This window comes from Zea mays, chromosome 1, assembly GCF_902167145.1.
Source record: "Zea mays cultivar B73 chromosome 1, Zm-B73-REFERENCE-NAM-5.0, whole genome shotgun sequence".
NCBI classification, from domain to species: Eukaryota; Viridiplantae; Streptophyta; class Magnoliopsida; order Poales; family Poaceae; genus Zea; species Zea mays.
Genome location: NC_050096.1, coordinates 6,482,459 through 6,553,670, shown reverse-complemented (window position 1 = coordinate 6,553,670; position 71,212 = coordinate 6,482,459). Strand labels below are relative to the sequence as shown.

At 47.3% G+C, this 71,212-nt stretch overlaps 3 protein-coding genes, 2 long non-coding RNA genes, 2 other non-coding genes and 1 pseudogene across 8 annotated transcripts in view; 3 read left to right on the top strand and 5 right to left on the bottom strand.

Annotated features, from left to right (window-relative positions):
- Positions 1-31,444: 31,444 nt before the first annotated feature.
- On the top strand, positions 31,445-31,901 carry LOC103644399 (uncharacterized). The gene is made up of 2 exons (XR_002266621.1): positions 31,445-31,488; positions 31,615-31,901. It is a non-coding gene; the product is annotated as an uncharacterized protein (transcript).
- Positions 31,902-40,162: 8,261 nt separating this feature from the next.
- On the bottom strand, positions 40,163-41,546 carry LOC103631507 (uncharacterized). The gene is made up of 3 exons (XR_555289.3): positions 41,483-41,546; positions 41,083-41,163; positions 40,163-40,436 (listed from the first exon to the last, which is right to left on the bottom strand). It is a non-coding gene; the product is annotated as an uncharacterized lncRNA (long non-coding RNA).
- Positions 41,547-42,326: 780 nt separating this feature from the next.
- LOC103631488 (uncharacterized) lies at positions 42,327-43,765 on the bottom strand. Of its 2 annotated transcripts, XR_002265440.3 has the most exons (4): positions 43,668-43,765; positions 43,195-43,411; positions 42,684-42,767; positions 42,454-42,516 (listed from the first exon to the last, which is right to left on the bottom strand). XR_002265440.3 is itself a non-coding variant. In XM_020544965.1 (3 exons), the coding sequence occupies exons 1-3, from the start codon at positions 43,338-43,340 to the stop codon at positions 42,342-42,344; spliced, it is 405 nt and encodes a 134-aa protein (XP_020400554.1). In that variant the 5' UTR covers positions 43,341-43,505; the 3' UTR covers positions 42,327-42,341. The 2 variants fall into 2 exon arrangements, 1 of the variants encoding a protein (XP_020400554.1); XM_020544965.1 differs by lacking the exon at positions 43,668-43,765 and having other exon boundaries at positions 42,327-42,516; positions 43,195-43,505.
- A 2,358-nt stretch (positions 43,766-46,123) lies between these two features.
- On the bottom strand, positions 46,124-48,277 carry LOC103631480 (uncharacterized). Its single transcript, XR_555287.3, has 5 exons — positions 47,894-48,277; positions 47,506-47,592; positions 47,346-47,407; positions 46,440-47,266; positions 46,124-46,326 (listed from the first exon to the last, which is right to left on the bottom strand). It is a non-coding gene; the product is annotated as an uncharacterized lncRNA (long non-coding RNA).
- Positions 46,816-46,913, bottom strand: LOC111590767 (small nucleolar RNA snoR31). The gene has a single exon (XR_004855804.1). It is a non-coding gene; the product is annotated as a small nucleolar RNA snoR31 (small nucleolar RNA).
- A 221-nt stretch (positions 48,278-48,498) lies between the features above and the next one.
- On the bottom strand, positions 48,499-51,188 carry LOC103644398 (uncharacterized; annotated as a pseudogene).
- A 6,184-nt stretch (positions 51,189-57,372) lies between these two features.
- On the top strand, positions 57,373-60,971 carry LOC100283425 (uncharacterized). Its single transcript, NM_001366674.1, has 2 exons — positions 57,373-57,869; positions 60,757-60,971. The coding sequence occupies exon 1, from the start codon at positions 57,512-57,514 to the stop codon at positions 57,836-57,838; it is 327 nt and encodes a 108-aa protein (NP_001353603.1). The 5' UTR covers positions 57,373-57,511; the 3' UTR covers positions 57,839-57,869; positions 60,757-60,971.
- A 10,118-nt stretch (positions 60,972-71,089) lies between these two features.
- The window catches only part of LOC100275291 (uncharacterized), a 5,074-nt gene continuing 4,951 nt past the window's right edge, over positions 71,090-71,212 (top strand). Inside the window, exon 1 of the mRNA NM_001149410.1 lies at positions 71,090-71,212. This exon is cut by the window's right edge and continues 254 nt beyond it. The gene's annotated coding sequence lies outside the window, so the exon portion shown is untranslated.

Genomic DNA, 71,212 nt, shown 5'->3' with positions numbered 1-71,212 from the left:
GAAAGACAGACTGTTGGGGCGAAGGCGAAGACGCCACCCTTTGCTCGATGCCTTCGCCAGCCTCGCTGCACCAACGGAGACAAGACGACTGGCGGACTTACCCTTCGTCCCACGCGCCGCCGGACGAAGGCCTGTGACGAGGTCGTCCCATCTCGCGGCCTCGTCCAGCATGGAGGCCCACGGGTGATCCGGCCCATTGTAACAGGCCCTGCGTGGCCGCTGCGCATTACGAGCCTAATTTGTAAAGGTCTCCCTGTAATTACAGTCTGTAACCCTGCTTTATGGGAATATTCCGGGGATAACCTAGGCGCCTGAGGGCACATGCATCCTTAACTCAGGACGTTGGGCACTCAGATACCTATAAATACCCCCGCACAGTGCCCTTGAGAGGCTAGATTAACAGAGCTTTTGTCATCCCGTATTGAAACCTTGTTTATGTTGCTCTCACTCCCCCGTTGGATCATCTTGCCCCGGAGAGCAAGTTCCAACATTTGGCGCCCACCGTTCGTGCTACGGAAAAACCACCCGCGATGGCACCCAAGAGAGCTAGCTCGAAGGCTAACGAGGCTGCGAAGGCAGCACTGCTGGCCGAGAAAAAGGGCAAGGCCCTCGTCGACACCACCCACCAAGAGGCCACCGAAGACGACGCTCTCAGCAAGAGGCAGCGCAACGAACAACCCACTCCCGAAGGCAGTCTCCGCACCTACAGCTCTGGAGGACAACCGCAACTTCCCCCAGGTTTCGCTCCACCGGAGGGCGCGGACGTCATCGAGGACGGCGAAGTCATCGGCGTCTCAGTGGAGGAGCAGTTACAGCTGCGCGCCTTGCGCATCAAGAACCGCAACCTCCAGAAGCAAAAAGAAATCCTTGAGGCCAAGCGCCAACGTGTGTCTGCACAAGCTAAGGTGCGACAGATGATACGCGACGAAGAGCAGAAGGCCCTGGAGCTCGAACAAGAGATTGCGCTCATGCAGCGCGAAGGCCACCTCGGCTTGCAACACGGCCCTCTCCTGCAGCAGCGCGCACAAATTCGAAGACCTGTACTTCCCTCAGCACAGCCACGCCATCCCACACGCCGCGGCATTCCAAGGTGTCAACTACCTTGATGAGCGAAGTCCTCTGGCACCACACCTGCAAGTGTCACCATGGCCCGCCAACTTCAGGGCAGGGACTTATCCCAAGTACAACGGCAGCACTGACTCGGCACAGTACATCATGATTTATCAGGTCGTCGTTGCATCATCCGGAGGGGACGACGCCACCATGGCCAAGTCATTCATCATCGCCCTCGAAGGCCCAGCCCTCACCTGGTACACGAGATTGCCCCCACTGTCCATCGACTCCTGGAGAAGTCTCCAGGACAAATTCTTGCTCAACTTCCAAGGGTACCGCCCAGACACCGACACCTTGGCTGAGCTTTCACTCTGCAAGCAGATGGAAAAAGAGACTCTGCGGGAGTACTACCGCAAGTTTCTGACCCTCAAGTCGCAACTGCCTTCGGTCGATGACCAGATTGCCATCCACTACGCCATCAGCGGCCTTCGGGCCGACGTCCTTTACAACCACTGCATCAGGGATCTGCCCAAGAACCTCCAGGAGTTGTATCAGCTATTTGAAAAATACGCCAGATCCGAGGAGCTCCATCAGCGCAAAGTCGAGTCTCAGAGGAAACCCAAAGACACTCCACAGCCCAGTCGCATGTGGACGAGGACCTCGCAGGCAGACTCCGGTCGGGACGGCCGCAATCAGCAACAGGTGCATAACATCGCCAACCAGAGCCCCGCTGGCGAAGCCCCTCGCCGCCAGGAGTATCCCCCCAGGGCCGCGGAAACGGAACTCGCGGTCGGGGTCGGGGACGCGCGCAGCAGCCGCGCAGATTCTACTGCCTGTTCCACGGCGAAGATTGCACCCACCCTACAAGAGACTGCCTAGAAACGAAGGCAACTAGAGATAGGATGGCACGAATGCAACCAGCCGACAACCCTAGAGTTGTCGCGCACACATACCAGCAACCCCTTCAGCCATACAATCACGGCCCCGCTCCGCACCCACCGCACCACGCATACCAACATCACCAGGAGGTACAAATCGTACCTCCCCCACCCCCACCCCCACCCCCACACCAGCAACAACAAAACATACACCACCACAACCACCCCCAAGCCCCAAAGCAAGAAGACTTCGCCGATCAACCGTATCGCGGAGTCATTCACATGATCACTGGGTGGTCCAGCGCAGACTTCGACACAAAGCGGCAGAAGAGGGACCATTACCGCAGCGTCAACCATGTCGTTGTCACCGGTCCAGTCGTGCAAACAAAGTGGTCCCATGTACCATTGACCTTCGACGCCCGCGACGTCGACCTGCGCAGCGCACCACACATCGACGCCATGGTTATCAACTGTTGCGTGGCAGGATGGGATCTGCACAAAGTCTTAGTCAACAATGGCAGCCAGGCAGATATCATTTTCCTCCATGCCTTCGATTGCATGGGCATAAGCCACAGTCTGCTAGCTCAAGCCTTCGGACAACCCGCTGTACGGCTTCGGCGGCAAGGGCACCTTTCCTGTCGGCAAAATAGAGTTACCTCTCTCCTTCGGTGTAGCACCCAATGCCCGAAGTGAGCAAGTCACATTCGACATCGTCGACATGGTGTACCCGTACAACGCCATAATGGGCCGGGGCTCCATCAACAAGTTCGAGGCAGCCATTCACGGTCTTTATCTGTGCATGAAGATCCCAGGTCCGCAAGGCGCCATCACAGTCTACGGCAACCAGCAGGCTGCGCGTAACATAGAAAGAGACTTCGTTCCCGAGCAACAAAACGTACACTGCCTCACGGTCCAGCGCGAGGTCCCCGAATCTGCCAGCCCAACCGCCAAAGAACATGACAAAGCACAGCTGCAAAGCAACGATGGGACCAAGACTGTCCCCCTCGACAAGGCGACACCCAAGCAAACTGTCACCATCAGCGAAGACCTCACTTCGCATGACGAGGAGAGACTCCTCTGCTGTCTGTCCAAGAATAAAGACGTCTTCGCCTGGTCCGCCCTCGACCTGGTCAGAGTCAGTCGCTCCATCATCGAGCACAGCTTGGGAATTGACCCTTTAGTAAGGCCGAAGAAACAGTGGATGCGTAAGATGTCCGATGAGAAGACAGAGACCGCCAAGGCTGAGGTACATCGCCTGCTTGAGGCCAAATTTATCGAGCCAATCGCCTACCCTACATGGCTCGCCAACGTAGTGATGGTGCAGAAGAAGAGCAGCAAATGGCGAATGTGTATCGATTTCACCAGTCATAACAAGGCCTGCCCCAAGGATAACTTCTCGTTGCCTCGGATCGACAAAATTGTCGATAGTGCGGCCGGGTGCGAAGTCATGTCACTCCTCGATTGCTTCTCCGGCTATCATCAAATATACATGAAGGAGGAGGACAAGGCGAGCATCAGCTTCATAACACCCTTCGGCACGTATTGCTTCATCAGAATGCCGGAGGGACTTAAGAACGCCGGGTCCACTTTCTCTCGGCTCACCAAAACGGTGCTCGAGGGCCAAGTCGGCAGAAATATATTCACGTATGTGGACGACATCGTCGTGGCCAGCAGAAGCAAGGAAGACCATCTGGCCGACCTCGCCGAAACGTTTGCGAACATGCGGGACGCACGACTTCACCTAAACCCTGAAAAGTTCGTTTTCGGTGTTCGCTAGGGGAAAATCTTGGGCTACCTGGTGTCGCACCGCGGGATTGAAGCCAATCCAACCAAAATCCAGGCTATCGTCAATATGACGCCCCCGCAGTCAGCCAGAGACGTGCAACGACTGATAGGCAGGTTGGTTGCCCTCAACAGATTCATCTCCATATCCGCAGAGCGAAGCCTCCCTTTCCTCAAAACACTCCGCGGCGTAAAAGACTTCGCATGGGGGCTAGAGCAGGCAGCGGCCTTCGCTTCATTGAAGCATTACCTGTCAGAATTGGCGATTCTTACAAGCCCCGACCCCTCGCTACCCCTATTGCTCTACGTCGCGGCTTCGCCGCACGCGGTCAGCGCAGCGCTGGTTCAAGAGCAGAGCAGAGAGGGCATAATCAGGCAATGTCCAGTTTATTATGTCTCCGAAGTACTTACAACATCCAAATGTAATATGACGGAACTGGAAAAAATAGCCTATGCAGTTGTTATGGCCTCGCGCAAATTGCGCCATTATTTTGAAGCATTCAAGGTCCGGGTCACCTCAGATAGGGGACTCGGCGAATTATTCAGAAACCCGGAGGCATCAGTCCGAATTGCCAAATGGGCAGCCGAACTCTCTGGCTACCACATCACATTTGAACCCAGGACAGCTATCAAGTCACAAGTCCTAGCAGACTTCGTTGTCGACTGGACTGGGCCAATAACACAGCCGGACCCGTCCGTAGAGAAGGTGTGGACAATCCATTGCGACGGTGCATGGTGCCATGCGGGGCAGGCGCCGCTGCAGTTATTACTTCACCCACAAGGGTCAAGCACAGATACGCAACACGCCTCAGCTTTGCTTTGGAGTCTGACAAATGCACTAACAACATAGCAGAGTACGAAGTTGTCATCCTCGGCCTTCGCAAGCTAAGGGCCCTTGGCGTCACCACCTGCATCATCAGAACAGACTCCAAGGTAGTCACCGGCCAAGTCGAGAAAGACTACGCAGCGAAGGACCCCGCACTTATGCAGTACCTCACAGCTATCCGTAGTCTCGAGAGGCAATTCAAATGTTTCACCTTGCAGCATGTGGACCGTGCCAAGAATGAGGAGGCCGACGCGTTGTCCAAGGCAGCTGCCAGAGGCGAGGCCCTGCCCTCCGACGTATTCTACCATGTCATTAGCACGCCAGCCGTCCGCAGCCCAGAGGGGCTCCAAATAACCAACGACAGCGAGGGCCACCGCATAGTCAACCTGATCATGACCGAAGGCTGGCGGGCACCAATAACCCTGTTCCTGAAGGGGTACTATCATCCAACCGACATCAATGAGGCTAAGCGCCTCAAACATCGAAGTCGGGACTTTGCACTAATTGAAGGACAACTTTACAAGAAGGGGGTCAGTCAACCCATGCTTAAATATGTCACCGAGACCGAAGGCGTCCAAATTCTGTGCGAAGTCCACAGCGGGACTTGCGGCTCTCACGCAGGGCCTAGGGCACTAGCCGCAAAGGTAATCCGTCAAGGTTTCTACTGGCCTGCCATGATCTGCGCCGCAAATCGGGTCACAAGGTCCTGCGAAGCCTGACAGAAATTTTCTCCACGCTCGGGAAGCCCTTCGCAATTCACGAAGCTAATCGCCCATACATGGCCTCTTCAGCACTGGGGCCTGGACATTGTCGGGCCCCTACCCACGGCCCAGGGGAACCTCAAGTTCACCTTTGTCGCTGTTGAGTATTTTACCAAATGGATTGAGGCGAGGGCTGTATCCACAATAACATCGAAGACTGTCCAAAAATTCTTCTGGCAAAACATTGTTTGCCGCTTCGGAGTCCCGTCCGAACTCACAGTTGACAACGGCAAGCAATTTGACAGCCAAGACTTCGAGGATTTCTGCTTCTCCATTGGCACCAAGCTTGCCTTCGCCTCAGTATACCGCCCGCAATCCAACGGAGTTGTGGAACGTGCAAACGACAAAATTTTCACAGCTGTCAAGAAGAAGCTGTCAAGAAGATTTGTTACCTGAAGCGGTCTGGGCATTAAACACGACTAAGTGCAGGGCGACTGAGTTCACCCCTTTCTGCCTTCTATATGGATCAGAGGCCATGACCCCGCAAGAAATAAAACATGGGTCACCACGGACAGTCCTGTCAGCCGTCCCCAACGTGGACGAGCCCACTTCGAAGGACCTCATCGACGGAGACCACGTCTTCGCCCTACAGGCTCTAAACAAATACCAAGCCCAAACAAAAGCATGGCGCGACCACACGGTCATCCCGAGGGAATTCAGCGAAGGAGACCTCGTACTCGTCTGGACAGCTCGGACACAGTCCCGGGGCAAGCTGGAGCCCAAGTGGGAGGGCCCTTTCATCGTCAAGATGAAGGCGTCCCCCAGCGCGTACAGGCTCACAACGCCATCCGGCGAGGACTTGGAGCATTCTTGGAACATTGATAATCTCCGCAAATTTTTTGTTTGACTCCTCAGGGCCAGCTCGCCCTTGTAATTCGCAAAACAATTTTATTCTGGCCCGCACTCTTTTCCTCCCGGGGGGTGAGGTTTTAACGAGGCGCAGCCATGTAATATACAAGCGAAAAACCCCCCGCAAAAATCTACGTCGAAAAAAGACCACATCGACGGTCTTCGACATTCGACCAATACAAAGTCACCGCGAGGGGCAGCGCTAGCTACCCTCGCGTGCGACACTCCGCGCAAAAGTCGCCTAAGGGTGCAGCCGGACTAGCACAACAAGTGCGCAAAATCGAAGTCTTCCTCAAAAGACTATCCGTGCAAAAGCCACCTAAGGGTGCAGCCGGACTAGCACAACAAGTGCGCAAAATCGAAGTCTTCCTCAAAAGACTATCCGTGCAAAAGCCGCCTAAGGGTGCAGCCGGACTTGCACAACAAGTGCGCAAAATCGAAGTCTTCCTCAAAAGACTATCCGTGCAAAAGTCGCCTAAGGGTGCAGCCGGACTAGCACAACTAGTGTGTAAAATTGAAGTCTTCCTCAAAAGACTATCCGTACAAAAGTCGCCTAAGGGTGCAGCCGGACTAGCTCAACAAGCGCGCAAAATCGCAGGCGCATTACATTCGTACAAAAGTCTACACCAAGAAACTGTCCGCGCAAAGACCGACTACAGGCGCAGTCAGACCGACATAATAAATGTGCTAGACCAAGTGCGATTACAGCCGGATGGGCGAAGGCGCACAACCTCATCATACAAATTATAGTCACACACGTACAGCGAGGGCATTACACCTTACATTGGTTCAACCTTCGGAATGATTCCCATCTCCCTATAGTTAAATAGCATTATCCTAAGCTCCTCACCCTCAAAAAGACTTCGTAACTCCCCCTCACCTACACTCGCCCCAACCGGCAAGGACAACAATTCCCGCTTGCCAGCCCTGCCCACACGAAGCCGACCGCCATCCACTTCACTCACTCTACGCTTCGCCACCGCCCTTCGCCGCCTACGCCCAGCACTCGGACCAGGCAAAACTTCAGCATCCGTAACACGCGGAGAAGCCTCCGCCGCAGCCACATCCAAGGCCGCAAAGTAATCCAAGTCCTCATCCGAAGACTCTTCCGTCCACTCAACCGAACTCCCAGAGTCACCAAAATCAGAAAACTTAGACGTAGACAAATCCGATTCATTTCCAGCGACCACAGTCGAAGCCACCACAACATTAGCAGTAGCGGTTGCGTGCGCAGGCCCAAAATCCTGAACCTACGCAGCAACCAAGGTTCAGTAACATAGACAAAATTCTCTAACTACCCCACACCCACTAAGCCACCTGCGAAGACCCATCCGCCGACATAGGATCCTTCGCTGCCAGCTCCGTCGCCGCCTTTAGGGGATCCTCCACCATCGGCACAGCGGCTGGCGACGAGCCTCCACCGGACACAATAGCCGCAGGGGTAGCGGGGGAGCCTTCACTGGTTTCCGAGGGCGGTGCCGGGTCGACCTCAGCCTCGGCCACCACCGGGTTGGCCTCCGCTTCGGGCTGCGCGCTGTTCAGGGGTCCGAAGTCCTCCACGTCCTCGGCACGCGCCATCTACAACATAGCACACTGATTCAGCAAGCCCATGTATACCCACATTCAACGACACTATACAAAAGACAAACTTTACCTGATCCCTCGCCCGGTCAGACTGCTCCCTAACCACCTCCCGACCGTAGGGGCCCCACATCCGGTCGAAGAGGGCCCCCGCAGAGTCCTTCACCACAGGGTCTTCGACCTTATAAATCTCGCGCCCAAAATCTTCATCAGATCGGTCGAAGACCTCATAGTGACTGCACCTCTCGCGGGACAACGCGTTCATCGCCCCTTCGCAGGTGACGAGGGAGGCAAAGGACATGAATCCCTCCACGATGGTCGGGAGCGCCAACAATTTCTCCTGCAGCCACTCGAGGAAGCGAAGGCCCGCCTCTCGGTCGGGCACTTTGAAGTCAGCAGTCCGCGCGCCCAGCTCACGGTATGAGTCCACGAGCTGTTTGCGCGTCCGCTCAACTTCCGAGCGCGTAGAGGCCTTGGCCCTCTCCATGCGGGCCTGCAGAGCTTTGAACCGCACCTCCCATTCCTCGGCACGCTGGCTGGCGAGACTCCCCTCCACCCGCACCAATTTGGCCTCTGCCTGCGCCGCCTGCGCCTTGGCGATGGCCTGGTTGGCCTCCCTCCTCTCCTCCACCAGCTGGCGCCGGATGTCCGTCCTCTCGCCCTCCAAGGCGGCCACCTTCTCCGCCAGCTTGCGACACTTGCTATCCGCAGCCGACTTTTCCCGGACAGCGTCAGCATGCTGCGCCCGAAGTCTCTCGACCTCGGCAGACACATCTGCAGTAAGGGCCCTCGATGCCACGCGGTCGGCGAAGTCGGTCGCCTAACAGACACACATGAGACCACAATCCCCATGAAAGCGGTAAACCCCGAAGTCCAGCTCAACTTACTTGACTCAGCTGCTGCGACGCCTCCCTCAGCCGGCGGGACACAGTGCCCGCTTCGTCCTTGATGGCAGTGACCGCCGAAATCTCGCCGCCAGCGCTGACAGCGCTACCCTTCACCCCAGGCACGGCGGCAGACACCGTGGTCGCCACTGCAGGCGGAACAACAACAAGTTGCCCCTCGCCCGATCCTGCAACGTATCACCAGTCAAAAAAAAGAAAAAACTTACCAACAAGATAATCGTCCACGCTAATATTTGTGCCGAAGTCGGCAACGCGTTTCCCCGGTAAAGGCAATTCCTGGACCTTCGCAGATCCGTCCGGGGCAGACTTGGATCCGTCGGCGCCGGCCGCCTTCACGCTCTCTAGCACCTTGCTGGACCCAGGGGCGACCGTCTTCGCCGCCAGCGTCGGCTGGCTACCACCGGGAGCGGTAGCCTTCGCAGTCCCCCGCGCCCTCTTCGGCCTGGCTTCGGGGAGCCTGATGACCGCCCGACGCTTCTGCGCAGCTTCCTGGCGATCCTTGTTCATCACTGCCGACACAACAGCAGCAATATTTCGTCTGTAAGGAAACACTCTCAAGTCAGGAGCCATGCGGACGTAAAAAAGTCTTCGCCGGCCGCGCGGGGGATAGGGACGTCCTTGGGCCATCGACCCCCGGTAACCTCCAGCATCCGTGTCGAAGACTCCCAGAGCTCGAGCGAAGACATCCTTCCCCCGGGGGCCGCGCATGTTCCCATCAACTCCATAGCAAAGCTATCGGAGACCCCCAGTTCTCCCACCGCAGTACCTAGCTTCCTCTTTTTAGTGGCTGGGGCGGCCTCCGGCGCGGGGTCATCCTCAGTCACAGCCGCTGGTTTTTTCCCACGGCGATCGACGACGTCCTCCCCAGGGTAACCGCCATACGGCAAACAATTCAACTCAAAGACCCTATTCAGGCGGTCGTTGGATCCACGTATATCCCAACTCCGCTGGGCCTCCGTCTTCGGCACATAGCGCCCAACAATTCTCACCGCCCCATCCTCCGCCTCACGCACAACCGACGCGGGATCCCGTCCTCGCAAATCCAAAGCAAAACACGGACTTCGCACCTTCCGTCCACCCAGGGAGGGCATCTCGCGAGGGCATACTTCGCCCAGCGCCCATCCATGTGCCAAAGGCCACACTGAAGTGTCCCGATCCTTTGGGACTCAAATGTGAAACAAATACTAGTCCCAGGAGGCTAGTAAACACATTTCTTACTTCAAATAGTACAGAGTTTATATAAAGGTTATTACAATACCGGGGTACAAGCTCGAGAGAGCCAAATTAAGAAGCGCAGTAGGAAAATATACTAGCCCAAGCCATAGGCAAAACTGGGTGCAGACACAGCCCCCCTCAATCAAGCATAGCAGAGAAGAAGTCTTCGGCTGCTGAAAAACATAAATAAATTTGGGTGAATACACTAGGTATTCCGCAAGCCCACCCCGCTCCCGTAAAGAGAAAGAGACCTATGATATACATGCTTTATTTGGTGTAGTTGAAGTCACTCATCATTTTCTTAGAGAAAGGCAAGTGCTGAAAGGTTTTCCCATAGTCTTAAAAGTAATCAAAACTCAACCACCACTGAGCTTCCCACTCCCGTGGCCTTAGTTTCTTTCTCCACACCCATTTAACCACATAGTTCCCTTTTTATCAAACTCATAGGAAAAACTCTAATTGCCATACCATACCAGACTCGTCCATACCAGTGGACACGGACTATTCGAATAGGTTTCAACTCTGCGCAGAGGGGTACACTTTACCCACTAGCCCGGTTTCTGCGATCTCACTGTCGCGAGACCCGAATGCCGGATCTCTTTCCTTACTCGTACGTCCTAACCTTAACGGTTATTCGGAAGGAGTCAGGCCACCACCATGTCCAAACCGGACAAAACTTTCCCCCTCCTTATCCTCCCGGTGCTCCCCAGCCTTCTTAACCCTGGGGTTGGACCGCACGAGTTCGAATTGAGTGACTGCCCACACAGTCTCGAGTGGTTGTACGATAAAGGAGTACATGTAGTGAAAATGACAAGCCGATCCTTATATGAGGGGACAATCCTTCTGCTCACGCCTAAACCAGCTGAGCCAACACCTTAGGCCCTCCCCTAAACCAGGGAGTCCTTGATCATCCCACTCCCAAGGTGATGAGGGTGAGTACCCTTCATCGCATAACTTTTCAAAAAGAGGTTTTATTTGGAGAAGCACATTGCCCTTCTTCCCCATCCACATTTCGTATCCAGAATGTATGTGTTAATGCGGGCCATCTCTCACTCACAATGCAATATTCCCCCATGATTCCCGGCCTAGGCAGTGGTAGAGAGAATAAGTAATTTATGCATCAAGGGAAGGATGGACTTGCCTTCGTCGAAGCTTTCCTGGCACAGAAGATCTACTTCCGGAAATTCGGGCTCCGGTCCCTCTTCCGGGGCTACGGGTTCCGGATCAATGGTCCCCGCTTCTTCTAGGAAAACAGGCAATAAAACAATACATCAATAGTGGTTTACAAATTTTAGTGTGTCATTTTCTAACATCATTATTGCATGTGACCTTAGAAATCATTTTTGATAATTTTTGGTGCATAAAATAATGGGAAGTACTAATTAAGGGGAAAAAGGCTGAAAAAAGAAAAGAAAAAGGAATTAAGCCTTTGGTGGGCCGTGGGGGGGGAACTGGCCCAACTGAGCGCAGAACGCGCGCGAGCGCGAGTGCGCCGGCCCAGTTGCGGCCCAGGGCAGGGGACGGCGCGAGCGCGCGAGGGAGACGACATCGTCGCGGGGCCCACACGCCAGAGAGAGCGGAAGGGGGAGAGAACGGCGTCAGCGGTTTGATGGAGGGACGAACCGCCCGTCCGCGGGGAGGACCCGGCCGCCGGTGGGCTCGGTGGCGATTCGCCGCCGGTGGCCCGGTTCTTGGACAATGTGCAGGTGCCTTGGCACGGGGAGGGGCTGGCGAGCCTAGAGGTGGGCTCAATTTGGCTAGGGGCCGGGAGGGGGCTGTCCGCGGGGAGGCGGCGGAGCTTCGCGGCGGGGTTGCCGTCGGTGAGCTCTGGGCGAGCAATCAGGGTGGGGGAGTGGTGTACTGTGTCCGTGGCGGTGTGGCGAAGCTAGGGGGCCCAAGCAATCGCTTGATGGACCAACAGAGGGGCAGGGAGAAGAGAGGGATGGCTCACCGGGGAGGAAGACGATGGTGGCGGCTTTTCCACGGATTGAGCTCGGACGAGGGAGGAGAGGAATGGCCGAGGCCGGTGCAGGGAAGGAGGGGCTCGGGGTGGCCCTTTTATAGGCGCGCGAGGAAAAGGGGAGCGGTGGAGCTTCGCGGCGCCGATGAGCTTGCACAGCGCCGCCCATAAATGCCGCACAGCGCCGTCGATGAGACACCATGGCGGGGCGGTACCGGCGAGGACGCTGGTCAAGGGGGGAGGACGGAGCGGTGCAAAACTTCCCTGTGCGGCGAGAAGACGGGGGAGGGAACGGAGGCGATGGCCGGAGGTGACCGCGATGAAGGGACGGCGGGGAAGACGACGAGCGGCTGACAAGCGGGGCCACACTGCCAGTGGGAGTGATCGCGAGCAAGGCGAGGAATGGGGCGGCTGACGGGTGGGGACGGCTCGTTAGTGAGAGAGAGAGAACGCAGGGCGGGCTGGCGCGCGCGCGTGGGAGCAGGCCGGAAATGGGCTGGGGGAAGGGAGTCGCGGGCGCGAGGGGGGGGAGAGTGGCCGCGGCATGGGCTGGATTCAGCCCAGCAGAGGGGGGAGGGCTTTTCTCTTTTTTCTTTTTGTTTTCTAATTCCTTTATCTATTTTTATATCTTTTTCTTTTGAACAATTAATCTTAATAGATAATCTTAGGTGCTGAAGAATAAAATCTAAGTGAGGTGCTTGTGATCAAACAAGGTGTATGCATATGATGAAAGAAAATCTAAGGGAGTTCTTGGAATTAGAGGATGAAAAAAAAGGAGAGGGGTAGTTTAGGGTTTCCAACCTAGGTTAGGATTTTTTTGGGATGTTACAAACCTACCCCACTTAAAGGAATCTCGCCCTCGAGATTCAGACGGGGCTCGAGAAAAGGTAAGGGTATTCCTTCCTCAGAGAGTCCTCACTTTCCCAGGTGGCTTCCTCTTCTCCATCTCTGCTCCACTGAACCTTACAGAGTTTCACTTCTGAGTTGCGGGTCCTTCTGACTGCTAAGTCGAGAATCTTTACTAGCTTTTCTCGGTACTGTAGATCCTTTTGAATCTGAATTGCATCTGCCTCGATGTGGGTTTCTGGCACCTTTAGGCATTGGCGGAGTTGAGACACATGGAACACATTGTGAATATCTGACATGGACTCTGGTAGCTCAAGACGGTATGTTGCGGGTCCTATTCGGGAAATGACGGGGTAGGGACCGACGAAACATGGTGCCAGTTTTCCTTTCATTTGGAACCTTTTAACACCACGCATCGGGGAGACCTTGAGATAAACGAAATCTCCTTCCTCAAATCTGAGTTCCCTTCGTCGGTTGTCTGCGTAACTCTTCTGTCGACTCTGAGCTTCAAGTAACCTCCTGCAGATCAAGGTGACTTTCTCTTGGCTTCTTTAACAAAGTCGGGTCCTTCTAGTGTCCTTTCCCCTACATTGGACCACATTAGGGGAGTCTGGCATTTTCTTCCATACAGTGCTTCGAATGGTGACATTTTAATGCTGGCCTGATGGCTATTGTTGTACGAGATTTCGGCGTACGGCAAACTGGACTCCCAATCCCTGTCGAATGTTAGCACACAGGCTCTTAGCAAATCTTTGAGGATCTTGTTGACTCTTTCCGTTTGACCATCTGACTGGGGGTGGTAAGCGGTGCTGAAATCTAGCTTGGTGCCCATTGCTTGCTGGAGGCCTTTCCAAAATTTTGAAGTGAACTGCGTTCCTCTATCTGATACTATCTTCCGCAGAATGCCATGGAGCCTGACTATCTCTTTAAGGTATAATCGGGCAAGGGCGGCTCCTCCAAAAGTGGTCTTTACTGGAACGAAGTGGGCCACCTTGGTGAGACAATCGATTATTACCCATATGGAATCATTTCCTTTCTGGGTTCGGGGCAGTCCGGTCACGAAATCCATGCCTATTTCTTCCCACTTCCATTCAGGTACTGGGAGGGGTTGAAGTAGGCCTGCAGGCTTCTGATGTTCGGCCTTTGTTCGCTGACAGGTGTCACACCGGGCCACATATTGTGCTATTTCCTTCTTCATCCCTTTCCACCAGTATCTGACTTTGAGGTCTAGGTACATTTTGGTGGTTCCTGGGTGGATGGAGTAAGCTGAGTTGTGGGCTTCATTGAGCAGGGTTTCCCGTGCCTCTCCCACTGGTACACACAGGCGGTTCTTGAACCAGAGGACTCCTTGTTCATCTGTCCTAAGGTCCGGAAGTTGCTCCTTGCGAGCTCCTTCCATAAGTCTAGCTGTTTCTGCGTCCAGGTGTTGAGCCTTGCATATGAGATCTTCTAGATTAGGCTTGACTTCTAGGCTACCGTTGTCTCCCAGACATGCATTTAGCTGAGCTGATTCTTTCTTCCAATCTTCCAGAAAGTTGGTTCCTTTAATCCCGAAAGGTTTTCGGCTGAGGGCGTCTGCTACCACGTTGGCCTTCCCGGGGTGGTAGTGGATTTCGAGGTCATAATCCTTGATCAATTCAAGCCATCTTCTTTGATGGAGGTTGAGGTCCGGTTGCGTGAAGATGTATTTTAGACTCTTGTGATCAGTGAAGATGTGGCATTTGTTCCCGATCAGATAATGCCTCCATATTTTTAGGGCGTGCACTATGGCTGCCAATTCCAGGTCGTGGGTAGGGTAGTTCTGCTCGTGTGGCTTGAGTAAGCGGGATGCATAAGCAATAACTTTCTCATTTTGCATCAAGACACACCCTAAGCCTTGCTTGGAAGCATCACAGAAGATGACAAAATCCTGGTGTATATCTGGCAATGTCAAAACTGGTGCGGTTGTAAGCTTTTCCTTGATGATCTGGAAACTTTCCTCACATTTGGGGGTCCACACAAACTTATTGTCCTTTTTGAGAAGTTCGGTCATAGGTTTTGCTATGCTGGAGAATCCCTTGATAAAGCGGCAGTAATACCCTGCCATTCCCAGAAAGCTTCGTACCTCACTGACGTTGGATGGTTGTTTCCAATTTGAAACGGCTTCTACCTTGGATGGGTCCACTTCTATCCCTCCTGCAGTCAAGATATGCCCCAGGAAAGCTATCTTCTCTAACCAGAACTCACACTTGCTGAGTTTAGCATAGAGTTGATGTGCTCTGAGTCTTCCGAGGACGATTCGGAGGTGACACTCATGGTCCTTACGATTCTTGGAATAAATGAGGATGTCGTCTATGAAGACTACGGCAAACTTGTCCAATTCCTCCATAAATACCTTATTCATGAGGTTCATGAAAAAGGCGGGTGCGTTTGTTAGCCCAAACGGCATCACTGTGAATTCATATTGCCCGTATCTGGTGACGAATGCAGTCTTCTGAATGTCTGCTTCCTTGATTCTCAGTTGGTGATACCCTAACCTGGGGTCTATCTTGGAGAAGTATTTGGCTCCCTGTAGTTGGTCGAAGAGGTCATCGATCCGAGGGAGAGGGTACTTATTCTTGATCATAACTTCATTCAAGGATCGATAATCAATACACATTCTCATACTTCCATCCTTTTTAGTAACGAAAAGAACGGGTGCTCCCCAGGGAGACGAACTGGGACGGATGTACCCTTTTTGTTGCAGCTCTGCAATTTGGAGTTTTAATTCTGCTAATTCTGTGGGAGCCATGCGGTATGGTCTCTTTGCGATGGGCGCAGTGCCAGGAAGGAGATCTATATAGAACTCTACTCCTCTTTCTGGTGGCATCCCGAGCAACTCTTCCGGAAATACATCCTCAAACTCTTCGATTACAGACATGTTTTCTGTTGCCAGATTGAACATCATCGGATCGTTTACTGGTGGCTGGGCTAGACAGGAAACTGCCTTTCCTTGGTGATCCGTGAGAAGAACAGTTTTGCTTGCGCAGCTGATGATACCTTTGTGCTTAGCTAGCCAATCCATTCCTAGTATCACATCAATCCCTTGGGATGGCAAGATGGTTAAGTCTGCCAGGAACACTATCCCACTTAAAATAATTCTGACTTGAGAGCACCTGAGTTTGCACAGGAGGTCTGATCCCGGGGTTCGGGTGACCAAGGGGACAGCTAGGGGTGTAGAGGGAATGCCATGTTTTTCCACAAACTTAGCGGCTATAAAAGAATGGGATGCTCCCGAATCAAAAAGCACAGTAGCGGGAGTAAATTCAACAAGGAACTCACCGAGCACTACTCCCGGGGCTTGCTGGGCTTCTTGAGCGTCGACGTGGTTGACTCGGGCCCTGCCCTGGTACTGAGTCCTGCTCTGTTGGCTGTTGGAAGGAGGTGCCTTGGAGGTAGGTGCCGAGGGAATCTTGGGGCCATTCACCGAGTTGGAGTAGGTCGGTCCGGGTGCCTTCAACTGAGGGCAGTTGTTCTTGAAGTGACTGGGGTCTCCACAGTGCCAACAGGCGTTTGCTGGCGGTTGGTTGCTTGCAACGGAGGGTGCCTGAAGGGAGCTCTGACTCTGCTGACTGTAGCGCGATGGGGTGGGTCCAGATGGTTTATTGAAGCTTGGTCCCCTGGGTGGAAGCCCAAAGGGTCGAGCTCTCTGGTGACGTTCTTGCTGTTGAGCTCGGAGAACTTGGAATTTCCTCTTGAGGTGCCATTTTTCTTCCTCTTTTGCCCTCTCCACTTGGATAGCTTTGTTGGAGAGGTGAGAGAAGCTGTGGAAGTCTTGGCTGGCGAGGATGGTCTTAAGCTCGGGTCTTAATCCTCTCAGGAAACAGGCCATCTTTCTGGACTCGGTGCTGACATCCTCAGGCGCGTAGCGGGCCAGCTCTGTGAACTTGTGCACATACTCACTGACTGTTCTCCCGCCTTGAGTTAGCTCCCGGAATTCATCCTCCTTGAGTTGAACTATCCCTTGGGGTACGTGGTGCTCACGGAAGGCTGCTTCGAATTCTGCCCAGGTAGCATCTCTGACGGCTTCACTGAAAGTGTCCCACCATGCTAAAGCCATTTCTGAAAGCTGATGAGCTGCCAGTTGAACACGCTGATTTTCGGGGCATCCGATGGCTTCCAACTTCCTCTTGATCATGCGAAGCCAGTCATCTGCATCAAGGGGATTGCTGGACCCCGCGAACGTGGGAGGCTTGAGTCTCAAAAATTCTCCCATCCTGTCCTCTGGCCTTCCACCACCTGGGCGCTGGTTTTCCAGACTTCGAGTGAGGACTTCAATGAGTCGGGTTTGATTGGCTAGAACTTGGGCTAGGTCTAGTGGTAGTTCCGGAGGTGCGGGGAGGTGGGTCTCACCCCCTTCTCCGCTAGCCTCTCCTTCAGCTCCTAGAGGAAGTCTTGCTCCAATCCCGGAGGCGGTAGGCGTGGTTTTATCCGAAGCCATCTGCCATGGGAAAAGAGTCACTATCATGCACATGCCATTTTTTAACTAGTTATTTTATTCATTACATCCAGCCATTACAACACAGCACACTGCTACCATACGTTCATCACACACGAGTCCTATCTAGGGCACTCCCGAACTCCTTCTCTAAAGTATCCCCGAATTCCTTGAGAAGGTCATCAAGGCTGGCCAGGGACATCTCCTCGGTGTCGGACGAGTCCCTTAACCCGGCAGGGGGTAGGGTTGGAGGGTTTCCTTCCTTCTGCTCAGTCTGACATCCTTGGCTTTTGGTCTTCTTGCGGATTTTTCTTGCGGGGGCGAGCTTCTTCAGTTTCTTGTCATAGTCTATTTTTGGGGTGCGGTAAGCTTCACGGGTATTGATTTCTTCGCCTTCAGCTATTGAGAGGCTCTCTTGAAGGGACGCCTTTTCCCCTGAAAGTTCCCTGACTTTTTGCTCCAGGCTTTCCACCCGGGAGGTTAGGGAGGTGCAGTGGAGGGTGAGGTCATCATATTGGTTATCGAGGGTGTGAAGGTATCCAGCCATGTAGACGATGGTGGGATCATCCTCAATAGGATCTCCTCCTGACAAGGCCTGAAGTCTTTTCCTCCAGGTGGGGGTATTCTTGTTGCTGGGTGGAAAGTAGCGAAGGGGGGTTTCAAAGATCACTTTGTTGTAGTTCTGGCACAGTTGACGGAGGGTTGTTCGGGCAATATTTTGGCAAGTATCTGGGAACCGGTATCCGGTAAAAGTGACTTGGAAGGAAGGATGGTTTGGATAGTTTTGGCTCTCTCCCAGGTAGACTGCCATAGAGCATTTCTCCATTCCGCCCTCGATATACTCCGTCCAGACGTATTCCGGCTTCTTGTGGATTCCCATGCGAAGCGCACAACTTCGCAAGAGATGTGGGAACCCTTCCACCTCTGAGCAGTAGGATGTCCTAATGGCTAGAGAGTCTTCCATCTGGAATAGGAAAAGAAGGGTCTTGTTAAAATCGGGGGAGAGGAGAGAAAACTTTTCTTGGGGTAAGAGGTATTTTCTTTTTAGGGCCAGTTTTGGGGTCAGGGCTGCGACCTACGGCCAGTCCTATGGCTCTGATACCACCTGAAGCGTCCCGATCCTTTGGGACTCAAATGTGAAACAAATACTAGTCCTAGGAGGCTAGTAAACACATTTCTTACTTCAGATAGTACAGAGTTTATATAAAGGTTATTACAATACTGGGGTACAAGCTCGAGAGAGCCAAATTAAGAAGCGCAGTAGGAAAATATACTAGCCCAAGCCACAGGCAGAACTGGGTGCAGACACAGCCCCCCTCAATCAAGCATAGCAGAGAAGAAGTCTTCGGCTGCTGAAAAACATAAATAAATCTGGGTGAATACACTAGGTATTCCGCAAGCCCACCCCGCTCCCGTAAAGAGAAAGAGACCTATGATATACATGCTTTATTTGGTGTAGTTGAAGTCACTCATCATTTTCTTAGAGAAAGGCAAGTGCTGAAAGGTTTTCCCATAGTCTTAAAAGTAATCAAAACTCAACCACCACTGAGCTTCCCACTCCCGTGGCCTTAGTTTCTTTCTCCACACCCATTTAACCACATAGTTCCCTTTTTATCAAACTCATAGGAAAAACTCTAATTGCCATACCATACTAGACCCGTCCATACCAGTGGACACGGACTATTCGAATAGGTTTCAACTCTGCGCAGAGGGGTACACTTTACCCACTAGCCCGGTTTCTGTGATCTCACCGTCGCGAGACCCGAATGCCGGATCTCTTTCCTTACTCGTACGTCCTAACCTTAACGGTTATCCGGAAGGAGTCAGGCCACCACCATGTCCAAACCGGACAAAACTTTTCCCCTCCTTATCCTCCCGGTGCTCCCCAGCCTTCTTAACCCTGGGGTTGGACCGCACGGGTTCGGATTGAGTGACTGCCCACACAGTCTCGAGTGGTTCTACGATAAAGGAGTACATGTAGTGAAAATGACAAGACGGTCCTTATATGAGGGGACAATCCTTCTGCTCACGCCTAAACCAGCTGAGCCAACACCTTAGGCCCTCCCCTAAACCAGAGAGTCCTTGATCATCCCACTCCCAAGGTGATGAGGGTGAGTACCCTTCATCGCATAACTTTTCAAAAAGAGGTTTTATTTGGAGAAGCACATTGCCCTTCTTCCCCATCCACATTTCGTATCCAGAATGTATGTGTTAATGCGGGCCATCTCTCACTCACAATGCAATATTCCCCCATGATTCCCGGCCTAGGCAGTGGTAGAGAGAATAGGTAATTTATGCATCAAGGGAAGGATGGACTTGCCTTCGTCGAAGCTTTCCTGGCACAGAAGATCTACTTTCGGAAGTTCGGGCTCCGGTCCCTCTTCCGGGGCTACGGGTTCCGGATCAACGGTCCCCGCTTCTTCTAGGAAAACAGGCAATAAAACAATACATCAACAGTGGTTTACAAATTTTAGTGTGTCATTTTCTAACATCATTATTGCATGTGACCTTAGAAATCATTTTTGATAATTTTTGGTGCATAAAATAATGGGAAGTACTAATTAAGGGGAAAAAGGCTGAAAAAGAAAAGAAAAAGGAATTAAGCCTTCGGTGGGCCGTGGGGGGGGGAACTGGCCCAACCGAGCGCAGAACGCGCGCGGGCGCGAGTGCGCCGGCCCAGTTGCGGCCCAGGGCAGGGGACGGCGCGGGCACGCGAGGGAGACGACGTTGTCGCGGGGCCCACACGCCAGAGAGAGCGGAAGGGGGAGAGAACGACGTCAGCGGTTTGACGGAGGGACGAACCGGTCGTCCGCGGGGAGGACCCGGCCGCCGGTGGGCTCGGCGGCGATTCGCCGCCGGTGGCCCGGTTCTTGGACAATGCGCAGGTGCCTTAGCACGGGGAGGGGCTGGCGAGCCTAGAGGTGGGCTCAATTTGGCTAGGGGGGGCGGGAGGGGGCTGTCCGCGGGGAGGCGGCGGAGCTTCGCGGCGAGGTTGCCGTCGGTGAGCTCTGGGCGAGCAATCGGGGTGGGGGAGTGGTGTATTGCGTTCATGGCAGTGTGGCAAAGCTAGGGGGCCCAAGCAATCGCTTGATGGACCAATAGAGGGGCAGGGAGAAGAGAGGGATGGCTCACCGGGGAGGAAGACGATGGCGGCGACTTTTCCACGGATTGAGCTCGGACGAGGGAGGAGAGGAATGGTCGAGGCCGGTGCGGGGAAGGAGGGGCTCGGGGCGGCCCTTTAATAGGCGCGCGAGGGAAAGGGGAGCGGTGGAGCTTCGCGGTGCCGGTGAGCTTGCACAGCGCCGCCCATAAATGCCGCACAGCGCCGTCGATGAGACACCACGGCGGGGCGGTACCGGCGAGGACGCTGGTCAAGGGGGGGAGGACGGAGCGGTGCCAAACTTCCCTGTGCGGCGAGAAGACGGGGGAGGGAACGGAGGCGATGGCCGGAGGTGACCGCGATGAAGGGACGGCGGGGAAGACGACGAGCGGCTGACAAGCGGGGCCACATTGCCAGTGGGAGTGATCGCGAGCGAGGCGAGGAATGGGGCGGCTGACGGGGGGACGGGTCGTCAGTGAGAGAGAGAGAGAGCGCAGGGCGGGCTGGCGCGCGCGCGGGGGAGCAGGCTAGAAATGGGCCGGGGGAAGGGAGTTGCGGGCGCGAGGGGGGGAGAGTGGCTGCGGCATGGGCTGGATTCAGCCCAGCAGAGGGGGGGAGGGCTTTTCTCTTTTTTCTTTTTGTTTTCTAATTCCTTTATCCATTTTTATATCTTTTTCTTTTGAACAATTAATCTTAATAGATAATCTTAGGTGCTGAAGAATAAAATCTAAGTGAGGTGCTTGTGATCAAACAAGGTGTATGCATATGATGAAAGAAAATCTAAGGGAGTTCTTGGAATTAGAGGATGAAAAAAAGGAGAGGGGTAGTTTAGGGTTTCCAACCTAGGTTAGGATTTTTTTTGGGATGTTACACACACCCCATACCCTATGAATTCCTCAACCAGATCGCGCCCACTACTCGAGCGGGCAGCAATCCGAAGGGCACTCTCATTTTCATCATCCTCCGCCACTTCAAACGACGGGTACGCCACATAATAATGTGAACACATAATGGCGACAGGGAGCCCTGGGTGATCTTCGACTTCAGCCTCCGAAACATAAAACCAGTAGTCCCACCAGTTGCCCCACTTGTTCCGGGCACAGGGGACCAGCTCCACAACTTCCATCGAAGTCTTCCTGGACTTCGGCGTGAAAGTGCATGATCCAAATTGCACAATCTTCTGTCCTATTTTTCTCTTCTGCCAATGCAGACAGTATTATTTGGCGAAGACCTCCACCGAAGGCTGGTCGCGATATGACGTCGTTGCCCAGACATACTTCGCCAACGCCACCACGGCGTTTGGTGTCAACTGATGAACCTGGACTTCGAACTTCTGCAAAACCTCCGACACAAAACGATGCGCCGGCAGGCGAAGTCCGGCGATGAAAAACGCCTCAAAAACAACCAATTCACCCTCGGGCTCGGGGACCTCCTCCGCCCCCGGGACCCGACCAACCCCGCCGCCAAAATACCCTAACCGTTGCATATCTTGAACGCGGGCCAACGATATCCGCGAAACACCGAATTCCACTGTATCACCCGGTCGCAACTCCGCCGCCGCCAAAGTGCCCGAGAGATCTTTAGAAGACGCCCCGGCCGTCGGCGTGGTCGCAGCAGACGAGGAGGAAGACGGCATGGCTACATAGCGTCGACGGCGACGTGCAGTCTGCTTCACGCGGGCCAGTTCTCCGATGAACAGGAGCAAGGAGGACAGACAAGCAAGCGAGCAGTTTGAAAGTGAGGCTAGGGTTTTCGCGGTGCGCAGAAAGGTAAATTTCAATCCGCGCCGCCCCCGCCCCCTTTATATACACAGGGCGCGACGCTTCGGGAAACCCGCAATCCAACAGTGCGGCGTCAATCAACGGTCATGTCAAAAACCCCCGCGGAACCACTTCGAGCGAGGGCAGCGTCTCCACCATCTAGCGACGTCTTCGGCACCAGATGACTTAGTCGAACTGGTCCCTCGGAGGGCAAATGTTGGGGCGAAGGCGAAGACGCCACCCTTCGCTCGATGCCTTCGCCAGCCTCGCTGCACCAACAGAGATAAGACGACTGGCGGACTTACCCTTCGTCCCACGCGCCGCCGGACGAAGGCCTGTGACGAGGTTGTCCCATCTCGCGGCCTCGTCCAACATGGAGGCCCACGGGTGATCCGGCCCATTGTAACAGGCCCTGCGTGGCCGCTGCGCATTACGGGCCTAATTTGTAAAGGTCTCCCTGTAATTACAGTCTGTAACCCTACTTTATGGGAATATTCCGGGGATAACCTAGGCGCCTGAGGGCACATGCTTCCTTAACTCAGGACGCTGGGCACTCAGATACCTATAAATACCCCCACACAGTGCCCTTGAGAGGCTAGATTAACAGAGCTTTTACCATCCCATATTGAAACCTTATTTACATTGCTCTCACTCCCCCGTTGGATCATCCTGCACCAGAGAGCAAGTTCCAACACAGACCTTGTGCAGCCTTTTAGGCAGGAAAACAGGTGGGAAGCACTCATCACGGCAAGAATGTGATGACAACATCAAGACCACTGGAGCTTCTTCACATGGACCTCTTCGGACCCGTTGCCTATCTAAGCATCGGGGGAAGTATGGTCTTGTAATTGTTGATGATTTTTCCCGCTTCACTTGGGTATTCTTTTTACAGGATAAGTCAGAAACCCAAGGGACCCTAAAGCACTTCTTGAAGAGAGCTCAAAATGAGTTTGAGCTTGAGGTGAAGAAGATAAGGAGCGACAATGGGTCCGAGTTCAAAAATCTACAAGTTGAAGAATTTCTTGAGGAGGAAGGCATCAAGCACGAGTTCTCTGCTCCCTACACACCACAGCAAAACGATGTGGTAGAGAGGAAGAACAGGACACTAATCGACATGACGAGAACGATGCTTGAAGAGTTCAAGACGCCCGAGCGGTTTTGGTTGGAAGCTGTGAACACAGCCTGCCACGCCATAAACCGGCTCTATCTATATCGCCTTCTCAAGAAGACCTCCTACGAACTTCTTACCGGTAACAAACCCAATGTCTCTTACTTTCGTGTATTTGGAAGCAAATGCTACATTCTAGTGAATAAAGGTAGACATTCTAAATTTGCTCCCAAGGCTGTAGAAGGGTCTTTACTAGGTTATGACTCAAATACAAAGGTGTATAGGGTCTTCAACAAATCATCGGGTTTGGTTGAAGTCTCTAGCGACGTTGTATTTGATGAGACTAATGGCTCTCCAAGAGAGCAAATTGATCTTGATGACATAGATGAAGATGAAGTTTCGACGGCCGCTATGCGCACGATGGCGATAGGTGATGTGCGACCACAGGAACTACAGGAACAAGATCAGCCTTCTTCCTCAACACTGGTGAATCCCCCAACTCAAGATGATGGACAGGTACCTCAAGAAGAGGAGCGTGAGCAAGGGGGAGCACAGGAAGAACAGGCTATGGAGGAAGAAGCACCACGGGTCCCGCCAATTCAAGTCCGAGCAACGATCCAAAGACATCACCCCGTCGATCAAATTCTAGGTGATATCAGCAAGGGAGTAACTACTCGCTCACGTTTAGCTAATTTCTGTCAGAATTACTAGTTTGTATCTTCTATTGAGCCTTTCAGGGTAGAAGAGACCTTGCAGGATCCGGACTGGGTGTTGGCCATGCAGGAAGAGCTCAACAACTTCAAGAGAAATGAAGTTTGGAGCCTGGTGCCACGTCCAAAGCAAAACATTGTGGGAACCAAGTGGGTGTTCCACAACAAGCAAGACGAGCACAGAGTGGTGACAAGAAACAAGGCTCAACTTATGGCAAAAGGTTATGCCCAAGTCGCAAGTTTGGATTTCGAAGAGACTTTCGCTCCTGTGGCTAGGCTAGAGTCAATTCGAATTTTATTAGCCTATGCCGCTCACCATTCTTTTAGGCTATTTCAAATGGACGTAAAGAGCGCTTTCCTCAATGGGCCAATCAAGGTGGAGGTATACGTGGAACAACCCCCTGGCTTTGAGGATGACATGTATCCCGACCATGTGTACAAGCTCTCTAAGGCGCTCTATGGACTTAAGCAAGCCCCAAGAGCATGGTATGAATGCCTTAGAGACTTCCTTATTTCTAATGCTTTCAAGGTTGGGAAAGCCGATCCCACTCTTTTCACAAAGACATGTAATGGTGATCTCTTTGTGTGCCAAATTTATGTCGATGACATAATATTTGGTTCTACTAATCAAAAGTCTTATGAGGAGTTTAGTAGGTTGATGACGCAAAAGTTCGAGATGTCGATGATGGACGAGTTGACCTACTTCCTTGGATTCCAAGTGAAGCAACTCAAGGACGACACCTTCATCTCCCAAACGAAGTACACTCAGGATCTTCTCAAGAGGTTTGGGATGAAAGACGCCAAGCCCGCGAAGACACCAATAAGGACTGACGGGCATGTTGACCTCAACAAAGGAGGTAAGTCCATTGATCAAAAGGCATACCGGTCCAAGATAGGTTCATTACTTTACCTTTGTGCTAGTAGACCGAACATTATGCTTAGTGTATGCATGTGTGCTAGATATCAATCCGACCCCAAGGAATGTCACCTTGTGGTCGTTAAGCGAATTCTTAGGTATCTAGTTGCTACGCCTTGCTTCAGGATCTGGTATCCAAAGGGGTCTACCTTTGACTTAGTTGGATACGCAAACTCCGACTATGCCGGGTGCAAGGTTGATAGGAAGAGTACATCAGGGACGTGCCAATTTCTAGGAAGGTCCCTGGTGTCCTGGAGTTCCAAGAAACAAACATCTGTTGCCCTATCCACCGCTAAGGCCAAGTATGTTGCCACAGGACAGTGTTGTGCGCAACTACTTTGGATGGTGCAAACCCTCCGGGACTTTGGCTACAATCTGAGCAAAGTCCCACTCCTATGTGACAATGAAAGTGCAATCCGCTTGGCGGATAATCCTGTTGAACACAGCCGCACTAAGCACATAGACATCCGGCATCACATCCTGAGGGACCACTAGCAAAAGGGAGATATCTATATTTATCATATTAGCACCAAGAACCCGCTAGCCGATATCTTCACCAAGCCGTTGGATGAGTAAACATTTTGCAGGTTGCGTAGTGAGCTAAATGTCTTAGATTCGCGTAACTTGGATTGATCTATAGCATACATGTGTTCTATGCCTTTGATCATGTTACTTTATGCAATTACATCATTTGTTATGGTGCTCAAGTTGTACAAGTGGTCCCCGGACCTCACAAGTCCATATGCAAATGATGCACATGTTTAGGGGGAGATGTGTTACAACTTGATCCCTTTGAGACTAATTTGTTTGTTTAAGTACACTTGATGTAGTCTCAAAGGTACATTGAAAGGGAAAATGAACTTAGACGCCGCAAAGACTTCCACTGCACTCCGGTATTAGTGTATTTAATTCCAAGTTCATACTTAAGCTCTCATTGCCCTTTTGCTCTTAATTGACATTTTTGGTGAGGCAATGGGGTTAAGGGGCAAAAAATAATCCCGTTTCGGTGCTTAATGCCAAAGGGGGAGAAATTAAGGCCAAAGCAAATGGATCAGCCAACCACTTGAGAATTTTGAAAATAATAGAGTTAGAATTTGAAATTTGTCCAAAATACTCTTATTGCAAAATTTGGTCTCTTATGGGGGAGAATTTTAATTATGGGAAAAGGGGGAGTTTTTGGCACTTGATCAATTTCGCTCTTGGGATATCTCTCTATTTGCCCAAACAAGTGTGTTTGACTTAGAGATAGGAAAAAGAATTTGATTTGCAAAAACAAACCAAGTGGTGGCAAAGAGTGATCCAAATATACCAAATCATAAGGAAAGACAATTTGGTCTTCAATTGCATTGATGTTGCACTTCTCTTGTTGCTTTTTGATGTGTTGGCATAAATCACCAAAAAGGGGGAGATTGAAAGGGAAATGTGCCCTTGGGGAATTTCTATAAGTATTTTGGTGATTAGATGCCCAACACACATCAATTGAGTCCTTATGTGCTAAATGTGTGAAAAGTGCAAATCAAAGTACAAGGTATGTTTCTAGACTTAGTATATTATTTTGAATACTAATGTGTTTGTCTAAGTGCTAGAAACAGGGCCAAGAGAAGAAGAAATGCAATGGAATAGTCTTGGCTGTGTGCAGCCAAACTCCAGCTCGGCCTGGCACACCAGACTGTCCGGTGGTGCACTGGACAGTGTCCGGTGCCCCAGGCTGGCCGACGGTGAACTGGCTGCTCTCGGGAAAACGACCGAGGCGTACGACTAAAATTCACCGGACTATCCGGTGGTGCACCAGACTGTCCGGTGAGCCAAAGGCGCTCGCAGACAACGGTCGGCTGCGCAATCCGCGGACAACGCGTGGCCCGCAGCAATGGGTGGTTGGGCACACCGGACTGTCCGGTGTGCACCGGACTGTGTCCGGTGCGCCAACCGGCCCCGAGGAGCAATGGTCAGCTGCGCCCGATATGGAAGGAGATCGCGCACTGGACATGAACAGTGCTTGTCCGGTGGTGCACCGGACTGTCCGGTGCACCACTCGACAAAAGGCAAGAATGGCCTTCCAAATTGATCTCCAACGGTTCCTAGCTGCCTTGGGGCTATAAAAGGGACCTCTAGGTGCATGGAGCAGAGACGAAGCATTCTCTAAGCATACTAAGGCATCCAGACTCCGCTCCCACGCATTTGATTCATTATGTTAGTGATTTGAGCTCCATTCGAGTTGTGAACTCCCCGTGTTGTCCTTTGAGCTCAAGTCTTCACTTGTGTGCGTGGTTGTGCTGCGTATTCGAGTCTTGTGTGTGTTGCTCTCCCAACCTTACTCTCGTGCTTTCTTTGCGATCTATATTGTAAGGGCGAGAGGCTCCAACTCCACACCTCGCAAACGGGAAAAATACTCTAAGGTCCCGTTTGTTTCCTTTCATTTTGAGGAATTGGAATCTTACTAATGGAATAGGCTATTTGTTTAGAATGTGACATTCCACCACTTTCCAAAGTTATCATATTAGCCTATCACAAATTCATGGGGTGAGAGATGGAAATTGATTCTATAGATTTATATACTATTTTTCCGATGCACAACTTATAGCACACTCTTCTACTTACTTCGATATAACATAAATCTCTACTACTCTATATGTTCCTAATGTAGGCGTGCACAGCCCCATGTTCTGCCGCGCGCGCCTCGCTCCGTCCCGCATCCCGCCCGCGGCCGCACCCCGCCCCGCATCCCGCCGCCCTCCCGCGCTCCTTCCATCCTCCGTCCTCATCCCGCCGCCCGCGTCCCTTCCATCCTCACTCGCGCTCTACCAATCCACCCCCGTCCTCCCCGGCCGTGATCCCCGCCTCCAATCGATGTCTGCACCGGTCGTAACCCCACGAGATGCCCGCCCCGCACATCCCCGTGATGCCCATGGACGAGAGGAGGGAGATGGATTCGGTGACGGACGCCCACCGCGTCGCGTGGCTCCAGCACGGCCTCCTCGACCTCCTCGTGCTCCGCCAACTCCACCCCATCCGCCGAAGCATCTGCCTCCACCTCCACGGGGACGCTACCGTCCGTCATCCTATCATGGATGGCGCGCGTGGCCACGGGGGACAGCTACTACTACCCGAGGCGGCCTCCGCACGCAGGTTCTTTGCAGGCGCCAGGGACCGGAGGCTCTTCTTCTATGACCACGCCATGGGGGAGGGGAGGGGTCCGACGCTACCGAGCGCTGCAGCCTGGCCGTTCTTAGGAGGAGGGCCACCAGCGGCTTCCCGCAAGCCCCCGCGGGTGCATCGCCATCTCACCCCCCACCCCACCGCTCCCTCAACCCGCATCCCGCTGGTTTGCTCGATCTCCGCCCAGATCTGCAATCCATGGAGTGGTCCTCGCCCCAGCCTCTCCAACCGCGTTCTCCATGGATTCCGCTTCCTCGGCAAAGATCGACGCAATCCATGGAGTCTCCCCACCTGCGCCCGACCCCTTCATGTGCGGTTTCTGCCACGAGTAGCCTGCTGCCAGATCTGGTGTACGGTTCGCCGCCGACGAGGAGGGCAGCCGTCTTAAAGAGCGTGGGATCCATCTATGCGCAGGACCACATCATCGCGGAGAGGAAGCGGCGGCAGAAGATCAACCAGCGCTTCATCGAGCTCTCCACCGTCATCCCCGGCCTCAAGAAGGTGTTGATCCAATCAATTTATCACTGAATCCCCCTGCGATTCTTCTACCGCATCTGTTGTTCTGTTCTGTTCTGTTCCTGACGAAAAGAAAACTGCACCGCGCGTGCAACGCGCTGGGATCAGATGGACAAGGGTACAATCCTTTCTGACGCGACGAGATAAGTGAAGGAGCTCCAAGAAAAGCTCAAGGCGCTTGAAGACGGCGGCAGTGGCAGTAACGACCGGAGCATCGAATCCTGGGTGCTCATCAAGAAGCCGTGCATCGTAGTGCCCGGCGACGACGCTGGCTCCCCATCGTGGGATTCGTCGGGGGCGTCGCCTGCGACGAATCAGTTGCCGGAGATAGAAGCCTGGTTCTTGAACAAGAACGTGATGGTGAGAATCCATTGCGAGGATGGCAAGGGTGTGGTCGTGAGGGTGCTCGCCGAGTTGGAGGAGCTCCCCCTCAGCATCGTCCACGCCAATGTCATGTCATTCCAGGCTTGCACTTTGATCATAACCATCATGGCGAAGGCAAGTTTTTTTTTCATTTTCCGTAATTATTCCAGCAGTAATATAATGCTGCATTTCTTGACGACATAGTGATGTTCCTTAATTTGGGGAATAATGTTGTGATGGTACTTAATTAATTTGGTGAGGTACAGTGTGATGCATGTAAGTGGGGAAGAATAATATAGTGAAAATACAAACTACCATTATCAAATTATGCATATAAGCATATTGACATTATATATAAATGTGGTGCTGTGCACAATGATAACTGATAAGATGTTTCTGTATATCCCAATTAATGGTTAAATAGTAATTGACTGATTATGTTTAGCATTTAGGTAAATGCTGTTTATAACTTATTCATTTCACTATGTATATTACATGCATGTTATCATATCTGTGCCAACTTTGCAGCAAAAATAAAAGACAAACCATGTTTAACCTTTTTGTTTATGATGATATAAAGTCTATGTAGCCATCTCAAAATATTTGTATTTGTCTACTTCAGTTTCTCACCTAAAAACTAGATATTTTTATCCCTAAATTGTTAAAACCCGTGGAGGTGGTTTTGCTGACTATCGAACTGAATGTCTGAATTTCACATCGTTCATTCTACATCATGTCGATCATCTCAAACATCCAAAACGGTTGTTTTCATATTGAGTAATAAACAAATAATTTTTCTGCAAGATAATCTCAATTTCAATAGTTAAAAAAACACATTCATCCATTGCTATGTTGCAGCAAGAAAAACTGTAATAGTTTTTGACCTGGAGGTTGGTATATGCAAGAATGAGGGGCTGTGCAATCTGAAGAGCAGGGACTGGGACCTTTCCTTCAGGCTTCAGCACCCACGTGTTGCACATTATATTTTAGGGCCAGCTAATCGAGGGATAAGTATGTTCTGCTAATCAAGGGAAAAACTACTTTTGAATTTGATGGCTCCTATGTATTGAATTTATCACTTTTGAATCATATACTAATTCATATATTAGTACCTCTAATAAGCTTTGGTACAATAGGATTTGGTTCAGCTTCTCACTTTGTGTTTTAAATAAAAAGAAACAGGCAACAAATTATAGTGAAGAGGCTCCTCCCGTCCCTGTCGCTTGGTGGATCACCCCCACGGAACCACCCTAGCCAAAGACAGGTATGTGCATGATGTTATTCTTGGTAGCCTATAATCATCTTTGCCTCAAAGTGCTTCTATAGGTAAATGAATGTAGTGCAAGTTTTTATTTCTATTTTCTGCTCCAACTGTTTTCTATGCTACTTCCTTAGTGTTAGTTCACCATGCATAAGTCATCTGCAGAAAGTGTGCTTCTTCCTAACCAACTGTATATGCTATTAATTGTCTTCTAATTTCAATAGTATAAAAGTGGTAGATCGTTAGGGAGGTACACAAGTGCAGCCACCACCGTGAGGTCCTTGATGTATCGGCGCCACAACGAGGACCTCGACGTATTGCCACCGTCGCTTTGGAGAAAGCAGAGGTAGATGGCAACATCGTGGCGCTGAAGAACTACCTCAAGACGTAGTACTACGATGAGGTCGGCATCTTCACACCATTGTAGAACTTCCACCTTTGTGCTTTTTTTCGTGGCATAATATTGATTACAACAAGTATATTTATGCACGTATATTTCTGCAAGTATATAGAGCCAAAGGTGACAAAAGCATGTAGAAATCAAATTTCAGTGTGTAGTTGTGTACTGCGATAGTTGCATTCAATTGTACTACTTTGTACATTGTCTGCATTTTGTTTTCTTATAAATCAGATTTGATTTACAGTGTGTAGTACGCCGTTTTTTTATCATCAATAGGGAGTTGGTGAGGTTAGTCTTAGTCATGACTTGTAACAACTGAGATCAACAAATTTGCCTTTGGTTTCATCCAACCTAAGCCACCACACAAAACCTCAAGTGCCGTGGAGAGGACTCTCTGTGCACCACATTAGAGCATCATTCTATTCTTGCAGCTTCCTTCTTCTATCTGTGGTTGGATTCAGTAAGATTAGTTATTTTACGGGGCATCTCACGCTGCTATTGTTTATAGCGATGGGTTTGGGGCGTGGTGTGTCGTGTGCAGCTACATCCTTACTCCTTACATTCCTGTTGTGATAACAATCTGCAAAAACAACATGCTTGTGCGTAGCCAAAGGGTAACATGACCTGAAATTTTCATCATAGCTGATAGTGATAGCATTTGGTTTTCGTACTCTCTTTTGTTTGCGCTGCTAATGCAGAAAGCGCAATTCCCCATCTGAATTAGTTTATGGCCTTTTTCACGGCAGGCCGACTCACCTTCAATCTTTTTTTCAGGTTCTGAATCTGGAAGTGATGGACAGAAGCAGACACTAGAAGATTGTGGGTTGCAGCGCTTACACGGGAGAGGGGCTTCTCGAGGGCTTCTTTTGGGCATCGCTTCTAGATGGAAGTTTTCGTTGTCGTCGTTGAAGCTTCGCTTTTGTCACCTTTGGCTCTATATACTTTCAATTTTGTTACTGCAAGTATATTTCTGAACTTTGCGAGTTCTTCATTATTAGGTGATGGAGCAGTGTGTAGCCCGTTTGGATGTTGCCATGTTTAATGCCAATCAACGTCCCAGGAACCAACTACAGCAAAGGGCTCCAGGTACTGTTTTTTTTCTTTCTCGTTACTTTGCAATACCTGAAAACATCAGAAGGAAAGGAAAAAAAGAAGAAGAAGTCCAGCTGGACGACTGAGCCCCATCTAACAGCAGCAGTGCTGGTCTTTCAGGCAAGGAAGAAGCTCGTGGCAATGCTGCGGCAGATGATCGCTGACCGGAGGTCCTCTGGCTGCACCCGAGACGACATGCTGGACGCGCTGCTCAGCGGCAACGAGGGTACCAGGGCGAAGCTCAGCGACGACCAAATCATCGACCTTCTCATCACCCTCATATACTCTGGGTACGAGACTGTGTCGACCACCTCGATGATGGCGGTGAAGTACCTGTCCGACAACCCCAAAGCTCTCGGACAGATAAGGGTACACATAACTTCTGCAACCGAGCTCAATTCCACAGCAAAAAAAAACAATTAGCCCTGTAATCCATGAGCTTAGGGATGGTCTGCTGGCTGTTGCAGAAAGAGCACCTTGACATCAGGAAGGCTAAGTCGCCAGAGGATCCCCTTGACTGGAACGATTACAAGTCCATGACCTTCACCAAAGCTGTAAGTCCATGACCCAGCACCAGCAAGCAGTCAGAGTAGAATCGTATCGTGGACACTGAGAAACTAATTCTATTATTCATCTAATATGCCAGGTCATTTATGAGACTTCAAGGCAAAGATAGCAGACTTCAGTCTCGAACCAGACTTAGGATATGTCTGTCCACTTGCACTTGAACTCATGTCAAGCCTTCGCATATCATGCCCTAGAGTAAGAATCCTTTTATTAAAGTAACTATTTGTGTTACTTAACTTTATTTGTGCTTTCTGTTTTTGCATATATTGTCCGATTAATTTTCGAGTAGGACAGCAAGATGGATGGTGTTTGTTTCTAAACTGTCTGATAATTTTTTTAAAAGTATGCCTTTTATTGCTGAAGTTGAACATAAAGGAACACATTATGATCTGTTTTCCCCTTCGATAGAATTTCTTATGCTGTTAGATGCAGGCAATCCAGCTAATCAAGTAGGTGCTAGAAGCAAACATTTTGTTTGGTCCATAAAGTACGCAAACATTTACCATAAAGTACGCAAACATGTAATCAAACTCTCTTGCCGCCTTTTCAGGGAAAAAAACTTGTGTCTGATGCTTGGCAATAGAAGCTCAATTACATGTACTTTTAATTTCAGATTGAGCTCCCCTTACATTCTACAGATGCCAGTGGAAGCTCCACGATGTATATGGTGTGAGATTAGTAAGGCCACCTGATTCAAGAAGACTGATTACATGCTTAAAGGGACTAGGAGACCAGAGAGTCTGTTCAGATATGCACCATCATCACAGAAGAAAGAAATGCAGCTTGCACTTCTTGCTGAACAGGTCAGGGTACACGTAACCATGAATCTTTAATTGGCAACGTTAAATGCTTTCCTGGCCCTGTTCATACTTCTTGCTGAATTGATATAACCAATAGACATGATCTGTAATGAGGCTATAGATTACTACCAGACTCAAAGCAACTTAGGTCGGGAATCTGGTAATGATATTTAGCGTCATTAAATAACTTTATTGTTATCGACACTACTATTGTTTTTTGAATTTTAGTAACTTATGTGTACCATATCAGTGATCTGGTTAGTGTCGCGTGATGAGCTATGTTTCGCGATAATAATGTCATGTTGGCTTTGATAACTTTTGTTTTAGGGCTCTCAAGCTTGATGAACGCGAAGGGCGAGGGGGGGCACCTTTTCATTCTCCGGCAACTCTCTAATCATTGACATCCTGCTTGAGTGAGGTATGAGACTTGTCTTTTTCTGAACTAATGTGATGATTGTTACTATTATTTCTGTTCACTAGGATAGAAGCATCCCTCTTTATTTTTGTTCACTTAGACTAATCTATGAGGATTGTTAATTTATTTCTGTTCACTTGGATAGAGACACCCTCTTTGTTTCTATTCACTTGGACATAAGATGGTAATTTAGAATTTGCTTCCTCCTGCCTTTTTTGAACTAATCTGCATCCTTCCGCCTAAACAAGGTTGGGAGTAGGCATAGTTCATTCTGAGTCATGTCTCCTCCTGCTTAAGTTCAATATTTTTGTGAAGTCTGAATGTTCGAAATCTGGTGTCATCTTCTATAGCTATGCTTTGCTTTGATCACTTTTATTTTAGTGCATGCTTCCACCTAAACAAGGCTAGGAGTAGGCATAGTCCACTTTGAGTCATGTCTCCTGCTGCTTAAGTTCAATATTTTTGTGAAGTCTAAATGTTCAAAAACTGGTGTCATCTTCCATAGCTATGCTTTTCTTTGATCACTTTTGTTTTAGTGCTCTCTAGCTGAACCTGTTGTCCAACATTACTGACATGGAATTTTTTGGTTAACCTTAAAACCAGAAAGAGCTTGCGAAATTATGTTTGTGATTCTCTGAGTTATTCCCTAAATATGTGTAAGTATAAGTTTTGATCCCTGCTATTGTATAGATCATCGTTAGGAATGAATTGCGGTGCTGCCTTATGGTTAACCTTAAAACCAGAAAGAGCTATGCTTTTCTTTTGAATGTGAACAGGTATTAGCAATAGCCCCTCTACCTGCTTATGGCTACAATGAAGAGTGGGGGAGGAAGGAGATTATTATAACAGTGGGATGAGGCATGGTTCCCCGACGCTAGGCGTGGTTGAAGCTCTGGATGCCACGAGGGCCACTGCAGTTACTGCCGAGGAAGCGCACACTACCGCCAAGGAGATGGAGAAGAAGACCGCCACTACTGCAAAGCTAGCCGCCATCGCTATGGACAAGTTGGGATTTGTCGTCGTTGCTGTGGCCAGTCAGTGGCACATCGCTATTTGGCTGTGAACTTATGATGTATGAACATTGCTATGAGTGTAACCTGTGCTGATGCTTTGTTGTGAAATTTATCTAAGAATTGGAGATCAGTTCCAGTTATGTGTCTGTATGCCTTTTTTTATCAAATTAGCATTGTGTTGTTGTGTGGTCATAGACACAAAACTAACAGCATCACAAGTTGGTGTACATGCTGTGTTGTTTGAGGCAATTTGTGTTGCTTGTGTTTTAGGCCAACATGACTCTTTAGAAATAATTTAAAGTGATATTAATAATGTTTGCCACACTGATTTTGCATGTCATAGTGATGTTTGTCGTTCCGTATCTATGTTTTACATAATTTTTTTACTCCCGTAGCAACGCACGGGCATGGACCTAGTATAGTATATAACTATCTCTCTCATATGATTTAGGATAATATTCAAATATATTACATATATAAATATATAAACTTAATTAGTTTTATCTAAATTATAATTATTAAAATGGAATTCAATTCCAACGAAACAAACGGGCCCTAAAGGAAAAGACCGTGGTATTCAAGTTGATCATCGGATCACTTGAAAGGGGTTGAGTGCAACCCTCGTTCATTGGGACGCCACAACGTGGAAGTAGGCAAGTGTTACTTGGCCGAACCACAGGATATAAATCGCGTGTCTCTTGTGATTGCTTTTCTTGGTGATTGTTGTGTTCACAAGAAGATCGCTTCATAGCAACTTGATTAACTTAGACTAATATTTCTATAATCAAGTTTGTGGCCATTTAGTCTTTGAATTTATAGGATCACCTATTCACCCCCCTCTAGGTGCTCTCACCTTCCAAGTTGATCTCTAACGGCTCCTAGCTGCCTTGGGGCTATAAAAGGGACCCCTAGGCGCATGGAGCAATACACCAAGCATTCACTAAGCATCCTAATACTCCCAGACTCTGCCTCCACGCATTTGATTCGTTGTGTTAGTGATTTGAGCTCCGTTCGAGTTGTGAACTCCCTGTGCTGTGTTTCGAGCTTAAGTCTTGGCTTGTGTGCGTGTGTGTGCTGCGGATTCGAGTCTTGTGTGTGTTGCTTTCCCTCACTTACTCTTGTGCTTCTTTGTGATCTATATTGTAAGGGCGAGAGGCTCCAACTTGTGGAGATTCCTCGCAAACGGGAGAAGAACACTAAACAAAAAGACCGTGGTATTCAAGTTGATCACTGGATCACTTGAAAGGGGTTGAGTGCAACCCTCGTCCATTGGGACGCCACAACGTGGAAGTAGGCAAGTGTTATACTTGGTCGAACCACAGGATAAAACATTGTGTCTCTTGTGCTGCTTTTCTCTGTGACTGTTTTGTTCGCAAGAGCTCTCTTCATAGAAACTTGATTAACTTGCACTAACACTTTTATAATCAAGTTTGTGATTATTTAGTGTTTGATTTCCCACGATCACTTGTTCACCCCCCTCTAGGTGCTCCCACTTTTCCTTAGTGGCTTTCCTCAACAACATAGAGGTAGGCAAGCCTTTGTGGCGATCTCAGCTACATGATAAATACTTGTGTCCCTATGTGTTTTATCTGCAATGCATATTTGAGTAGCTAGGGTTTGATCTTTATTAAGTGTGAAGAACATATAAGCCCTAAGCTCTCTGTTCAATACGATTTATTCATATCGGCTTCATATTCTTGGTATCACTTAGTTATCTGTCAACCTAGAACATGCAAAAGTGAGAAATTTAGCTTATCCCACAGTGCTGGACCACGGTAGTGTCAGGTGTCTAGCAGCACTACTGCTTGGGGATTTGAAACTTTTGGGAACTAAGTTTTTGCAGGTAGCCTATTCACCCTCTCTAAATGTACTAGATCCTTACACATCACAACATTTCAACATGAGTTCACAATGAATGATTTGGGTGCTCTTCACCACTTTCTAGGGATTGATGTTGAGCATCATCTGGATATCCTAAACCGGCAGTACACCCTAGATATCCTAAAGTGCGCTGGCATGATGTACTACAAGTCATGTGCGAAATCATTGGACACACAGGCCAATGCCTCCAGTGATATTGCTCTATCAGCGACCCATTGTATATCGCAGTCTTGTTGACGCTCTTCAGTATCTCACCTTCACCAGGCTCGACAACGCTTATGTTGTCCGCTGGTTTGCCTTTATATGCATGATCTCCAGGAGTCGCACCTAAGCATATTTAAGTGGATCCTTCGTTACCTTCATGGTACAATTGTCTACACAGGCTCCATCTTATGCGCTCCTCCACACATAAGCTAGTTGTCTACACCGACACTGACCATATTGTATGCGGCACTCATTGTTCTACCTCTAGCTATGTGATGTTTATTGGTCCAACCTCGTCTCTTAGTTCTTCAAACGTCAGCCCGTGGTCTCCGCTCTAGCGTTGAGGTTGTGTATCGAGCCATCACCAATGGGGTGGCTTAGGCGGGCTGATTGCGCTAGCTCCTTCAGGAACTTTATAGCCCCTCACTAGAAGCATGCATGCTTCTATATTGCGACAATACCAGTGTCGTCCACCTCCCTGTTAACCCCAGTCTAGCACTAACCCACGAAGCATGTTGAGATTAATATTCACTTCGTTTATGAGCATGTTGCTATTGAGGATGCATCACGTCTCGACGAGCTCACAATTTATCGACATCTTTATAAAGGGGCTTCGTTCTCGTTGTTCTCAAAGTTTCGGTTTAGACTCAACCTATATTCTATTCTAGATAGAGTTTCGATATTAGACCGTATTAGATTTTTTTGTTCTAGTCTAAGTGTTATAGATCTCGAGTCCGTCCTATATAATTCGCTACTGTATACTATAAGTCCAGAATCAATGAATTAGGGTTTGGTTTTTTTAGCAACATGTCAGGGTCTGGACGAGGACCAAGATTCTTAGATCGTGCTCGAGCAGCTGGAAATCGGTTGGGTAAAAAATGTCCGGGTCACCCTGTCGAGTAGTAAATATAATCAACAGTTGGGGTCATTGTGCAAAATGGGCGTGAAAACGGCGAGAGAGCAAATGGCGGTTAATTAGGATCGGCTGGGGCCCGTCGACTCCCTCGTTTTAAGGGACGGTTACCGCCAAGGCGCCAACACTCCACTCCACTCCTGCCCGCCGCCTCCTCCAGTCCTCCCTCTCCTCCTCTTCCTCCTCCCCTTGACTCCCGGTCTTGCCCTGACAGGGCGGTTGAGCTTCATTTCGAGCCATTGATTCGCGCAGCGAGACACAGACACAAGCAAGCGGGCAAGCAGCGAAAGCAAAGCAACCACCCCCGCCCCCGACCTCGCCGCCCATGGCGCTCAGCTTCCACACGACAACCGCCCCGCTGTTCGGACACCGCATCCCCGCCCCGGACATGAGCTTCCTCCATGACGACTTTCACTCCGAGGTCACCGACGCGCTGCTCGGCTTCGTGTACGACCCGCTGGACGCCTCCAACGCCGCGCTCGACGACCTCCTCGGCCTCCCTCCCAGCGACGACGCGGCCTTCCTCGCCCCGATCGACGGCGCCACCGAGGCCAAGTGGCAATGCGGCAAGAGGCAGCGCATTGGCGGTGGCAACCAGCAGGTGCCGGCGCTGGCGGCGGCTCCGATGATCGACGAGTTCGTCCTGCCACTGCCAGTGCCACTGCCACTGCCACAGCCGCCCCCGCCCGCGGCGCCCCTGCTCCCTGTCCCGGTCCCGGTCCCGACGCAGGTTCCGGAGCCCGTCGTGTTCGTGCGAGGCGCGGACGGCAACAAGGCCGGCGGAGCGTGCCAGTCCGTGCAGAACTCGGCGGCGAGGCAGCGCCGCAAGCGGATCAGCGAGAAGACGGCCGAGCTGGCGCGGCTCATCCCCGGAGCAAACAAGCTCAACACCGCCGAGATGCTGGAGGAGGCCAGTCGCCACGTGAAGCTCCTGCAGGCGCAGGTCGGCATGCTCGCCCTCATGCGCGCCGCCGGCTCAAGCGAGGTGCGTAGAAACTGGCAACCGCCGCGCACGCATTGGCATTGGCATTGTATTGCATTTCTCAATGTCCATGTCTCCATCTGTTCAAGCTAAGTCACCTCATCACACTGTCCCTCCCAGCTTCGTGTAACTGAATCCCTGTGCGCGCGTGCATGCATTTGCAGGACGATAAGATGCCGTCGGCCATCACGGCGCAGGAGCGGATGCACGCGCTGCTGGCGTGCGGCAGCGTGCAGGAGCGGCTGGCCGCCGAGGGCAGGTGCCTGGTGCCGACGAGTCTGGTGGACGCCGTGGCCAAGGACTACGCCGTCGTCAAGGGCAACCCGGTGGTGCGCAGGGACCTCGGCCGGTTCGTGGCGTCGCTGCAGGGCCAGTGAGACGGCGGCGGCGTCGAGTCGACCGGTCTCGGCAAGGCCGCCGCCTGCATCCGCGCGCGCGATGGCCGGCCGGCTGTCCCTTTTTGATAACGCCGGCCGTGCCAGCGCTGCTGCTGCGGCTGCTGTTTGTGTGTGTTCCTGACACCTGACCCTGACCTGACCTGATCGATGACGACCACGTCTGTCTATAGCTGATCCGTACCGTACCTAGTAGATTGGCATCATGTTTAATTTTGGTGCATTTAATTGTCTTGTTATTATGTTAACGAACGCCGGTTGTTCATGTTCATGACGGCGCATTACCCCCATTGATTAGTTTAATTCTGGCTGCAAATTTGCATTGCAGGCCTCCCCTTAGTGTCATATCATCATAGTGGTAGTACTAGTATTCTCAGTAGGACACTTCGGTGACTTCTCGTTGCAGATTGTTCCTTGAATGGATTCAATAAAATAAAGTTTTGCATGGTATATATATATGTTCTCTCATTCTCGATTCTGTCGTGATTATGTCCTGAATAAAATAAACAGGTATCGTTATTTCAAGTTGAGCATGCCATTGTCCCAACTTCGCTTGGCTAAGAAGATGCATGCAATACAACGCAACCGCCACACACGACGACACGATCCTCAGCCATGCACGGACGTGACCTGGTCTCACGCTGCCATCGCTTACTTGTTTTGTAAGGAAATACCATTTATTGGAATAGTGTCTCAAAAAATAAAATATTATATTATTTAAAGTGTTTACGATACTAAAAATTAATTAAACTACGACAAATAAGCCTTAAATCAAGTATTTTAGAAAGTAAATTACATTATTAGGAAAGAAAGTTGAAAATGGTGTAGAAAATAAGGGCATGACACTAATCTAGTTGTAGTATATTTGAATCACTTTATGATGCTCTATATTTTGTTTGATAAAAATTCGTAAAATAGAACATCGTTGGAGCTATTTTATATAAGTTGGGTCCTGTAGATTAAGATAAGAAAGATTTAACGCATTGTCGGATATACTCAGTGATCATGGAGTTGGTTATATGAACAAACGCTATACCTGACTGTTACAAAAGTGATCATGCTTCTAGCTAGATTATGGGCATCAACGTTGGACTTTCTACTCTCATGAGCTAAATGAAGATAATGAAGGGGCTCTTTAGAAAATAATATGAGAGTAGGTGAAATTGTATTCAGCTCTGGATGGTGGATGTGATAGACAAGATTTAATATTAGTATGTTAGCATCTTAATCATTTTTCACACTAGATATGTTGTCTTTTATATTAACTAGGTGAGTGCCCGTGCGTTGCAACGGGAACGTATAATACCACAACAAATTATGTACATATGTGTGTTATATTGTTATTTTAATCGAAGTATTTCACCAGCACATTGCAACCATTAGTTCTATATATGATAGTAGAGTGTCGTGCATCGCGATAGAATATAAATCATTCAATGAAATATTAATTCACAACGATTACTGAAGTTTATTTTATTGTTTGATATTGACTATTCTATGTATTTCAACAGATTCTTTATCTTTTACTTACTTGCCAGTGGCCCATGTTATATGAGGTTAGCAACATTTTGACCCTCATCCACAGACACAACACTGAAGTTCTGAATTGAAGCAACAATCTTAGACTTGTCAAACTTGCATTTACCATCACTCCCAGTGTAACGGTAATCCTTCTCTCTTTCAAGGCCACCAGCCTTGGAGATGACTGAAGGACGCGTCATCTGCACACCATTGCATCCCGAATCACATAAATCAGGTTCCGATGAGTCACACTGCAACATTTGCAACAAGATTGGGGGATAGCGAGTTTGGATTAATGTGAGGTAAACCAGGTACCATTATCTTCAAGCCAGCAACTATGCAAATTCTACTGCCCAAAACATACAAATATATGATTGACATCTCAAGGCTTTAGCTTCATGCATGTTCATTACTCAATAATAAAGCACTGCAAAATCACTTTGTCACATTCAAGAAAAATTAGCAAAAGCATCATCCAAAATTAAAACATTACATCATTGGATCAGATATTGGTTAACTGACATGTACAGTGAAATTGCTTCTTGCCCATGATTCAGGAACTTTAGATTCAAAATAGCCAAATAATGATCCAGAAGATATCAAAAAAAGCTCGTAAATCTCTACTATTAATAATAACAAAAGTCACCTATTGAAGTTGAACCATGGATGACTATTACAATAGTAAGTGAACACATTGCGATCTCCTGTTCATAGGTAGGCCTATGTATACTTAACTGATGACCCAAGACCAAACCAAAATAATCAAGATTGAAACCGAAATATCCAAAACCAAAAAATAGCCATTAGTTCAGGAACTTAACTGATGACCCAAGACCAAACCAAAATAAATATAAATAGAACTAAAACAACTCGGGTTTGTAGGGAGAAGATCAGTACCTTGTGATCCTTAGGCTTAGTGAAGAACTGCACAGTTGGTTTTGACCCAATGGTCAGCAAGACACCAGAAACAAAGAGAATCTGACAACATGACAAGCAACAGAATCATCAATAAGTTCAGGATCACCTTCCATAATGTGCCCCTGAGTTATAGCAAAGGCGATGAAATAAGCTCAGGTAGTGTAGTCTGCATTATATCTTCTATTTGTACAAATAGTAGCATTCTGATAGCAATGTTAGTGTGACAGATAAATAACCAAGGTTATGATAGAAAAGGGGAAATCATCTCAGGGGAAGAAATGAGCTTCAATTAACTACAGGTCGTTACACTTCAGTAGACTGAAGGTGACCAAATAAGGTTTGTAATATTTTTAAGGGAAAATGTAGTAAATGCTCGAACCTCCACAGGTGTTCCAGGTTCTGCCACGTCCTGAAATATGAATAGGCATTAGGTTATGACCTAGTATAACATGAAGAACTCAAAAGGAATAAATTCTAAAGGTGAACTCCACCTCATGGGGATTGACCAAAACAGCAAAAGTAACTCTGAATCAATGGGGACTATAGAAGATGGATAGAGTAAAATATTCTGGAAGGACAAAAAATTTGCTGGCTGTCTACAGATTGTAATCCATACTCTATACATTTAATCAATGTCTTTTTTAGAACAAAAATATATCCAGTAAATGTGCACCAAAATAACATCATGTTGTTCTATTTTGTGAACAAGCAGATATCGCATTAGCTTCAATTATTAACTGTTACTGAAATAAATCATCAGATGAAAGGTCAGCAGCTAGAATGAATATTTACTGAAATAAATAGACAGCAGGTATCTCATTAGCTTCCAGACAATTCCTTTTTCAGTTGTGAAAGATCATCATCAACAGATGAAGTCTCAAGCAGTGCAAACTGTTCACCAATAAATAGAGACAGTCATGTGATATTAGCACAAGGCAAGTATTTATATTGGTTTGTAAATGTTTATTTTTACCTTTCCTTCTAATAAATCATCAGTTGCTAACTGGCCGAGTGCCTCTGCTTGGGATTCCATCGCCATAACTAAGCATTAAATTTAGATATAGAGCTTAGTTGATGTTTGATTGTAGTGAACAACGTAGCCATCAAACTGTACTTGTACATGCTCAGCCCTAAATGATTTTACGACATAGTCTCAGTAGGGTACTTGTACATAGTCAAAACTTGCGTGACATGTCATCAGGCTCATGAAACATGGCAAAATTGGCAGCGAGGGAAAATTATAAGACTAAATACATTTCATAGGCATATTGGAAGTTGTACAAAACCAAACGCCAACCAAAAGGAAACATTGTTTTTTTAAAAAAAAAACACTCTGACCTCAGCAGTCCTGAAACAGTACCACTCTCAAGCTGCGCATTAGCAGACACGTCAAGATCCTGAGGAAAGAAGAGCCTGCAAGATTGGTAGATCCATTAATCACGTATTCACATCGATTAAAAGATGACTTATTGAACACCGCAGAGCTAGAGCTACAAATAAGCAACATGATTATGACATGGGTTGTTTCTAGTTACTGATAACCAGTGGAAAATTCTAAGGTTGGTACGAAGTTATCTTACCTACATGTGTTACGGTACAGAGTTCTACTCAGGCCTTCTATGTCAGAAATTCCTTTTCTTCCAGCCACTACCTCAAGAACTTGCCTGAAACCGATAGCTCCGAGTCAAATTTTCTGGGGGCAACATTCATGTGAGAATAAAAATTTGAGTAACAGATAAGTCTGACGAGTTCAGCTCCCAGTAATAACAATGGAACAATCATGACTTAGGGAATAAGGCTAATAAAGCACAAAAGTCAATGATCAATGCTCAACAACATTGATCAGGGTAGAAATACAAATTTCCATGTAAAAGACAAGTTTCTTGTTTAGTCTCTCTACAGAGAAGGGCATGAGTTAAGGTTGGATTACTTGGATGCTTCTACAGAGAAAGCATGTAAAAAGAATGGAGTACTTAAATGAGAAGCAAATATTCTCTACACTGGAAAACAGTTGTCATATTTAAAAACTCAGCAACCAGTCTATACCGAGCAAGAAAACCCAAGAATTGATGGCAAACTGTTGCAACGTACCTGACTAAACAAGGCTCATTGCGACCTTTTACTGTTGAATCTGGCTCATACTTTTCTTTCTTCTTGGATGGCCAGACAGATTTTACATATTGGCTTCCAGCATGAGTATTTATTATGTCACAATATGGAGAATCTGTTTCTATCATCAACCTCTCAACAGGAATGCCTCGTAGAACCTCAAGATTTTCGTTAGTTTTCAGAGAGCAACCATTAACACCTGCAACCACGATGCACAATCATCTGACCCGACTGGGAGATAAAGAATAACAGAGTATCAAATTTTACAGTTGTTTCAGTTATCAATATCCAAATGGAAATTTTAAACACAGAACTGAATCACAAAGAGGAATTACAACAGAATTCGGAATAGCTTGTTACAACTACCTAAAGGGTGGTCAATTGACTATCTTTACTCTGAAGTTTATCATGTTTCAAGAGATGCAGATTTTTATTGCTAGGTAAAGAGATTTTACCGATAAACACCTTCTCAAAAGAAAGTAGCCTATCCCGATCTTCAACATTGTTTCTTTGAATCACCTGTTTGAAGACAAGTTAACTCACTGATTAGGTTTTAAATCTATGGTTATAACATCTAAGAAGACTTGCAAGGTTGAATTTTGCAGTTTCGATTTTAAAAACAATTAAAGAGACTACATGACTTTTGTGACATTTAGTTGAGAATGAAAACACTGCAACTTCTATATATAAGATTAAGAAATGAAGGCTATTGATGTTGGTATGTTTTTCTATAAACTTTGTCAAAGTTAGAAAATTTTGACTTACGACAACAAAAAATGTCCTATGTTTTGGAATGGATAGAGGAAACAAAAGCAGTAACACAATTCCAGACCAAAGCTCAAACCAGATAGACCAAACACAAGATTTATCTTATTGTAAGCCAACGCAATAGACACAACACCTCTCATGAGACCCGCCCACCAAACAATAACCTGAATGACCAATATCATGTAAGGAACATAACAACTGTTTCAAGAGAACATAAGAAGTTAAGATGTTGCTAAGTTAAAGACTTACCTGTTGCCTAAAAGATATCTTTCCATTTGGAGTTTTTTTGTCAAATTTGATAGAAAGGATAGTGGGAAAACAAAAGCAGCTCTTGAAACCAGCACCAAGGCTAAAATGGTGCTGCTCAAAGCGATAGACTTTACCGGGCTGCAAATGATAGAAAATACAGATTCAGAAGAAAGATCTTCTAGTTGAGCAATGATCCTGGTAATTAACGTGTGCAGTCGAGCAGCAGAGCTAATGACCAGTCCAACAGCAGAGCCAGTAGCCTGTCCAGCAGCAGAGCCAAAATCCTCGTACTGGATGTTGGAGCGGTAGTAGCTGTTGGGCGCCCAGTTTGCCGAGATGACCTGGTAAGCCACCAGTTTAGAGTCACCGAAAGGCTAAGCCAGCTGGTGTCCTTTCAATGTCAATCATATGGTTGGAAATAAAACTAATGGTGAAGCACCAGAAGGCCACAGTAATATTGAGACAGCATCAGTTATCAAAGTGGCATCTATAAACAGGAAAGTCCCTTTTACGTACTTGTTTGAAGTTTTGCTCGGTAAAACTGGAACAAATGAGATTATCTTATAAATAATAGTTCAAAAATAAGTTTGGATTTGATGTGTTAGGGGGTCATCTTTCTTCCTCAAAGATTCTCATAAAGAGCATCACTGCTAACCTTTCTTTACGTACAACTTCTGTGATGTTATGTATCTACTCAACAACCTAGGATTTGAAGAGTTAAGCTTTTCTAAGAAATTATTTGCAACAAAAAGAAACGAAGCCAGTGTACTGCGAAAAATAGAAAGGTTGGTACCAGTGCTGCTAGGAGGATGAATCACATGACAATATCAATCACAAAGCTAGAAAATAGTTTTCATGTTCATATCCGTAGGCCACAGGTAATATTCATATCACTTTATTTTTCACCAGTTCCTTGTAGTGTTGAAGGAAACATGATCTGAAAGCACCTTCAAATCAATAAGCATTTCACAAAAAAGAGTGCTTGCAAGAAATGAGAGTTCACAAGTGCCACAAATATAGTATTGAAATAAAGTTTTAGTATTCACACTACAGGGAGACCAAAGACGAGACCAGATTCTTATGTATCATGCAACAAATTGTCCAGATAAAAGGTTAGCAACAGCTTACTTGCTTGATGAATGCTGTTTGTAGCATTTGAGCTATTGTATTGTGCTATTTCAAATAGATGAATTGCGCTCAAAGAAAAGGAAAGAAGAGATCATCTATTATTGAAGAAAGCAAAGATTCATCAAAACCATCCAAGCAAGTTAGTGGAACAGAAGTCTTCCGTTATAAGCTAATAAATCATGCAAAATGAATGCACATTTAGGTCAACTAAGTGGTGTTAGTTGCAAACCCTATATAGTCAAGGAAATATATAAGCCACAAATATAAAGTTCCATAAAAATCATTAATATTACTTGTTAGAATTACCTGTAGCTTGACAATTCTCTGGCAGAAATGTCATTGGACGACGCAGTACTTACAAGAGGGAAATGCATTAGACAGAAGCATAGAACCGAACAGTACTCACCAGTGATGAAGCAGTTGAACATCTTCTCAAGCGCCATGGAGAGGTCCTCGTAGCTGGAGTACATCTTGATGTCCACCATCTTGAGGTAGGGCGCGTCGTCCATGCTGACCTTCACGTACATGGTCTGAGCTGTGGACGCGGCGTCCTCTGCCGGTGCCTTTCTCCTGGAGGAGCTCACAGTGAGGGTGTTCTTTCGGTAGTTCTGCACGGGTGGCCATCCCACCACCTGCGCTCTGCACAAATCAACATCACCGCATCAGTCAGCTCAGCCCTCAATGACGTACAAGTCCAACTCTGGGCAGAAACGGTAAGGCGTGCCTGCGGCGAATATCAAAGCGGGGTCTTACTTGGCGGCCGGCGGCGCAGCGGTGAAGGCCTGCTTGTCGTTAGTAGCCTAGGCTCGTGATCCTTCCCATAGTGCAGAAAGGGGAGTACTTTTGGTCTAACTAAACTCACAGCTAGTAGCGGTATCGCTTGAGCAAATCGTATCCATAGTCTACATCTTCATCTCCTCGGATCCAAATCTCACAGAGGGCGGTCAGTAGATAAGTTATTGCAATTCTCTGCAATCAAGAATGCGAGGCATCAGTTTTACATACATACTTACCAAACACCAGTTTTATCTTGTCCATGGACAAAATACATAGCTCATAACAGAAACACGCATTACATATACCTGCAGTACACCCATCAGCCTTATTTCTTGAAGGTCAACCCCGAAACTTAGACTGCGAACACCATGAAAGAATCCACCTGCGCAGCGCGTAGCGCTGCAAAAAAAGGCATCAAACACATTTTCATTTCCACGAGTGTACTTTTGGTTAGTTGAAGAAACATAGCTCAGCTGCCATCACACCTTGTAGAATTGAATCATAATTGCAGCATCATTAGAAAATAATATACTTATCACTCAAAGTGCTGCTAGCAATGTGTCGAAATGTGTTCTAAGATTGTTTCGAGGTTTCGCCATCAGATACTACAAAGAAAAATATAGAGATGCAATTCAATAGCACAAGAATAGAAAACAATGGTCAAAACCATTACAGGATGTTAAGGACTCAGATACAGAGATGTCTTCGCATCAGTCGCTCGACAGAAGCTGGCCTCGGATCAAGTGCTGGATTATGCATCAGTTTATCTTCACTATCCAAAATCAAATCACGGAGCACAAAAAACAACTAAAATCAAATTACGGATCAGGGAAAAACAACGAAACAAGATTGGAGGGGGCCTGTAGTTATTCAGTGGTGGCAATAGGGTACCTCGCCCTTGGAGGACGGCGCAGACTTGAAGCACAAAAGACAACTAAAATCAAATTACGGATCAGGGAAAAACAACGAAACATGATTGGAGGGGGCCTGTAGTTATTCAGTGGTGGCAATAGGGTACCTCGCCCTTGGAGGACGGCGCAGACTTGAAGCAGCGGAGCGCGGCGTCCTCGAGCACGAAGTAGCGCTTGCGCGAGTACTGCATCCCAAATAGGTTGGATCGCGAGTACTGCATCTAAAATCAAATTACGGATCAGGGAAAAACAACAAAACAAATTAATAGCAATTTGTATTTCTTCTTTGTGGACGCCTACTTCAGTTGGACAGGCATACACTATCTGAATATCTTATAGCCAACAGGAACCGACCAGCACTCCTGGAAGAGAGAAGAACACAAATTTCTATTAATTTTGCCAAATGGATAGTGCATGTAATGATGTTCTTCAACGAAACATGAAGACTCAAAAGGCTCACTTGAGACAAACAAGCATCAGAGGTCCTCAAATCCAGGTAAGCACCACTTGGTTATATGTAGCTCTGAGGATTAAGCATTAACTGCGTCTGTGTGATAAACAAAAGCTAGCAGTAAAATAATCCGCTGAAGTAGAGAGGCCATTCACTCATATATCATCTTGTACCGAAACGTAATAACTAATATAAAGAATATTTTTCATCATAAACTATATTTCTTTCCATGTAAGATATTGTATTTCACATATATTGCTAGGTCGTAGTGTAATCGGTGAGAATTTTTATCTGGTTCTTAATTAGAATATGTTGATCTCAAATAGAAACAGTCAGATGCACAACAAAGCAGGTCAAATTCACAAACGGAGTTTAAGAATTTATAACATGGGGAAACCTGATATGCTGATGACATCCATATCAGGGAAGTCAGCCTGGAGGTAGTCCAGCATGTTCTGTACACCTTTGGAGACCATGTTCATCCCCATGGCATCGCCTGTGCTGCAGCTGAACCTCATGTAAAGGTTCCTCCCTGCAATCACACACTTCACTCCCTGCAACCTTCCAAATCTGCTCTACCTGCACAAATATTTCCCAAAACAGGTCGATCACATCTCACATAATCCCAGCATAAATCCTCAAGTTATAAAAAAGTGGGCAGGCAGACGGTGTAGATATACGGAAGCGAGCGGACGGTGCAGATTCACCGAAGGCAGAACCAGGGGAGGCAACCTACCCCTTACAGCCTTAATAGTAGTAAAGATTTTATATAAGTTGACAGGTTTCATCAATTCGACCCTCCACCACTGGCATGTGATGGGGCTACATCTGTAAATCGTTTATTGAAATACTACGACACTTTACCAATATATATTTACCAAATGAAATACTAACTTCTTTATTTCGAAATTAATGGTATCTAGAAGAGGGTCAGGTGAATTCTCATGTTCATTCATCGGAGTCAGATTCAGATTCTTGTATCCTCTCAGATTTGGACATGGGAGTTAAAATTAAGGTTTTTATCTCCTGGTTTTGAGAGAAGAAAAACTCCCATCTTGGAGCGGAGTAAAATTGCCCAAACTTTGGGTGGCAACATCTCTTATTATCGTTTTAGAACAGCGCCCTTTCTTTGAATCTTTTCCTGTTGGGAAACATAGAAAAAAAACATGCGGAAAGTCTCATCAGATCTCTGTGGTTTCCAAATGAAATCTCTACCCGGTCGCCCGGAAAGAAATTATTAGCACACAAGAGAGAAGTAAAGAAACCAACGTGTCTTTTTTCTCTTTTAAGAGATCATAACTGCAAAAACAAAAGCAAAAGCTAGACAAGGGGGAAATTTGTAGAGGGATCAAACAACATTAAGCTGATGGATGGATTTGAAATGAGCAGTAGTATATAGATAAGGAGGGGGGCGAGAATCGTACCATGTCGGGCCTGAGGAAGACGGTTTTTTCGAGCACGATGACGGATCCGGACTCGTCGAGCGCGCGCGCGACGGAGGGGCCCGCATCCGGGCCGGCGGCGTCGCAACAGAGGCGCAGGAAGTCGGCGTACGGCACGGCGCCGGCGTCGGACTCCCGAATCCGTGCGCGCCGCCTCCATCTGCGTGGCTCGCAGCACCTTGCGCGCCTCCTCCGCCGTGAGGCTCGCCGCGGGCAGCGCCACGTTCGGCTCCCGCTTAGTCGGCGCCGGCGGCACGAGGCCATCGAGGTTGATCCGCGGGAACGCGACGCCGACCCCGAGGTCCCGGATCCGGTCGGCCAGGGGCATGAAGCGGTCGGGCGGCCCGTGCGTTGCTACGGAATTAATATGTTAAAATATATTGATATGCAAAAACATTAATTGGTATTCTCTACTTTTGTTAGCATCACTAAAAATAGATGTAAATGACTATTTCTACTTAACCATTTGATTACATATCAGCACAATTGCCACACCTGCTGCTAGAAGTCACTACAAAATCAGTTGATCAAAGTGTTGTATCTCAGGCTATCTATGTTCAAAGCATCAATTAAACAAGATGCTAGAAATGATCCAAGTGCATAGAAACCTTTTGCACGTTCCCTTTGAACTATAGCCATTTCTTTTGGGAAAACTCCTGGTCTGTCAATGCAGCGCACTGCAATGTTTATGCACCAGAAATAAAGAATGAAAACAATAAAAATTGTAACTCACAATCATTTGTAGGACACTATCTTTCTCAACACGTGGCTCTGGTATGCATCTAAGAATTGTCTCAAAAAGTGGCCCTAGATCATCAGCTAAATTGTCTGGAGATAGACTGACCTTTCCTTTAATTCCACTTGAATAGACTATTTGGAAATCACATTGGCATGCTGAAATAGAACATGAACATAAGGATTAGGATAAGCTGTGTATTGATAAACTGAAAACAAATTAGATGAACAATAGGATAGTTGTAACTGTTTACGTGTACGTCAGTTGCATCTAAAATCAATAAATAGCTCAAATGTTGAATTACCACACACTCAGTTCATGCAGTAGGTCTATCGATCTTGTTTATTTACAACTACAACAACATCATATCCAAATTCTAGAGCTCTCTTCAGAACAAACCTTGTATGTGGCGCAGGCCCTTCTACATAATCAACCTACATAGAAGATAAGCTTTAAAAGTAATGTGGAATGAACAATTGCTTGCTAAAAACGTCAAAGAACTCTCTTTCAAGGAACAAAAGGAAAAATATAAAAAATGACACATCAATGTAATAGCTAACATGAAAGTAGCATGGCAAGAACTGAAGCTCCTTCATTAGCTTCACTTCTTAAATGAAACGTGGGTGCTTTATTGTTACTTCTTAAATAAAAACATGTTCACCCATATTTTGTACAGGAATTGGTGTAAACAACATCTGTGGATACACAACCGAGATAAACCACACCCGAGGAGATGCAAGAACTCTAAAAAATCACCTGCATAGCTAGAATTCATCCATTTTAATTCTTGACATCTTTTACAGATGAATTAGTGACACTCTGAGAAGCAGAAAAAACATTACCTCATTTCATTAACATCCATTTTTACAGATGAATTAGTGACACTCTGAGACCTTTTTGCAGGCATTTGCGACAACTAACACTGCAACCCTCTGAACCATGGAAGTGCATATCAAATTAACAGCCCACTGCTGCACTATGTAGTGATTAGTGAAGATCTCCCTAAACTAAACCACACCACATTTACATCGAGACTGCATGAACTAAGAAGCAATTAAACAAGGTGAAATGCCAACATTTTTACCCACCAAGAACAGGCAAGAATGCATCATCATTAAAGAATCGCACACCAAGCACAACTACACAAATCACCAAGAACCCTAACCAAACATGCCCAAGACCATGTTAGATGCAAGAACCCAGGAGATGGCAGGCATTACAAAATTACACGGTTCCGTACCAAGAGGAGTGGTGCTGGGCGTAAGATCTAGGCGATGGTGGCAGGCTCCCCCAAGGCTACGCAGGACACACGCGAGCTCGGCGAGCGTGATGAGGTCGTTGTCGTCGGTGTAGAAGACCATGAAGGCGTGGTCCACGTCATCCTCGACGGCGGCGGCAGCGGACGCAAACTCCATGAGCGCGGCGAACACGGGCAGGTTGATGCAGCCTTCGTCGTCGGCGTCGACCTCCTCCATCATGCATGACACCTTATCGTCGGTGACGGCATGGCCCATGCCCTCGATTAGCGCCGCGAGATCTGCTAGTTGCCGTTGGCGCGGGTGCTCTAGGGTTTGGGCTATGGTCTATAGACGCTAAGGTGGTTGTTTCTGGGTGCTGTGGGGCGACGCGATCTGGACGCGGGGCGGTGGTTGCAAGGGTGCATCACGGAGTACACGGGCGGCTGCAGTCACGACGCCATCGTCAGGGAGCAGAGGGAGTGGCTCACGCGGGGTGGGGGAGGCGGGGGGACGAACGTGGGCATGGGCGGGCGGACGATGTAGATTTACGGAAGCGAGCGGACGATGCAGATTCACCGAAGGCAGAACCAGGGGAGGCAACCTACCCCTTAGAGCCTTAATAGGTAGTATAGATATTTCATAATCTTATATTATATATTTTAGGTAATAAATAAACTATGTGAGGGTGAGTCCTTTTGGGGCGGACCTTTGCCTTGTCTTCCTACTGACTCATGGGCCCCAGAGGCCTAGGATCTTCCCCCGACATTAGACGGCCCCGAGGTAGAGTATCTTCCCTTGGTGGCTTTGCTTGATGGGCGTTGTTCGCATCGATCTTTGGGTTGTGCATCCTTGATTAGTCACAACATTCACACCTTCGAGGGATGGAGTGTCCCTAATGCAGTCCTTCCCCACTCGGGGAGGGGCGGATGTTATACCCCCTTTAAAAGTTTGGGCAAGCGTCTGCTTGCAGTTGTTCTAGTTATTTGTTTTCTGGCTCACACCTCGGATGGTTTCTGTAGGCTATTCATATTTACCTTGCTCTTCCAAAGAATCAGCCAATATCTCGTGATGTAGGCCTTTTGGGAAAATATGTTTGCATCTAGCTATATTAGAAGATATAAAGATTGACTTACGCAACGATGTTCTATGATCCTAAAGATGTAAAGATATAAATATGAAGCTGCATAAATTAAGTATGTTAGGAAAACACCACACAACTAACTATTGCAGGTCGAGAGTGGATGCTTCTGCTATAATTTTATATTACCATCGAAAGCATGCAATATTGTATAAAAGCAGCACATGTATTGACTTAAAAGCATATAAATTTAGAGTTTCAGACTATCAATGTCCAACCTTTTTTGTACAATTATGACAACACAAACTACAACCATCCCCCCAAGGAAAACAACGTATCTAAAATATTATGGCATAGCCTTGAACAAGGAAAGACATAACATTACAATTTATCTTAATTGATAATGTATTTCATAATGCCCAACAAATTTTGATCATAAATTGCATAGATGAAAATGGAAAAAAACACCTGCTTTAAAAGAATATAACATGATCCTCAATTCCATTTTACAGGCTACAATGGGAGGTGGGACAGGGACTGATGGGACACCTAATTTTACAGGGATTGCAAAGTCCACGGAGATATTAACTACTCGACTTTTCACAGCCCCATTTACATACAAGGGAAGAAAACGGACACTCCAGTCATGAGGAATTGTATCCTTGATTGTAATTCCAAAATGACAAGTTACTAGCTGGTGTATGCCCTAAATACACCCATGACAAAAAGGCAAGGCTGCATATTAACTTGTTAATATTTTTAATTGGTTTAGCATACTTTTTCCTAATACAGGTGCCCTGCGCTGCTCTACACTTAAATAGGTCTTTACAATCTAATATTTTGGAAATAATTCTTCCCTCATTTAATTAAATTGATCCTAGTTGTACGACCACTACATTTCTTACTATTATCTTGTAAAGGCAGAGGCAGTATGACAATGGAGATAGAAGAGCAGCGCTTCCAAATAAAATGGCATATGCAAACCCCATGATTAGTGGAAGTGTAAAAACCCAACGGAAAAATACATTTGCTTATGACATCTTCTATTATTGATAGTGCTTATAGAGTAGTAGATAAAATAAGAGAATAGAAATATGAATCTGTGGGCATGAACTGAACAAATCACCAACAATGCCTATGTAGTTGTGTTGCACAAATGTTCCACAAATCTGCTTACTACATGGCCCTTGCATCCCTGGAAAATTAAAATGTTCAGAAACAGCGTGTTGAGAAACACGGCTCTGATTTCTAGAAAAATTCAGAGTGGACAACGAAAAAAATATGACACCAGAGCTGCTCCAGCCAACGGAACCGTGATGAGCAATGGCATTAGACTCAGCAAGACCTGGTATGGCGGCCACACTGCTACCGGCCACTGAGCTCTGCTGCTGCTGCGTGGCGAAGTGGCGCCTCGGGTACATCGGCGGCGGCCCAGCAACCAGCCCGAGCTTCTGGACCTTGAGGAAGTACTTTTGGGCATGGCTCCGTATCTGCGGCACACATTGTGTCGTGTTCAGAGCTGAGTTTCAGTTCTTGGAAAAAACATGTATGAACGCATACACACACATCTGACCAGCAACTAATATTCGATACCTGGACCGTCGTCTTGGTGCTCACATGCTCCTCGATCTTCGTCCAAACATGAGAAAACAAATAACTCATGACGTCGAGGACGGGACGGTCTTTTCACAGCTAAGATCTCGGTGCTCTCGCCGCCATCGGCTCCAAGAAAAAATGTGGAAGAAAGAAGAGAGATCCACGAACGTGGACTAGGCTATACAGAGCTAGTGGTGGAGAGGATCTACAACCTATCGAGGTAGGCGAGTAGTGAAAGGGAAATAGGCTCACACCTTTTCCTAAATAATTTTGGTGGTTGAATTGCCCAACACAAATAATTGGACTAACTAGTTTGCTCTAGATTATAAGTTCTACAGGTGCCAAAGGTTCACAATAGACCAATACAAATATAAAAGAAAGGGTTCAAATCAAAGGAGCAAAAAAAAACCGAAGGCTGCCCTGGTCTGACGCACCGGACTGTCCGATGTGCCACCGGACAGTGTCCGGTGCACCAGGGAGAATCCCCTCCAACTGCTAAGCTTTAGGTTTCTTAAAATGGCTCTCCGCTATAATTCACCGGACTGTCCGGTGTGCCAAGCAGAGTAACGGCTACAGCGCCAACGGTCGTCTGCAAAAGGTGAACAATGATCTACAGTGCGCGGACTGCGCGCGCAGAAGTCAGAGCAGGCGCAGATGACACACCAGACAGTGAACAGTGACTGTTCGGTGCACCACCGGACTGTCCGATGGCCCCACTTGTCAGAGCTCCAACGGTCGAACCCTAACGGTTGGGTGACGTGGCTGGCGTACCGGACAGTGTCCAGTGGCGCACCGGACTGTCCGGTGCGCCCGTCGACAGAAGCCTTCCCCAACGACCACTTTGGTGGTTGGGGCTATAAATACCCCCCAACCACCACACTTCAAGGCACCCAAGCATTCACTACTCCTCATTCAATACAAGAGCAATACACAACACTCCAAGACACAAATCAAAGCCTCCGGTCAAATCAAACTCCACAATTCAACTCTAGTTTTTAGGACTTGTGAGAAGATCGACTTGTGTTCTTTTGTTGTTCTTGTTGCTTGGTTGGCTTTCTTCTTTCTCTCGTTCTTACTCTCAAAGCCTTGTAGGCGAAGCAAGAGACACCAATTGTGTGGTGGTCCTTGCGGGGTCTAAGTGACCCGAGAAATCAAGGAAGGAAGCTCACTCGGTCTAAGTAACCGTTTGAGAGAGGGAAAGGGTTGAAAGAGACCTGGTCTTTGTGACCACCTCAACGGGGAGTAGGTTTGCAAGAACCGAACCTCGGTAAAACAAATCACCGTGTCATCCGCCTTATTTGCTTGTGATTTGTTTTTCTCCCTCTCTTTCGGACTCGACTTTGTTTCTAACGCTAACACCGGCTTGTAGTTGTGCTTTAAGTTTGTAAATTTCAGATTTGCCTATTCACCCCCCCCTCTAGGCGACTTTCAAGTAGGAAGGCATAGTCTCTGGCGACGTTGTAAACTTCGGATGATGGGGCGTGAGGAGGGGCCGAGGATGGGGAATGGGGCAGGATCACGGGGGGTCGCGCGACATCTCTGCTGGCAACACGAGGTGGCAGGTGGGGGTGGGGAGGCAGGCGGCCGACGCTTCAGGGATCACCGGGACGGCAACGGGTCCGATCGGATCCATGGGGGATTGCATCGCGAGGCGCGATTTGCCGGCGAGGATGGTGTCGCCGATGGAAGGGGACTGCAGGGAGCGGGGCTTCGTGAAGGAGAGCGGGGCACACGCGAGGATGGAGGGGGCACCGCGATGCGAGATTGCCGAGGGGGAGCGCCTTGATGCGGATTGCATCGCCGCGCCAGGGGGAGGGCGAGGGCGGGTGCTTGCCGAGGAGAGGAGACTGCGGCGAGGAGGGGAGGCGAGTGGAGATCGCGGCGGGGAGAGGCGGGCCCACGTGCGAGCGAGGGGGGCGGGGGCGGGACGGTGGGGTGGATCTCGTGGGCTGGTGAGATTTTCACGGCGGGATAACGGGGCGGCGCGATGAGATCGCGGTAGGGAGAGGCGGGCCTACGTGCGAGCAGGGGGGTGACAACGGGATGGATCGTGTGGGCGGACGAGATTTCCGCGGCGGGACGACGCGGCGGGACGATGTGCGGGAGCGGGGGCGCTGTGGAGTAGAGGGGAAGTGGGTGGGGATCCGCGGCGCGAACTTTGGCAGAACCGTGCACCAAAATCACTGTGGACGCCTACGGTAGGGTCTTAAGGAGTAGTAAAGATATATGTCCGGGCCGCTAGAATGCGTAACACCCTACTTCCTATTGAGGCTGTGTATTGGAGTTGCTTTGGAGTATATAGATTACATATGTGCTGTTGTGGTGCTAAGGTGTGGTTGATGAGGGCTGGTGTATGATGAGATGAGATGTTTTGGTAGGGGTACTCTCTCGGCCTTATATAAGTGACCAGAGGGTTATTCCTTACAAGTTGTGATCACTATATATTCTACCTATCTCCTCTTTTATCGCGGCCTGTAGTTCTGCTTATCCGGAGTTTGATCACTTCCTTAGCCGAGTTGACGCCGAGTGTTTAGCCCTTCGGCTGTGTGCAACTTCTTCAGTCGAGATATTAGCTCTTCTGCCTACGCATAACCCGGATGTTTAGTCTTCGTCTTCTTGGATCGAGCTTGCCTAACCTGGTTGTGGCCCGATGACCCATCCTGCAAGGTGGACCATCAGGAGGCCCATCAGACGGCCCGTGACATGTTTCTGTGTTCGTGAGGACCCGAGGATATCTACCCCCAACACCACTAAAGACAACACTAGGCATATAGTAAGCAGGAAATCAACTAAGTGTCAGTCAAGATAAACTAGATGAACTACCCTAAACGATTGTCACTCATCATGCTAGAAATATATCTGAAATAGATACCAGTTTAAATTCTCAAGATTTATCAGATTTTACAGCGGATTACAAATTTCGATGAAAAGCATGTGAGTGCGAGAGGTTGTAAGCATTGTCATTGTCTAACTTTTCAACCGGGTGTAGCCTATGCAACAAAGCAATCAGAAGGTAAAGACACCGGTTTTGATCATCCACCACCTACTCGAGTTCATCCAAAAGTGGAAATAGAAGCAATCTCGATACAATGATGTGGTGACAAATTCAAACTCATCTCGATCTTTTTGATTTTTTCACTTACCTTGATTTTGCTTTAAGCACAGATTTAATGAATCAAGCCAATGAATAACTCAAAACATGAGGCATAGCCACCTAGCATACTAGTGACAATACAAAGAATTTCAAACACATCCTATACATGCTAGGTGCCAATCTCAATGGGGAGCATGTTTTGGATTCAACAAGTAATAGTCAAGTTCACAATTATGAAAAGAAGCTTAGCTCAACAATATTGTATCAATATAAGCAAACAGAGCCTAAGCATGCCAAAGCATCATCATGTATACAAAGAACATACTACTAGGATCATAGTCACATTCTAGCATATACACAAGTGAAGGTCAAAATGCTACATGAGATACATATATAATACAAGAATGAAGAAAGAAAGACTAAAATCTACATGAAAAACAACAAAAACAAAAACAAAAAATGGAGCCCTTGATAAAAAAGGAACTAGACACCTAATTCTCCTCTTAAAATACTATATTACTATATCAGCTCACGAGCCGATCCAGACTCAGTTAAAATTGACTCGGACTAAAGAGATTCATGAGCCGAGATTGAATAAGCCCGAGCCGACTCTTGAGCCTCGAGTTTTTTTTTTCGATCCTAAGGTCCCCGGCGGCCCGGCCGGAACAAAACCCGTTCGATGCGTCTCCGCCGTTTCAGGACACAATCAAGGGCTAGAAGCCACTACAGGCCCAAATTCAGCCCATACCCACTCTCCCATCCACGAGACCACAAGCCACACCAAACCCGCGTTCATCGACGGACGAGCTCGCCGGCGAGAGAGCGACTGAGATGGAGGCGGCGGCAGCGGCGGCCGGCGTGGAGCTGGGCTCCTCGAAGCCCCAGATCGCGACGCAGGCGGAGATGGCGGAGGCCCGGGTGCCGCTCGCCTACCGCGATCAGTGCGCGCACCTCCTCATCCCGCTCAACAAGTGCCGCGTCGCCGAGTTCTACCTCCCCTGGAAGTGCGAGCCCGAGCGCCACGCCTACGAGAAGTGCCAGTACGAGCTCGTCATGGAGCGGATGCTCCAGATGCAGAAGATCCGCGAGGCGCAGGAGACCAAGGTCAAGGGCGGCGCCTCCATTGGCCTCATCCCGGCCACCGCCAAGCTCGCCTGATACGGGTCCCAGACCGATCCGCTTGATTTAGGTGAGCTCTGACCCCGTCACGCCGTTTCGAATCTCTTCTTTCCGGGATTTAGCTCGGCTGCTGTGGCTTGAGTTTGTGATTTGGATGTGAAGGCCACATGTTGTCTCGGGTACTTAGGGATTCCGATTGCATGAGTGGCGAATCGTGCGCCCTTTTGTCAGGGGAAGCAGCATTGGGCGGGTGGCCCGTCAGCGTTGGCGTGGATATTATTAGGTTAATTTGTAGACATTTCAGACTAAGCTGCTGACTGAATGGTTAGGGTTTTCAGGAGCTGCTGTAGCCGTGTAGCACTTGCAGAGCTAATTTAGGTAGGGTGAAAACAGAAACGTGACTCTTGATTCTTGGTAGCATAATTCAAGCTTGCTGCAAATATGACGAAGTTAAAACGTGAAATCAAGCCACTGGGATACATGGACATTTGAGATCAGTCCAGATCTCTCTCTCTTTTTTTGCTGCCCAGTGCTTGCTGCAGTTCCAACCATTATGCTGTCATATGTTCATATATTGAGTTGTGATGTTCATGTATCATGAATACACAACAGTGCTAAAATGTTTAGAAATCAGTCTAGCTGGTAGGAAGCTTAATGGAAATTCATCATATCTTCCCTGCGACCTGAATTTGGGGCTTCCAAACTACCTGAAGTTGGTTACAGATTCTAGATTACTGTTTGGTGATATTAGGACTGGAACTCTATTCTGGCTTGTAGCTTCTCAAGTCATTGGAAGTGATTTAGACAAGGCCTAGATTTTTGTTTGTTGGACCAATTTTTAAATCTGAAGCTTTGTGCAATTAAAGCAGATAATGTACATAGGCAGCAGGTTAGTTTAGCTACGCAGGCTGCCATTCCAAACACATCGTTGCAGTGAAGCATCAAATCTAATTAAAACATGTATGATAAACATGTCATAGCTTACCTATGCCAATAAGCAGAATATTTCTCAACTATATCTATAGGTTGCTGCAAGCAATATTGAATTTGAAGGAACTTGCCCAAGTTTCATTTTATAACACATTGAGGTGTCATGTCGATTAAATTAAATGGAGTTGCCAATTCATATCACATTTTTTTATTGTACCTCCACTTAGCACTTTTGCAATACTTTCAAGAACGTTAGGTCTTTTGGTGGGTGGTGGTAATATACTCGTCTTCAGGGGGATGCCACATGAAGAAACAAATGCAGTCCTTTTAGCTTCATTGTTAGAGGCTTTCCAGTCCTTTTGAGATGAGCTCTTCAATACACTGCTTGTACTTTATATCATTTGATCTTAAATACTTTGTGACAAACCCCCTGTTCTTCCAATTTAATCTGGTTAAGTGCAGTAGAGCATCTCTCTGCATGACTGTTGCATAAGTTTTGCTGGTTCTTGTGAGTTCATTTCATAGCAGGATAATGCAATACCAAAGTGATGCTTGTATACATTATACTGGCATACTGCATCCACTCTTCCTATATAAGCAACATAAATTAATTACCCTAGGGGGTTCATCTGTTGCCCATTGGGCTTGCCTTGACTATCGGCAATCGTTCCTCTAGCAGCAGAATGGGGAACCCCTTAATGGCATTGAAAACGGTACCCTTTAGTGGATATTGAGATTTTACTTTTAAGCTTTTGGGCATTGTATTCAATCACTGATATTTCCATAAAAAGGATAACCACAGGTTGAACTTTACAATGGGGTTTGCAGTTACTAGCATAATATGGCCCTGTTAAGCGGACAAGTGCTGGTAAATTTTTATTTCCATTTGCCACACATAATTCTTAGTTCTATTTATTTACTATATTAGCTTTCCTTGTGTTGCTTATGGCTGGATACAAGCTCAGCGTGATGTTAGTAACTGGCCTGGTCATTAGCAATCGTATGGAAACCAGGGACATGGAATAGGAACTCTCTTTTGTGAACAATAGCTGCTGTCAGCCTGTCAGTTTTACTCTGTGCGCATCTAATGCATGATAGATTGAAACACATCGGATGTGATGTTTAAGGAATCTTTTGTATCGGATCTGGATCATATGGTCACAACCTTCCCACTGTAAAACACGTCTTGTTAGCTTTTCTGCAGTCTTGTCTGATAATTCCATTTGCATGCCATGACAACCGACAACATGAACACAAACGACATAATAATAATGGCAATAGTGCATCTATACCTAGTCTCTTTTGGCTTGCCAATGTCCATTTGTGTTTGGTCAATACCTCGGAGGGACTCCCAACACGTATATTCTATGAAGTTCATCTTCAGAGTTATGTTATGCCCCCCTCCCACCCCCCAATGAAACTTGACAACTACATTTTTTTGGTGGCTCTGTATGATGAAGCTGTTATGCACCTTTAGGCTGCTCCCACACCCTAGTCTGGGTTAGGAATAATGGTATTGATGTGCATCGTAGATGAGGGTCGATCTCTTGGTTTTGAGCTGCAAATTGAGTTGGCATGGAAGCTTTTGTTTTGTTTTGGAAACTGAAACCATGGTCGCCATGGCTTTGATGATATGGACCCTCTGGTTTGCTTGTCTCCCATGTGAATGCATCACCACCTTTGACGCTTAGCCCATAGGGCCATGTCAGATGATTCTGGGAATAAAAATCTCCTCATCATCCTATTAGGTGTCTGGGTTGGTTATTCTATGCATTATTTGTTTTGGCCTGAAGCAGCGTTGGAAACACAACACTGTTATGCCATGTTACCTGTGGCCGTGGGACAAATTTGCTATGTCTTTGTTACCTGTGGCTGTGGGACAAGTTTGCTATGTCTTTGTTTCCCTGCTGCTGCAGTAGTGGCTGTCTGGAAACTCATGTTGATTTCACTTTTTTTTTCTTGTGTAGCACCTGCCTGTTGTTCAGGGCCCTACTAACCAGCTGGACTCGTTTTGGTTTTGGACGCAGGTCTGCCTGTTGGCTATAGCAGCGTCCAGAGGCGTTGCGCCGTGCAAGGATCCTCAATGTTTGTTGTGTGAACAGAGATACGCGTTTGAATTTGGCATAAAGTTAACTGTTGTCTTCTTTTTCCCTTCCCCTCTCTCTCTATCTCCCTGCCTGATGGCTATCTTCAGGTTTCAATTTGATGATGGAATAAGGAAAGGTACTTGTCCTATTACCGATGACTGGATGACTTTTTTGAAGTTTTGAAAACTTGTTCACCTTGTGGCTTGTGTTGCTGCCTCAAGCCAACTACTGCGGCAGGCATGGCAATTGCAGCGATTAATTCGTGCATGTTTACATTGCGATATATTAATGTTGTTGTGCCCCTTGGTCTGACATTCTGCAAGTGTGGTGTGTAGCCTGCATCTGCATGTTTGACCATTGGCTCTGCAAGCCTGTGCAAGTGCAATGCAAAGGGGACCGTGCTTGAGAGCATCTCTGACTTCGTAGCTCTGTACTAGCCAGCCCAGCGCCGGCCGGCAGGAAGAGGAAGCTGTTCCATTCTCTTCAAACGGCGCCTTCAGTTCAGTGCCACACAGCTATTTTTAGCTGAGTAGCTGTGGTCTCGAATTCGGGTGCCGAAATTGGCATAGGATCCCTTGTTTTTTTTTTTTTTGTCGCCTGTCCTGTTGATTCACCTCTTCCGGCCGCATCCCTGTTTGTATCCTGGCAGCTGCGTTGGCTGGCTAGGTGACTGGCCGAACAGGACAGACGACGTCGCCGGCGGTGGGTGAGAGCCGGCCGTGTCGAGGAGGCAAGCATTACAGGAGGGGGTGGTGGAGGAGGCAAGCATTACATGGAGCAACCTCGCGTGGCTGGCATGCCCATGCGTGCACGCGGCTGCGTTGCGTTTCCATGTTAATTACATATATATACAGGTGGCTAGTTACGCTTGCGCTAGTATGATGCAGGCAGGCTGCAATGCATGTGCAAACGTTCGGTCGCTGCTGCGTGCCCTGGCCGAGCGAGTTGAGATGAGAGGTGGACGCTGCGGCGGCCGTGCAGGGGGCAGGGGAATGATGATGGGCACGGAGAAAACACACGGGTCTCCTCCCGAGTACGAGTACCAGTCAGGCAGGCAGCTGTCGTACTCGCCTAAACGGCTAAACCTAGACATGGAGGGAGGTTTCCGGCGTGCGACGAAACTTGGGGGCAGACAGAATCATGGTCGTCGGGCGCGGACCACGGCATGGCATGGCAGCCCACATTTGTTCGGCGCTGCGCGTTGCGTTGCGTTGCGTTGCGTTGGTATCATCCCTTTGTCTTATACTGTACCTAGCTGGAGGTGCTTTGTCTTGACAATTTCTCTAACTCTAAAAAAAAAGACACCGTTAGGAGGATCTACCGTGAATTCACCAAAGTGCTGCTACGTACCGTCTTGCGCCACGCATGTTCTCCTGTTCGTCAAAATACCTACAATGATGCCCTCGATCCCCCGCGCGCTTTAGGGTATGTTTAGAGTCAGCTTAGTTTTTAATAATCTAGTTTCTATTTTTTAGTGTCTGTTTAATTAGACTGTAGCTATAGAAAAAGTTGTGGTAAGATGTGAGCCGTGGAAAAAATTGTTGTGGACTGTAAGCTTTTAAAAAGCTACAAATCATTTGGTGGAAACCACTAAAAACAATTATTTTTTGATATATGTTTTCACAGTTTCTTTCAATAGCTATTATAAGCAGGTTTAGGGGTGCTTTCAATTTTGCACTGGAAGAAAGTCAGTTTTTTAGAAGAAAAAAAACTGCTTCCTGGATCTAGCCCTTTGGTTTGGCTTTTGGCTTTTAAGGGGTAAAAACCAAAATAAAAAATCAAACCAAACACACACTTAGTTTCTACAAGTTTATAAAAAAAACAGTTTGGTGTTTGGAATCACTTCAATTTTTTATAAACTAATTTTAGCTAAAAAAAGCCATTTTCTTGGTTTTTAACAAACTGGAAATCTAGTTTTTATAAACTGAGACATAAACTGGTATTTTTGAAAACTACCTCAGTTTTTATAAACTAATTTCCTAGAAACTGGATGCTTTCAAACCAACCTTTGGTACTGCACCTTTTACGTGAACGTACATGCATGCACGTAAGAATTGTCGTCGCGGCTTTTAGAATTTGGACCTAACTAAGAACAATTCCACGAGATTAGTTAAAAAGACTAGTCAAATTTACTGATTTAGCTAATCTTTAAAATAGATTTTAGAGAAAAATTATAGGCTAATCCAACAAATTCGATAAATCTACTGACTGAATATAGAGACAGACTATCCAAAAATGGAGAGTGAATGTGGAGGGATAGGAAGTCACTAAATTTAAAGAGTCATTTACATAGTCTATTGATACACTTTTTTTCTCCTAATATTAGCTAAATTTTCCTTCACAAATTCATATACTAGTCTCTTGGAGTGCTCTAATTAGCTTTTGACCCTCGAAGAAACCTTGGTCTGCTAGCTTTTGACCCTCGAAGAAACCTTGGTCTGCTTCTAACGAGTAACGCGACAGCGACGGTACAACCGCCATGCCAGAAACACAAGGGCTGGCGGCAGTCAACGGTTATGATTATATTCGGGGCAGACCGAGATCAGACAAGGAAAACATCCGTCCACTTTGGCGAATGATCCGCTCTTGTTCCTTTTATCCTCACACATGCATGCGGCGGTAGATGAGAGAAGGGGGAACAAATATTATTGCCTTCTTGCAAGAGTGTTCCATTCACCGATTTTTCCATACGTGAAAACGTTCGAGCCTGTTCGCTGCGGTTTTAATCCAGCTGTTCGGACTGCTGCAGCTACAGTCCATAAAGGCAAGATGTTTACTTAAGCTCACTATAGTGCTTCTCTGGTTGAGAAGCCAAGATGTCTACACCAAGGCTAAACAAGTTCTATTGATAAAGTTCCGAGAGGCAAACAAGCGTTGGACCCCAACGCCAACCATCGTACCATGTCACATGGGTTTGACGCTCTTTAAGCTTTCCATGTGTACTAGCCATTTGACTATGGCCTTTGCCACCCCTAACAACAATCAGTAACATATGGTCCGAGCCTTGAGTATGACGTTCGTCGAACCATATTCTGTATGGGGTCCATCACCTTCCAGAAACAAATTAGATCATCCTCGAAAAGTTCGAGCCCGTGGCGTCGATATCGATGTTACAAGCTATGACGTCGAGGTATTGCCATGTTAGGGTTATTGTAGCGTCCAGGGCCGTTCCTAGATTTTAAAGGACCCGAGATGAGATTATAAATGAAGGTCTTTATATCATAAAATCTATTTTTTACCATTATATATCAACTAATTAAAATAATTCGATGTATCATAAAAACTTGAGTGGTAAAAAATAAAAGAGATATTGTTACCTCAAATATATTGTAGAGACCACTTTAAAAATGTTTTGTAACATATCTAGATGAAAAATCATCAATGATGACTTTAATAAAATAAATTAACTCATGTAATTTGTTAAGCAAAGCAATTAGAGCAATTAAAAAGAATGCATACATACGTTATATGTTGATTGTTGTACTCATGCTAGTATTGGTCTACCATTCATAGATTAATATTTAAGAAAATAAGAAATAAATAATAATGGATATTGGGTTAGTAACAGCACCTGCCCAATATCGTGATGCGTTGTTGTGCCCATGTAGTGCACTTGTGCCCCTACCGCCCTATGGCCTGTGGTGATGCCATGTGCCCTACCTGGCATCCTACTGCATACAAAGTTGATATGCAATTCTAGGAGACTCTGTATTTTTTCAAGTTGATATGAATAGAGTGTTTTTTTGTCCAACAACTTATTTCATAGCTATCCAAATTTAGCTATCTTCTATTTCAGATTTCTCACTGGAAAAAAAAGAAAACATGAATGACTCTCTAGAGTGTAAATAAGATATAAAAAAGTGGTTGAAGATTTAAAAATATAGAAAGTGAGTTTTATGCAAATGACTCTTTAAATGATAGTTTAGAGAGTGAAATTTAGAAACTCTTGTAGATGCTCTACTGTCTTATACCTACACATACATCTAGCTAGGTGCTTCGAAGGGCCAATATTTGTGCGAACGCCCACGGCCCACAGGTATAGATGGCCAAAAAGCACGAGGCACGTGAGCCCGGCACGAAGCCCGCTTTTTGGGCCCGGTCCGAGCCCGGCACGGTAGAATAAGCGGGCGGGCTTGGACAGGAAACTAGGCACGGCGGGCTAGCCCGGCACGGTCTGTTTACCTCTAATCCCGTTAAGCCCGTTTTTTTACACTAAAACGTGCTTAACGGCCCATTTAGCCCGCTTTTCGGCCCGTTTTTTTCGTGCTAAACGGGTCGGCCCGGCCCGTTTAGGCCCGCTGTGGGCCGGGTTTGGACAGAAAATTAAGCCCGCTGGCTCAGCAGGTCCGACCCGATTTTTGGCCGGGCTTCATTGGGCCCGGACCGCGCCGGGCCGGGCGGCCCGTTTGGCCATCTCTACCCACAGGCCACAGCCGCTAGCGCCTAGCAGTACTCGCCTTTGCATCGCGACGTACGGTACCCGCGCCATGCGGAGTGATGCTACTGCCTAACGCACTGCAACGGCGCCCGTTAATCGGCATGCATGCCGATTACCGATCGACCTGCTGGTCCTGGTCCAGTAGTGTCAGTGTCCACTGTCCAGCGCAGTCAGCACAGCAGCAGGGAGAGAGAGAGAGAGAGAGGAGAGGTGAAGCCTGGCACCGGCGCCGGCGCCGGCGCCGGCACGTAGGAGGCGCATCAGGCATCGGCTCATGTGTTTCTTCCAAAACGCGCATACACACGCACACAGCAGGAGCAGCAAAGCATAGGCCACAGGGAAGGGAGCGCCGGAGGGGAGCAGCACTGGCATGGGCATGGCATACTGCTATGCTATGCATAGCTGCTCAAGTGCCCAAGAGACCGGCAGCGCCATCATTGCATGCAAGGCGAAAACAAGCGGATCATACGGCTCATCATGCCCTCCCTCCCAGTCTCCCAATCCCAGTCCCAGTCCCAGCGAGCGCCCCTGCATCTGTATGATCCTTTACGCATGCCCTGCATCTGCATGTCCGTGCGGCGTGCGTGTGTGCATCCACGTCTTGTCAACGCTTTGGGCACGGTGATCAACGTAAGAGTATCTCCAATATAGTATGTACATTTAGCTCCCTAAATTATATGTTTAAGGAATAAGGAGGTGCTAAAAGACTTTAAGGAGTGCAAAAATGAGTAACGTACACTAGTGATCTCGAACTTGACACATTGTGTCACTTAGTCCCTGAACTCAGAAAACCGGAAAAACATGGCCTCGAACTGTGTCAAAACAATCCAAAACCGAGTTTGTAAAACCGGATGCCAACGTGGCATTGCCACGTCGGAGCCACTTGAGGTCCCCCAACTTAGCATGTTGTGTCACTTGGGTCCCCGAACTTGAATGTTATTTCACTTGAGTACTCAAACTTCCGTTAGTTTGCTCTAATATGCCACGACACGTCAACATCCGGTTTATATGTTACAATGGTACATCTTTGCTCACCTTATTGCACATGTGGACTTAATCCTGTGTATCTCAACATAAAAACATTTTAATCCACCTAAGTTATCACCCATTCACCAACATAAAGCAATGACCTTTTAATCTATCCCTTCTTGGTATTGATGATAATTCTACAAACACATGAAAACTAAGCATAATCCAAGGTAACACTTCACACTAGTGTAAATTGTTAACTTGGTTTGGAAGTTATTTCGCTTATCCAACTTTTAAGCTTTGCTATTATGATATGAATAAGCACCATAAAACTTTATTTATTAGTGATAATTTCCCCTACAAGTGTGCTTGAATGATAAGCTTACACACATGCATGCGTATAAAATTTGTGGAAAGATTGTCAATGATGCTAAGGTAGACAAGATAAAGTCTACCTTTGTAACATGTATACCACTCATTAAAAACATAATGATGACGTTCCGTGCCACGTTAGGACACGCTAATGAAAGTTTAGGGACTCAAGTGAAAAATATTCAAGTTTGGGGACCCAAGTGACACAACATGCCAAGTTGGAGACCACAAGTGGCTTTGATGTGGAATTGCCACGTCGGCATCCGATTTGCAAACCTGGCTTTATATGTTTTTGCATGGTTCGACAAAGTTTGAAGACCAACCAGTTTTCCCAGTTTTCTGAGATCGGGGCTAAGTGACACGACGTGTTAAGTTTAGGACCGCTAGCGTATTTTACTCTAAAAAATATTTGTGCTCCAACAATTATCTATTATTTTAAAAAAAATTATTCATGCTAACAAAAAAACAAGTAGGCCTGCTTTCTATTTAAATTGAGCCGGTGGCAGAAATTCGTATAAACAAACTTCCTAATACCTTAGAACATTAGAGCTGTTGATGGAAGACCATACGGTACGGTAGCTGCAACAGGCACACTCACACACTCCAACTATGGAGGTCCTTCTAGCGACAACACGGAGGTAGCACATCAGCACAAGAGGTGCTCTTGGCGGTGTGGCTGGAGTAGGCTTTTCTGGTAAACTTAGCACCAATGTTGATTTAGAGAATTCTTGGTAAATATAGGAATGAAAAAGTTGTAAATTTAGGAACCTACTTTATATAATCATCGTTGGAGAAGAGTTTTTTTTTAAAAAAAACTTCTTAACTTTATATTTAGGGAGTTGTTTACGTAACTATTATAGATGCTCTAAGCATAAATATCGCATTGCGAAGTGCAACATCCTATGTCAACCAAAAAGACCAAGAAGGTGGATCGTGGATTGGTGATCTAACAAGGGCCGCGTACTGAATCCACGCTCGCATCAGAGCAGGGCCACGTGCGACGGACAAGAGATGCACCTCTCTCTTTCACGCGACGGGAAGAGATAGGGAACAAATTGTTATGAGTGAAGGTGCTGTGAGTTTTGTATAAAAATAACTTTTGATCTAAAATTGTTGTTGTTTTTTCATTCCTTTAGCTTTTGGCTTTTACGAAAACAAAATTTTTTTTGAAAAGCCTAACCGAAGGGGGTTCAAAGGTGTTAGTCCCGGACGTAGCCTATAGACCGCTTTAATTTCGGTTGATGATACGAATCAAGATTAAAATCTACTTCGTTTCGGTTGCCTAACTCATCACTAACAGACAGGGGTGGTAATTCATTTTTCATTCCTTTATTATACTCTATCATACTAAACCTCAATTATATTATAGTAATCCCTCTTTTGATCAATTCATAGATCCGCCAATGCTGACAGACGAGAGACTTTAGTCCCAAATGTATATGGTCCTTTGCTAGTTAGCAAGAGTTTTCAAAGTGGGACTGTAGCTAAATCCAATAGCAGTGTATGCTGCGAATACTGATGAATACCAATGATCCTATAGCTCATTTGAGTAAACATTCTAGGAATACATTCAAAGTTTCACCAACATTTTAGCGGAGACTAAAGAATGCCTATCTGGGGACTGGACTCGACAGCAGAAGGAAAGAAAGAGCGGATCTATCGGATGGGAGGAGGGTGAAAAGATCGATCGGCTTGAAAGTTGAACGTAAGGTAGGCCGATCGCTGCTGAGCGCTGTGTGGCAAATATAACGCGAGAATATATATATGGGGTACATAAAATTTTGGTACACATAACTTAACAAAGTTTTTAAAAAATTCTGGAAAAAATCCGTACATATCCTTTTCAATCTACTCCAATTATATACTACACTCTATTCTCAAATATTTACCACCGACTAGTTCATTTTTGAACTAAAACACGGCAAATAAAAAAGAATGGAGGAACTACAAAATTTCAAGTTCGAAACTTTATTATATAAAAGTAATAAAAACAAGTTTAATAAATTAGAAAATTGGCTAAAATGTTATCTTTTATTATTACAGCTAAACTTGACATTTTGTTTGTATATAATTAGAATAGGGTGGAAAGAATATGTATGTATTTTTTTAAAAAAATTGTGAAACTTTTTACTTCATGTACAGTACAGAGCTTCCTCTGTTTCGTTTTAGTTGTCGCTAGATAGTGCAAAATTAAACTATTCAGCGACAACTAAAAAAACGAAGGAAGTACCATATAACGCACCTCCGGCGCATGCCATGGATGAGCAGCGCAAGGAAAAAGATAACTCGGTACGAGTATCTATTTCACGTGTCGGATCGACGCCAGGGGACGAAGCTATGTTATGGCTTGCACACCTCAAAAATCCAAAAATCAGTTATAATACACAAAATTTTTGTATATATACAACACATATATTTGATTCCTATGCACGAGATGCACTCTAGCTTCGTGGTTACTGATTGACGCCCGGGCCCGGGCGGGAGAGGGTATGTAGGGCATGTTTGGTTCCCTGCCAAACTTGCCACGCTTTGACTAACTTTTCTGTCTAAGGTTAGTTCTTCAATTTGAACGACTAACCTTAGGCAAAGTGTGGCGTAGTTAGCCACGAACCAAACAGGCCCGTAGTCCCCCTGTCATCTCTTCAGCTTCAAAAGGGCTTATTTGAGTTGAATTTCATAAATTTTTTTACTTGTCTGATAAAAATAACGACAAAGTTTTACCGATTATTTTTAAAAGTCATCGTTGGCTGAACAATAAAGCACACATTTTTAATGAATCTAGTTAAGTTTAAAAGGATTTGGTAAGTTTTAAAAGGCTCCGACTTGAGTCTGGCAATATTTTTAGGGAGAGGGGTGGGAGCATATTCTACTTGTCAATGATGCGTCCTGCCACGACGTGATCAGAAAAAATAAATTCCCTCTGGAACTTACGGGTTCCACGGATCGGACCCTTCTCCTTGGATCTGCACTGCATGCATGCATGCATATATAATGATCTGCATGCCTTCTGATCTTGGGGGGTTAATTAATTTACACATGTTGGCTAAGCTTTAAGTACCCTGGAATCCTGGATTCGGTCAGAGATCGAGAGAGCCATCTGAAAGAGAGATCATTCAGTCCAGTCGTCGCTGTACGTATACATGTGTGCCTGCACTCTGCAGTGCAATCATCCGCGGTTAAGGTACTAGTTACTTACTGCTAGTATGTATATATAGCTCCCTCCCCTAATCGTTGTCATCATCGTCATCATCATGCTGCTGTTGATAGTTCATAGCAGTGCTAGCTAGCAGCTACTATCATCCATCGTGTGACAATTTTGCCCCAAGAAAACATCTTTAATTATGCATGGCTCATAGCCTTTTGGTGCTCCCGAGGCAAAAGGAGAAATCTGCGACCAGCTTTTATTTGCATGATAGAGGCTGATCCTCCCCCCCTGCTTTTCATCTAAATTCAAAGGCCAAATCCTTGAAGCCACGAACTAATCACAGGCGCCATCAACCAGTGATCCATTTTATTACTCTTCGGTGAGAGCATATATGCAGGGAGCTTAGTACTGGCTATAGCTAGCTCCCTGCGCGCAGTAGGAATTTCCACAGGTATAGCTAGCGAAGTAGCAAGCCATGCAGGCACTGGTATTATAGAAACGCACACGCAATTCAATTCACTTCCACAGGTATCTCGTACTGTCGTACACATGAGCAATGCATGCATGATGCATGAGACGGCTGGCCGGTGTCCATGACAAGATTGAGCCCTTTCTTGGCTGTTCTGATTGGACACATGCTTTGTTTCCTGTTGACATATACTCCACTCCACTCCTGTAATTAAAGCTAGGTCTAGCTCGTCTCTCAGATTTCCCTTCATTAGCAAGGCGTTCGCCTGCATGCATGCATGTTGCATGCAGTCAGGTGTCATCGTGCATGGTTTTATCACTTTCAGTTGCTGGAGCTGAACGGTTAGCGATAATGCTAAGAGCGCGAGCTTGGTTGGAGAAGCAAGCAAGAACAGTGCACTGAGGTGGATGGATGGATGGATGGATGAATGAATTCAAGTTGTTGGTGTCTGTCTACAGGTAGCATAGCAACGCATGCAGCAGTAGTGGCAAGGTGAGGCCAGAGGAGGAGAGGATGGGGGTGGGGATGGGGGAGGAGGACAAGTCAGGTGCATGTCAGAGGCAGTCCTGGCGGGAAGCTCGGCATGCCCTGCTGCTGGCTGTCTTCATCTCCGCTCGGGTCAACAGCTGTGCCCCAATCTCATAATTATCCCCTCCTACGCCAGGCATATGCTCTGACCGCATCTGAAACACCCCATTTGTCTCCAACCTTTTGTCTCTTGCATTGCTCGCCGCTGCAGTGCTGCACTGCACACACACACTCTCTCTCTCTCTCTCTGGCCTAGGAGGAGACGGAGTACACAGCAAAATTTAACACTTCTCACTGCTAGCTCGCCCATTCTCATTCGTTCTCTCTCTACGCTGTCCCCTCCTCTCTCTCTCTCTCTCTCTCCAGCGGCAAAAGTGTTGCACTGCAGCACTGCTAGCTAGGAGTATACTATGAGCTTGCTAGCTAGCCTGGCTGATGGATGGTCACTACTCATGTGCATAAACGTGCATGTGAA

Excerpts from the sequence above, each read along its gene's own strand:
- LOC103631488 (XM_020544965.1), bottom strand. The coding sequence starts at position 43,340 with ATGATAGAAACAGATTCTCCATATTGTGACATAATAAATACTCATGCT. Across the intron at positions 42,768-43,194 it reads AATGAGCCTTGTTTAGTCAG|GCAAGTTCTTGAGGTAGTGG; the intron begins GTACGTTGCAAC and ends TATCGGTTTCAG. Across the intron at positions 42,517-42,683 it reads CTGTACCGTAACACATGTAG|GCTCTTCTTTCCTCAGGATC; the intron begins GTAAGATAACTT and ends CCAATCTTGCAG.
- LOC100283425 (NM_001366674.1), top strand. The coding sequence starts at position 57,512 with ATGGAGGCGGCGGCAGCGGCGGCCGGCGTGGAGCTGGGCTCCTCGAAG.